The 63,908-nt window shown below is 38.9% G+C and overlaps 5 protein-coding genes across 8 annotated transcripts; 3 read left to right on the forward strand and 2 right to left on the reverse strand.

Moving 5' to 3' along the window:
• Positions 1-15,600: 15,600 nt before the first annotated feature.
• gpr101 (G protein-coupled receptor 101) lies at positions 15,601-16,893 on the forward strand (the record flags this gene model as incomplete). The annotated part of the gene is made up of 1 exon (XM_079479454.1): positions 15,601-16,893. One exon carries the CDS (start codon positions 15,601-15,603, stop codon positions 16,891-16,893), a length of 1,293 nt encoding a protein of 430 aa, XP_079335580.1.
• A 1,373-nt stretch (positions 16,894-18,266) lies between these two features.
• tm9sf5 (transmembrane 9 superfamily protein member 5) lies at positions 18,267-28,026 on the reverse strand. 2 transcript variants are annotated; one of them, XM_079479493.1, is made up of 18 exons: positions 27,318-27,620; positions 26,992-27,059; positions 26,804-26,897; positions 26,468-26,595; positions 26,128-26,257; positions 25,832-25,959; positions 25,041-25,152; positions 24,695-24,774; positions 24,494-24,599; positions 24,184-24,225; positions 23,413-23,545; positions 22,967-23,086; positions 22,722-22,779; positions 22,471-22,630; positions 22,036-22,187; positions 21,801-21,912; positions 21,261-21,432; positions 18,284-19,411 (listed from the first exon to the last, which is right to left on the reverse strand). In XM_079479493.1, the coding sequence occupies exons 1-18, from the start codon at positions 27,459-27,461 to the stop codon at positions 19,344-19,346; spliced, it is 2,007 nt and encodes a 668-aa protein (XP_079335619.1). In that variant the 5' UTR covers positions 27,462-27,620; the 3' UTR covers positions 18,284-19,343. The 2 variants fall into 2 exon arrangements, with proteins under 2 accessions (XP_079335620.1, XP_079335619.1); XM_079479494.1 differs by lacking the exon at positions 24,184-24,225 and having other exon boundaries at positions 18,267-19,411; positions 27,318-28,026.
• Positions 28,027-29,476: 1,450 nt separating this feature from the next.
• rbmx (RNA binding motif protein X-linked) lies at positions 29,477-34,363 on the forward strand. 2 transcript variants are annotated; one of them, XM_079479495.1, is made up of 10 exons: positions 29,477-29,650; positions 30,327-30,452; positions 30,637-30,743; positions 30,932-31,097; positions 31,268-31,384; positions 31,470-31,584; positions 31,663-31,794; positions 31,879-31,970; positions 32,486-34,135; positions 34,224-34,363. In XM_079479495.1, the coding sequence occupies exons 2-9, from the start codon at positions 30,344-30,346 to the stop codon at positions 32,797-32,799; spliced, it is 1,152 nt and encodes a 383-aa protein (XP_079335621.1). In that variant the 5' UTR covers positions 29,477-29,650; positions 30,327-30,343; the 3' UTR covers positions 32,800-34,135; positions 34,224-34,363. The 2 variants fall into 2 exon arrangements, with proteins under 2 accessions (XP_079335621.1, XP_079335622.1); XM_079479496.1 differs by having other exon boundaries at positions 29,535-29,650; positions 31,283-31,384.
• A 209-nt stretch (positions 34,364-34,572) lies between these two features.
• arhgef6 (Rac/Cdc42 guanine nucleotide exchange factor (GEF) 6) lies at positions 34,573-56,580 on the forward strand. Of its 2 annotated transcripts, XM_079479497.1 has the most exons (22): positions 34,585-34,872; positions 35,928-36,011; positions 38,342-38,426; positions 42,172-42,293; positions 42,753-42,957; positions 43,705-43,775; positions 43,872-43,966; positions 44,097-44,192; positions 45,462-45,584; positions 46,651-46,789; positions 46,900-46,959; positions 48,496-48,642; positions 49,606-49,692; positions 50,082-50,163; positions 50,249-50,364; positions 50,651-50,827; positions 51,249-51,269; positions 52,899-52,992; positions 53,198-53,284; positions 53,794-53,893; positions 54,024-54,078; positions 54,164-56,580. In XM_079479497.1, the coding sequence occupies exons 1-22, from the start codon at positions 34,708-34,710 to the stop codon at positions 54,284-54,286; spliced, it is 2,334 nt and encodes a 777-aa protein (XP_079335623.1). In that variant the 5' UTR covers positions 34,585-34,707; the 3' UTR covers positions 54,287-56,580. The 2 variants fall into 2 exon arrangements, with proteins under 2 accessions (XP_079335624.1, XP_079335623.1); XM_079479498.1 differs by lacking the exon at positions 51,249-51,269 and having other exon boundaries at positions 34,573-34,872.
• Positions 56,581-57,753: 1,173 nt separating this feature from the next.
• On the reverse strand, positions 57,754-60,590 carry cd40lg (CD40 ligand). Its single transcript, XM_079480641.1, has 4 exons — positions 60,307-60,590; positions 58,847-58,868; positions 58,665-58,754; positions 57,754-58,552 (listed from the first exon to the last, which is right to left on the reverse strand). The coding sequence occupies exons 1-4, from the start codon at positions 60,487-60,489 to the stop codon at positions 58,188-58,190; spliced, it is 660 nt and encodes a 219-aa protein (XP_079336767.1). The 5' UTR covers positions 60,490-60,590; the 3' UTR covers positions 57,754-58,187.
• Between the last annotated feature and the right edge of the window lie 3,318 nt (positions 60,591-63,908).

Here is a 63,908-nt window from a genome sequence, read left to right on the forward strand (position 1 = left end):
TAACCTAAATAAAGTTGTTTTTTAATTCGCTGAATTAGACAGGGTACTCTGATGATCGACACACATTGTCTGAAATTGGTTTTGATGTGTCCTAGCTTTTAGGTATTGCATAGGTATTAGAGACAACTGATTTTTTGTTGCACTTGATTTAAGTCGACACTAACTAAACGTTTATCATTACAATTATCAATGTTTATCATATTTAGCATCATCTGTGCTTCCTTATCGGTCATGTGACAGTGACATGGGTAAGTGGTGTTTGTAATTGACCTTTGCCCTGACTAACATTTCGATACCTCTCTTCAGTTAGTCCATACAATGAAAAACGACTTCAAGAGACAGAATTGCCACTCGTGACCCCTCCACTGCCGTGAAAGAGAGGCCCTTTTAAAAAAAGGATTGGAGGAATTGGTTTAGAACTGGACCCCTGCAAGGCACCGTATCCACCTTCATAGTCTGTCCCTCTTCTCTTTCCCTCTTAACCTGTAGACAGCGGTCCGGGTCTGATCTATGGAGCTGCTCTCCTTGAGCCAACATGCCATGATAGATGGTCATTGGTCTGCACATGCAGCTCAATATTTCAATTTCCTGGCTTGGCAGAGGCATTTTAAAGTTTGAATAGAGTTCATAGGCACAGTGTGGTGCCTGCCGCTGCCCCCAACACCCGCAGTGAAGACCCCAGACCCAAACACTGCATTGAGCACATTCCAAAGGCTCTGTCAGCAAAGCTACTTGGAACTCAACAGCAATGAAGAGGGCTACTACTATACCTAATACAACTGTTTAAAGAAATCTACACTAACAATTAAATGTGTAAACACACTTAGCCTATTCGTTTTCATGTTACATGTTTACAAGGATATATGGGGGTTATGTAGTAGACAAAACATTGTAAATTAATTTTTTTGAATTAAACTGTTATTTATTTAGAGTAAGATTACAGAAAGATTTCCAGACAATCTGGGCATTCTTTCAGCTCTCTGAGATATTCACCTGGAATGATTTTCTAAAAGTCTTGAAGGAGTTCCCATACATGCTTGGCACTTCTGGCTGCTATTCCTTCCTTAATTAAAATGGTAGTTTTGTAAGAGAATCCATATGTAGACATAAGTTTTATTTGTCCATGAAACTAATTTCAAGCATTTAACCACAAGGGTTTAATTTTTAGATTATGGGGAAACACATTCAATCAAGTTAGACCAAACTTTAAACTGGTTTATCTTTTGAGCAAAGGAAACATAGACAAATCCTATTTTACTAGCCCATAGGATTATGTTATTGTAATATTTTGAACAAAAAACAAGATTTAACATCAGAACATGCCACCTAAAATTATCTAAATTCATTCATTTGTTTTTCACTCACATCCCTTTGTCTATGTAAATAAGGCACAGAATAAAAATGTTAAAATATGTCTTTAAATTAAAGCCAAAATGCATCTAAATCCAATTTTTGTGAATGTATTTTCTTGAAAATGTAGCATAACATGTACATTTTTAGTCATATGTGAATGCATCTTTTTTTGTCATTAATCTATAGGATTAAAGAGCATTTTGTTACACAATTTAGATGTAGCATGATAACACAGCTATCTGGCAGCACCACAACCGCGCTAGCCTTGAAGAAAACAGCACAAGATCAAAGGCCACTCTCACATGTGAGTGAGAGGGTGACACATTAGGCAACCAAGTTGAAAGAGAGCCTCCTTCACAAAAGATGCACAGCTTGGATTTTCAATAAAACAAAGCTTTACTTTGGAGTCTTTTCCCTTTGGTATGGTTCTCTCTCTACCAAAGCACATATGCCAAACATTCAGAGGGAGAGAAAGAGGGGTTAAAAAAGACAAAAATACATACAAGAACGAATGCGGGGCTCACATTGTTATCTGGGTCAGATATATTTGTGAACATCACGGTTTATCAAGGAAACATGATTAGATATTTTCATTTTAAGTGACAAAAGGAAGCCAATATCCAGTTTCTGTGCGACGGGGGAAGTGTGTGTGCCTGAGTGAATAGCGTGATACAAAATGAGCAAATTTATATCGGTGTGTGTCATTCTATTTCTCAAACTATAGATTTGTGATAAATCGGAGTGCTGTGATTGGATACAGTTCACCAGGAGCCTCATAGCAAGCAGTGCACCCTAGTGGTGTCAGGGAAGGACAGAAACAAACAAATGTGATCACAAAGCATATTTGGCACAAATTACTTGTGGTAATAGATCGGTATGCAATGAATAGAAGCGGTGTTTTAATCTCATCCTATAGACTGTTGTGATTTCAATCACATAGACAAACTATCATGTCATAGACTTGCTTGCGGGCTGGTGCACATCTTATTGCAGCATCAAAACACCATGTTGTGTGCTGTATATGTGCATGTAATTGTGCTGTAAGCTCATGTCTAAAAATAGCATCCTGCACACCCGCCTATATGGGGCATCGTGCCCCTGTGATCAAAACATGGTTTATGAGCCCTCTAACCTTCAGATAACCCCGCCCCCATCCCCTCTTCTGAACCAAATGGCACTTACAGCGACTTTAAAGTCAATATGCTTCCGGCTATTAATTCAGCCTCAACAAAACAACAACAACAGCAGACTGCAAGACAATAGATAAAGCTGAGATTCATAGAAATGCATATAGCTATGTGCATTTATGAAACCCAATGGTTTTGTTTTACTTGCCTGCTGTCTCTCAACCACATCCCAAAGAATCTCTTGTGCCCATACTTATACATTTCTTTCAAATTTAAGATTATCAAGAAGACAGGTGGAATCGATTGGGTGGGATGAGGAGGGTTTTAGCTGGACATTGATAGTGAAAAGAAGGGGGGGGCAGTTTGGCCGCACCGAGACAGACCCCTAAAGCGGGGTTTAGCCAAGGCCTACAAGCCTGGGCAGCAGGCAGACTCTTTTTAGCTTGCGAAGTAGATTAATAATGAATTAAGGGTATAAACCTCCCCCACCCCAACATACACATGCCCAAAAAGACATTCACGCATGCTAATGCATTCATTATTTATAATGTGTGTGCACGACTGGGACAGGGATGGTCACATTTGAGCATGTGAGTGACAGAGAGAGAGAGATAAAGGCCGGCGTGATCAACCCGGATGAAATTCAGAGGCTGACGAGGAAATATCCGCCCGTTGTGCAGCATCTCCGGGCTTTCCTGGTCTGGGGAAAGGGGTGCATCGGGCAGCCAAGTTATCGGGGGAGGGGTGGATTAAACAAATAAATACATGATAAGAAATGATCATGCTGGGGTAGAAAGGCTAAATGGAGACAAAGAGGCTAAAGGAGCAAGCAGGGGGTCAGGGGAGAGCTAGGTTAACCCAGATTTACTGTCTGGACGATAGACCTGATCTGGGATAACAGAGTAGTTAAGACAGCACGTCTTTGTATATACAGTATTCATATATATTATACATCTTTATATTGGTTAAAATAATCTCTTTATTTTATATTTGTGTAAATAAACGATACTTTAAAAAGTGTCTTAAAAATGTGATACATGGTGTATCTTGATGGAGAAGAGTAAGAGAGACTGTCGGGACCTATAGCAGCTCACCAGATATGCACCCATGCGGTGCATGATAAGATAAAAGCAGCAGCACCACAGACAAGAGCCTTTTGCCATCCATATTCGCATAGATATGGAGATTTCAGGGGAACTCTGATAGACTTGAAGATCTTCATCATCTCCATAGATATCAGTGGGTATTTGGGTAAACGGAGGCAGCCGATTTAATCTGACATAATTCATCTGCAAAATCAGGAGAATCTGACAAAGATATCCATAGGACATTTTTTGCAAGGACATTTAAACATTATTTGTAGTTAATACAGGTATCTTTACATTTGTACACACTTTGGTTTTTGCATAAAACATGAAAAAAGTATAGGGCTGTGTATCATTTGAATTTCATCAATTTCAATACCAATTATGTTGATATCAACAGAATATGAACCTTTATTGGTTTTGAAAAAGGTATGTTTTATGTGATAAATTCAAAATGACATATTTGCCAATGTACTGCATGGTTACCTATACTTGGATTATGATCTCAGCATTTGCTTTACTACAAATACCATAGTTAAACTATTGAAATAGTCAACATTTTCAAAAAGCTTTTTACGAGATATCAGCAGATTACAAGACATGCACATTTTTATCTGAAAATGTGCACATAGGGATTTATAAGAGTAATTTGAACTGTATATCATGTATCCGATTCCTAACCTTAAAGATCTGATTCCAGAATAGGAATACATTTTCGATTCCCACCTAAATAACTGATGATGTTTGTGAATCTGTTTCATCATGCTATAATGCTACAACAACTTTTTATAAGTAACGGGAACATTTGGGTGGTTTGTCCTGTCTAGTGCAGAAAAACCACAGTCAGGTTTTCATTTACAGTATCTTAACAACGCAGTTCTCTAAAGTTACCACCTGAGGCCAGACCTCACAAGTGGAAAGAAGCATTGTGCAAACATCGCAACATTTGTTTCACACAAGGTGTGCTACTAAAATCTTTTATACCCAATTTAACAACACAGGAAAATCCATAAACTTTGGAAGTGTTTCAAAATAAGTATTTTGACAGACTGGATTTTCCACAGTTCAAACACAAAATTGCCCTGCACCATCAAAACTATCACAGTTTTATAAGTACAGCATTCTACTACGGTGAGCTCCATCTTGTCAGCTTGTAAATGCGAAGCCTGTCAAAAAACATGAGAGCCGTGTTTTGTAATTTCTTTCTGCTTAGACTGCTGGACTTCTAATGAAGACCAGAACTCATCTTTACTGTAAAACGTTTACAAAATTAAAACTCTGTGAAAAATGATATTTGAGAAACTTTCTTTCTTTCAAAATAACTATTTTATGGATCTAAACAACATGACAAAGATCATGATGAATACAGACATGATTCAATTGTTGTAATTAATTACACATCGATTCCTCCAGCGTCTATGTTAAGTGGCGGTCCCGTGGGCCACTCTGCAGTCTATCATAAGAAGGCCAGTACAGGCCCTGCAGCTGCACAGGGTCCGAGCGTCCATGTCCGTGACCTACCACAGGGAGTCTGAACAAAACTCTCTGAGCGTCCTAGTGACGCAGGACCGCCAACCTCCATCTCCAGAGGCTTTCATTAGGTTTCAAAGGCTTCCTGGTTTTAGATTACTGCGAAAACACGCGACTGCAGTGACCACACTCTACAGGGCACCGCCGAGCAGAACCGGCTGAAGACACAACCGCGCAACCCCACTGTGAGTCAGGAGGATCCCATTTACGCCGCTATTTGAACAGAAACACCACACAAAGACAGGTGTGATTTTCATTACGTAACCTTTGGTTTGACCAAAAACTTAATGTTCTCCTCACTTCAAAGGGCCAAAGGGGAGCTATCAAATGGTACGGTGCCACACAAAATCAGTCACCGACCCGTCCAACCTCGGTCACCTCTCCAAAGGCACCATGTCATTCTCTGTGAGGTAGTACGGGTCCATCAGGTCTTTAGTGGAGATGCGGGATGGTAGGAGATGAGAGGACCCAAAAGACCCATATATCCAATTATGCTCCACACCATTGTTTCATAGAAGATGCCTTTAAAGTTTGTTCTTTAAAGCCATGTTAAGAGAAAAAGGACTCTCTGAAATGAGACGTCTATTCTCAACGTCCCTTAGCATAAGAAAGGCGCCTCACTGCATGCATAATTCTGCTGAGTCATTGTGATGGCCCTTCTACTGGCCTCTGACAAAAACCGCCAGCACGGGGGCTATTGTCATGGACGCATCCATCTGCATCGAGACCATTAGAGGATATTTGCACTTCCTCAGTGCTGTAGGCCCAGTAGGGTTTTGACATGCAACAGAAGGCACAGGGCTTTGCCCAACAGCTCTTCAGGTGCAGATTGGGGAAGAGTGAGAGGCAGCGCTCCTGTCAACCTCTGTGACGAACGGACAGAAGCACAGGGTTGATTGATGGTCGAGTGAACTGGACCGCTCTGTGTGGGATCCGATCTCCTGCATGTCGGAGGGAGTTTCTGCTTGTTGAGGGCTGTGTATGTGGGGGAATGGATTGTTGGGTTGAAAGAGCGCAAGAAAGCGAATCATCCCACACAGACAGACACGCGGCCAGACTGACAGATGGGAAAAGTGTGTCTGCATAAAAGACTGGCCACATGAATCTCCAATTCATCTGTGGCATATACAGTGCTCTCGCATGTGAATATAAAGGGTGCTGGCATTATTGACAAGCGTTTGAGTTGACAAAAACATGTTGGGATTGTGAAAATAAGTGTAAGTGTAAGATGCGAATAGATGTGAAATGTGAAAAGAAATGAGAAAAAAAATATGTCTTAAAGATATTTCATACAGTACATTTGAAATTATGTTGAGATTTTCTAAAATTTTATTCTTTATATGACACTTATTGTTTGTGACCCAGTCTGCGAAACTCAGCTAGTCAACAGGCTAACATTTTACTGTTTTCTATGAAAAGAACATTTAGTAAAAATAAAACCCGGATATTTTGAATCCTGACTGAATGAGTGAGGCCATGTCAGAAAATCATTCAATCATCAATCATCCACGTTTGGAAAAACACTTTCAATGTTTTTTTATGCAAAATAATAAGACGAATAATATCATAAATTCAACACAAAGCATAATTTCAGTATTTATCATTTAATAAATTACCTTATTGCAGGAATACACACACATTTCTTATTTTTGTCATTTTTATGTCTCTGACTACTTTGATGCTCATTATAATATAACTATTTGACTTCATTGGTCACATTTTCTTTATAAGAATGGCTTTATCTTTAAAAGGGATCATAACTGAAGTCCAAAGGTAAAATATATGAAAAGCATTAATTTGATTTAGGATTTGAAATTTCTTATGGTTGTGTTCAAAGTGAGTTGCGAACTACAGGTCTTGACCCACGAAAGGGCAAAGACTAGTAAAGGACAATTTCAAAAAAATTAGAGTCACAGCTTTGGCTCTCTATTGGCATGTGTTTTATAAGTGTAAAATGCCGCGTCAAGACTCAAAACATATGTGTAAATCTAATATTCCCTCTCCCCCTCACATACACATCCACCATCACCCCATGAAAACCTGCACACTCCCTATCACATACACAAATACAGTCTGTCAATCCACCACAGCATGTAACTTATATCCTTATTGTTGTTTTTTCCACTTTTGGAATGCTGGCAGCTGGAGATAAGAATCTTGATTGAATTAAGTGCTGTTTGAAAAGCTCTGTCCTGTGCTGTGCCAGTTCATGTGTGCGCACATGTGTGTGTGTGTGTGTGTGTGTGTGTGTGTGTGTGTGTGTGTGTGTGTGTGCGTGCTTGTGTGCGTGCGTGTGTGTTTGTGTGTGTGATGCCAGCGGGCAGGGGGTACCTGTGGGCCGGCTCCTACTGGGACTCATTTGGAGCAGATATATCTCAATGTGTTCATTAGGACTGTGATTGGGCTTCACTCCTGTGGGGAAGATCAGCCTCCCCAATGCTGAATAGTCCTGATTGTACTCAGCATAAATGCCATCTGTTTCAGTAGAGGAGAGGCAGAGAAGGAGAGAGAAAGAAAAAAGAAAGTTGATGGAGGAAGTTTAGATAAGCAGTGGCTTTTTATATGCTAAATAAACAGATTTTTCAACATGTTTAAATAAGCATAGGTTTATAGTTTTGGCGGTTGCCGTGTTTTTCCTACTTCCCATTCTTTTATTCAAACTGGAACACAAAATCATTTTTACATTTATTTTCCTGAAGATAAGAATATTTCTTATCCCAAATTTATTGTAATATTGATATGTTGTGTTCATTTTCTTGTTTTTAAGTTATATCATGTCTGTGGGAACATTTAGTCATGAAAATACACAATTAATAATATCTATTTGCATTCTCAATATATGAAGGAACAAATGTAATCCTATTTCTTTCTTTCTTTCTTTCTTTCTTTCTTCATTCCTCACTGTAACTGCAGGGTCTTGGGAAGAAAGAAAAAGGCAGAGGAGAAGAGGGCCCTTGCTCCTCACAGCTCGACTTTTTGAAGCGTCTTTATCGGGCCTGGCAGCGGCGTCCTGCGTGTCCAAGCCTCGCCTCGCTTTTTATCCTTTGTGCCGTCCAAGGTGTGTCAAATGCACTGAGCTTTTGTGAAGCGGGGAAATACGACACATCGCATTCTGTCTTCTGTCTCCAATAGGTTGGGAAGGAGGGGTTGAGAGGGGGATATGAGGTAGACAAAAAGCCAACTTACAGAGGGCCCGGGCGCTTCAAAGCGTGGTTGCACAAAGCCTTATGAAGCGTTACTTCATGCAGCGTTGTGCCAGATGTAATTGTGGGGTTCTCGAAGATAGAGAATCATGCCCAATGCAGCGCCCCACCCCTTGATATCTTGAAAGAGCTGCTGTTAAAAGGCGGCAATGCCAAAGAGAGAGAAAGTTTGCTGCACTTTGATTCACCATAAACAAGTGAGTAAATAAGCTATCCTTCGGGGCTCTGTTACAAATTTCCCCACTTGCTAACTCCAAAAGGTGATTTCACGCATTGAGCCTGATAGGCAATGAATGAATGGAGGCCTCCACCAGAATTCATAAAGAGCGAAGCGCCGCAAAGTGTCAAACTATTTCATAACTGCTTCACACGTTACTAGTATCAGCAGGATCGGAGTCTCTGGCAGCCTCTTTCAAGTTTAAATTGAACTTTTGACAGGCAATGATGTTGATTCATCGTTGATAAGCGGCATCTTTGCTCGGTGACTGCGCGTGTCGTGCGGGGACATGTAGACTACACTCTTAGAGATAAGCCTTACTCGTCTCGATGTGGCCTCCCGCTGAGACATAGGCGCGTGTGGCATGTCTAAATATGTTTCTGGGCACAAACAACTGTGAGAGGGCAGGTAACTTGGAAGTACCACACCTTGTTGCGCCAAATAATCCATAATTGGAGATGACCTGATGATTGGCTACGGAGACAGCAGGTGCTGAAAGCCTCCAGATGAAGCTCTCCAGAGAACGAGGTGTTCCAGCGCTATTGGCGGCAAAAGTTTTATGTCCTCAAATATGGTGATTTCTTTGAATGCCTCCATCCTGCTCACCACGGGTGGGCTTACAGATACTCGGGGCATGCCAAGTGGTTGGCACCAGGTGTGCTTTGGCTTCATTATGCCAAAAGAATAGATATGAATGAGGTGTGAAGAAATGTCAAATGACGAATAGCAGCTGAGTTTTGAAGTGCTGACTTTTTGACTTCTGAACTGTCAGGGTCTAACAGTTCTGAATTGCATTATCAAAATCCAATTAACGACAGAGATTGCAGTTTGCATTGCATTAGCGGTCTGAGATGTGGTGATGTGTGTTCCAACATCCGTTTTTCTAATGAATTAGGTGAGACTTGTTGTTTAAGCAAGACTGGTTTACCAGATTAGATTCATTAATGTTCAATGTAATTCCCCCTCGGTTGCTAAAGCTATTTGGCAAAATGTGTCCTAAAAGTGTTGTTAGTGAGCAACTTAATGACTTTTTCTATGTGCTGGAGTAAAATCTTCTCCTGATTTAAGTGGATGTGAAGAACTCCTTGTACATCCAAGCGATGTTAAATGGCACCTGGCAGAGCGGGGAAGGCATAGCTGTTCTTTGCATATTAATGTCAAAGCGGCTATGAAAGAGAATAATTCATTCTCGATGCAAGCACACACATGTAACAGAACTTGCGATGGAAACAATAAAGCGCAAATGCTGATTTTAAGGCTTTACGTTATTGACAAAAAGTTCCCTCTTTAATGGTCAAAGCTTGAACTTCTATTTAGAGGATTCCATAAATAAATGTCTGAAAATTCAAATTGTCTTGTGTTGAAATGAAACAAAACAAAAATTGTTTAAATCTGCATTCAACTCTTAAAAATGAAGATGTTAAAAGAACCATTTTATAGTTCCATAAAAACCTCTTACATCTTATGAACATTTCGGTTGCACAAAAAATGTTCTTTGGTGGAAAGGTTCTGGATTATCTAAAGTAAGAAAGTAATGGTTCTCTTATAAACATTTGATTTAAAAGGTTCTTTGGAGAACCAAACATGGCTCTTCTATGAAATTACCGTAGATAACTTGCTAGAAATGTCCTTTCCACCATTTATTTGACTTGAAAACCAGCATATCTACTAAGATCATTTAGCAAGGATGCGAAAATGGATGATATGGTAAATACGAGGGCAACATTTTTTATGAAGGTTCCTCGAGGTCAAAGTGCAACTCTGCAACGTGCTGAAGTCATAACACAAGAGACAGTGTTCATGAAAAGTATGGAGTAGACAAAGTGCACTTGACTGATTAATTGTTTTGTTGCCATTCTTGCAGCCAGTAACAGCTGGACACAGTGTGTGATGATCAGTGGGGCGTTGGGTGCTTACAAAGCTAAAGTGAATTTATTGACGAGCCTTTTTTGAAGTTTCGCAAAGTAGGCATATTGAAAACACATTTGAGTCTGTAGGGGCAGAGAGAAAGATTGAATGTCAAAGTTTTCAAAGTAATTATCTCCCAAAGCAAAAAAAATAAATAAATAAGTTCATGCCCCACTGCAGCCCACAGGAGACATGTGCACAGAGAACTACACGGAGCACAATGGTGACCGAGTGATCAATTTGTGTTTCAGGTCGTGAAAGCAGCAAAGTGGGGTCTAGTAATGCTTTAAACCTACAACACCCCATGACGTAAGAACCTTCTAGAACATTTCTTGAAGACAACCTGTTTTAAAGATATTGGGAAGACAGCAAGAAACTCTGACTCCACTGTAAAAACCCCAAAGTAATAAAACCATGTTTAGGCCTGGAAAAACAACATATTCACACATAAACTTGCTCTACAACTGTCTTTTTTATATTTTGGGGAAAAACAATACATGCTCCTGCACAGCTTTGGAGCAATAAAATGCTCTTGTGTGTAAGAAATTTTCATTTAGGCTATCTGTTTGTGGAGGTCTTCAGCTTCAATAGCAGCTGTTTAATCTATGGCATTTAATGTTCACATTTTATGACATGGTTATAATTTCACGTCTTCCAATGGCTCTCCCTTAAAGGTTCAGAAAACAGACACGTCATAATATATGGTTTCTTGAGAGTGGACTCGAGAACAGCAACACGAGTCCGATCTACACACATAAGCAGGAGAAAATTAAAATGTCTTTAGTGTTGAACGAGGCAGTTAAACATATGCATGCATAACATGCTGGGTCTGCAGCCTCCTGCTGGGCGCATGCACGACAAAGCCTCTCTAAGAGGAATACCTCTGGGATCGCTAATGATTCATTAGCTTGTGTCATTAAGTGAAGCAAATGTCACCCAAACTTCCTAGGGAAGCTGTCACACCACGTGCGCTCGCTAAAGCTCCCCATGGGGGCCGCGCGCGGTCGGGCTCTGCGTAAGCGAATCCTGACATCTTCTGGTCAAATACAGAACTGCTACCGACGGGGAATCGTTGGCGTAGATGTAGGCTACCTTTAAATTTTATTGACAATGACACTGAAAAGTGTTGCTTTAATTTAGATTAAAAAAAGAAAGAAATAGCTACAGATGTTAAATTATGATCAATAAATTGCTTTAAGCCGTATAACGTTGATTCAACGTGCACAGGTGTGAAACCCCTTATTTGAGTATTGAATAAGATTTAGTTAGGGATACTCTAAATCTGTGTAGGCTAAATATGACTACTTTAAAACAATAGAGCAAACAGACACTTACCCTGTCCTACCCAAGCACCACAGCATCCCAAACAATCCAGTATGGTCAAGGCCTGGGGCCTAAACGGACACGATCTCCATTCGTACTTACTGTAGTGTGGTCACTATACGCTTCTGCTTTCCGTTCAGTTTGAGTCTCTCAGTTTCTCTTAAATATTTCCTCTCTCTCTCTCTACTCATTCTCTGACATGTCTATGGGGCTGAATTGTGACTAGTGCTGCCTGTCTGACTCATTAGAGGACGTCCAGCCAACTGTGCAAGAGAGGCTTTCTCTTTTCAACAAAATCCTGAGGGGACGACGGAAGTGCACAGGAGGAGGAGAAGCATTTAAAAAAAATCATTGATAAACACATTACCAGCACACACGGGACTCCCCGGCACAGTTTTAACACTCACACGTCCTTGCTCTTACAATGGCACACCTGTCAGAGAATTTCCACTCAGTAAGCACGGCCAAAGCGTCCGAGCCCTCCCTCCGGTGCGCTCTACGTGGTGCTGCAGCGTAGCATGTCTAAAAAGAAGCCTCTATTCAGCTTTGCTTTCTCAGCTATGACCGTGAGATAATGGCGTAATTTCACATCAATGTGCACACACATACGTTCTTATTCCTTATTCCTTCCCGCTTTTCTTTTCTTTTCTCTCTCTCTCAAACACACACACACACACACACACACACACACACACAAACACTGTGACTATTGTCCAAAATGGTGGTTTGTGCATTTATTGTGTGTGTATATGTGTGTTTTCTTTGAGGCTGGGGTGGCCGCACACGCCCTCCGGGAGGTAAAGATGGACACAGCGAATGGTGCTTTGATGGAGTTATGTGTGCCCGCACAAAGCTCTCAATAGTCTTCATGTGTAAAGGGTGAAGGGTGACCTGCACTAATCCTTCTGATCGACTCTTTGGTGTTGTGCCGTCTTATGTGCTTTCAACTACAACATCATTATCAAGAGTCTTTAAAATACATTTTTAAATAGATAGTTAAATAAATATGTGACCAATCGGGGGTCTTTGCATTTGCAACTTTATGTTACTGCATATTAATTGAAAATTTTAGGAAACTATTCTGATTCCCATCAAACATTTGACCTTTTTATCAGAGTACATTTTTAGCGCCAACCGATAACACAGATCCGCCTGACTGAATCCACCGCCTGGGGCCCAGACAGCAAGCGAGACATCTCCAGCTAAACCGGCCACGCAATGTGTTTCAGGGACGCTTGTCAGATAGGGAGATTTAATCAAAGTCTACTTAAGCCGTCTTTCCTTCAACGACCATACAACACCACTCCTCTGAAATTAATTAGATCGACGGTATTTGGTAGCCACACGGCAGATTTTCAATGGGCGATGGCAGAATCACCTTCCTCTGAAAGGAGGCTTACATTTAAGACACTTTATTTCAACAGGTTTGTTGTTTTTTGTGGTCATTACCCTATTCATTATTGGCTTTCATGCAGTTGTGGCCCTGGCTAAAAAAATAAAGGCCTTTGTACCGGCTTCATGAATACAAGCAATGGCTCCATGGCAGGTAGCCCTTATAGTAAGTTAATCTCCTGAAAGAGCCCCATACAAGTAGTTTTAATGTCTTCCTTTGGCCCAGTGAGGACTGTCATCAATCGAGCACTTCGCTCCTTTGTGGCCGTGGTCCGGTCGCATGAATGGGAAGCCTCGGCCTGTGACAATGGCTGCCAAGAGTGGCAAAGTAATCACCTTCTAGGGGAAACATAAGTAATCACGTCTAAACTGTCTGAGCATCCATACAAACAGCATTGTGTGATCTGGGAATGTGAATGGGAGCTTTTCTAAAGTGCTTTTGGTGCTTCTGTTTGTTTATCTGTCTCCAGTTGTTCTGTGGCTGCTTGCTGGGCCCTGCAAAAGAAACAGGGCTGTGAGTATGCACGTGTGTTAAGGTCTGATCCACCTACATTGATGGAAGATGAATATTATAACATACAAAATGACACTTGTGATATGGTTTAGGAGTACGGTGAGGGTAAGAGGATAGAATTTACAGTCTGTACACTATTAAAGTAGTTAATTCTATAGAAAGTTACAATGTATAAAAACGAAAATTCTGTTGTCAACTAAAAGGTCTTTTCTAATTAAGTACGTTAACATAACCCCTAGGTGGCACTTTCGAGCAATATAATTTTTTTTCCATCATTGGTCTCATTAATGTGACTTCCGTCAAACCACATTTTTTGTAATATCCAATGAAAAAATTTTTGTATTTATTTGACCGAATAATAGCTTATATATCTCCTATAATAACCGAATGCTGTTGTTGAAAAACAATGGGGAGAATGAATTTCTTGTTTCATTGTAATTTTACTGATTTAATTTCCATGTTTTAAAAAAACCTAAATTGTAGAGTCCTTAGAGTCATTAAAAGCAGAGGTGGTTCATGTTAGATTGTAAAAATAAAAGTGAATGTATTTGAGTTAGGGAACATTCAGAAACACTTTTGCTGCAATGTCTCTATTACAACACTAGGTGGTGCTAAACACCAAAAACTAATAACTCCAATTTGTTTGTCTGATTGGCTGGATTTAATTGATAATAATCATCGTTTTAAGGAAAATATTATCTGAGGGATAAAAGGCACCTAATAATCTAGATCGCGGATCCCTTACGGAGTAGCCTGGATATTTTTCTTCAGATAATATATATTGATAATTATTATTATTTATTAACTGATGTTACATTAGAATTGCAAACGTGCTTTTATATGCACTAGTTTCATTAATATAAAATATATGCAGAACAATTACCTCTTTAAAAAATAACCCAACATATTATGCTTTACAAATTATACAGTGTAGTTCTATAATATTATACCCATATACATATAGTGCACATACAGGGACCGGATGTACTGCTGTCCTGTGAGCACTGCTCCTAAAAGGTTCACCGTGTGAACATAATCAAATGCTTGCTTCATTTTTAATTTGAACCAAAACAAACCCTTTTTAACCGTGTGATAAGTAGGTTGCAGGCTGATGTGTGTAAGAGCTCTCGACAGCTGTAGGTCAGCTCTGATGACGGCTCGGATGCAGGATGCTTTGGTGCTGATGCTGCTGGCCAGCGTACTCAGAGCTCTGATGTTCATGTAACTGCTGTGACATTGCTGTATTTGCGCCGCCTCTTGTTCACAAGCAGCCTACATTCATCCACAGCGGTTACTTAAAAGAATATCAATAAGAAGCGAACGCACAGCTGTTTGATGCCTCTCCATCACTGAACGGGGTCCTCACAATGAGAGACGAGCAGAGGCTGCCATTGATCGCACAGAAGAGACTGATACAGGGGAACATCACCGGAGACCTCATAATAATGCGAGACACCACAAAGACGGAGCACAAAACCGACAGCCATTGGAGAAAAAACGAACGGATGCTTCGTTTGCGATGATCGCCACACGGTAAATGTGCCACGTTTATTTGCATGAGATTTGCACAACAGAGAAAGCAGCTCCGTTGCACTTAAGCAATAAATATGACAGCGGTGATTTCCAGCTGTTTCTCGTTGTTTTCATGACAGATAGATACGTATGATTCGTGTTAAAAGGTAAGAAAACAACACAAACTGTGCGTAAATGGATTAAACGTGCGTTGGTTCTGTATTTAGGTACACTGGTTCTTATCATTGTGCATTTATGCATTGTGGCTAAATTACAGAATTGGCATATTTAAGAGAGAGCATTTTTAAATGTCTGTGTTTTGTCGCCTCACTCTTAGGATGTGAACGGTGACAAAACATTCAACAGATCTTCAGGCTGTCATCGGTGACATCCGAAAAGCCCCTAATGCGTTATCTCCCACCTGGTTGCTGTCACTATGCCCATCTCTCTACCTCCCGGACAGGGCAATAACTCCAGCACGGTGCCCTGGGACCCTGGCGCACCACTGTCACCCTCTCTAATAAACAGCACAGTGAAAATGGTGTTCATTTCTTTAATCGTGTGCACCTCGCTTTTTGGAAACGTAGTGGTGCTGTTGGTGTTTCAGCGCAAGCCGCAGTTACTCCACGTTGCTAATCGCTTTGTGCTCAACCTGCTTTTGGCCGACCTGCTACAGACAGTACTGGTCATGCCCTTTGCCATCGCCGCCACTGTGCCCGACGTCTGGCCCCTGGATGCCCGTCTGTGCCAGGCTCTTGTGGTTCTCATGCACCTGTTTGCATTCGCCGGTGTCAACACCATCATCGTGGTGTCGGTGGACCGTTACCTCGCCATCATCCACCCGCTGTCATACCCAACCCGTATGACGCCCCATCTGGGCACCAACCTGATCGCTCTGACGTGGCTCTTCAGCCTGCTTCAGAGCACGCCGCCTCTGTACGGATGGGGGGCCATCGAGTTTGACCAACGCCATAATGCCTGCACCGTGGTGTGGTCCTCGAGCTACTCGTATTCAGCCCTGGTGTCAGCGCTCTCATTTTGGCTGCCCGTGGCAATCATGCTTTGCTGCTACTGGATGGTGTTCAGAGCCGCCAGGAGACAGAATGCCCTCGTTCACCCCATCCAGTCCAATCCCCCTCCAGATTCCCAGGCGCCCTGTTCCAGCCCTCAAAGACATTCGGCACAACCAGAGGGACCCTTTTCGGCTTCCTACCCCATCAGGACTCGGCACAGACGCTTTCACTATCACTGCAAGGCGGCACGGGTGGTGTTTGTCATCATGGCATCTTACGTGTTCAGCATGGGCCCTTACAGTGTTTTGAGCACAATATCAATTTACTCTAGCGCGTCCGTGCCACCCTGGTTGGCCTCCACGGCTCTCATTCTCTTTTTCCTCCAGTGCTGCTTACACCCCTACATCTACGGCTACATGCACCGCAGCGTACGCAAGGAGTTCCTGGCCCTGCTCTGCGGCCCGCTGTGCGGACAGGCACGTATCAGTCAAGGCTCTGCTGTGGATAGCTGCTTCACGGTGACGGATGGGCGACTGCCGCACGCCCACCTGTCGAGCCAGGCTGCCCGCGTGTGCCCTCTCCGCACCTGGGAGGAAGGGACCACCAGCTCTTCTCCAACAGAGAGGAGGTCTAAAGACAGCCGTAAGGAGACCACCTCCATCAGTTTGAGCTCAGAGAAGGAACTTACTGTTCACAGCAACAAACAATCTGAGTAAATCTGCTGTTCAGTATGCCACGTGTTGTGTAGATGTAAGCGATATACAGTATTGGGGTATATGTGTACATTTATTGTGGTTTTAGACAGTTTTAGGACGGGCATGATTTGATTGGAATCAAATGACATATTCTGTGCCTTTCGATACTAATACAACTCAATACAGAGCATCTCTAAAAGTATAAAAAATGCTATATGCGTAGAGTACTGTACGTAATATTGCACAAAAACTAAGCATACCAAGGATGGGAGGAGATGCATGCCTGTGGTTAAAAAAAATATTATTTGAATGGAAAGTGTTTTAGAGTTGCTACTGTGAAGTCGTAATGAATATTTACCTTGAAAACAAGTTTTAAAAGCGTCTGTGAAAAATGACTGAATTCTAAACATTCCAATCATCTCCTAAGAGAAATATGTGTTAAAAATGAATGTTGCTGTTATTTTCCGAATTGCAGGAATAAAAGGAAGTGAACTGTTACAACAATATAAAAAAATTATAATATACAGTATCAAATGAAAAGAATTTTCTCGTAAACTTTACATCCAATGTCGAGAGGAACAGTATTACCATAAAACGTAAAATTTTAAGACAGAAAAGTTTCGATATGTCGTATAGAAATCAATTTGTTTTCACAGTCTACAGTAAATGTGAAAAAAATTAGTTTTATTAACTAAATTGTTGCCATGGGATATAAAGTTCTCTTATAGAAGAGGTTTGTTCATTACAACCAGACTATACTGTTGTAGAGATACAATTTGATTACTGTTTTAGGAAATGAAAGAAACTGTTATATTGTTCATGTACCTGTATGATACTTAAGCGATGAATCTCATCAATTTACTATGATGTCGGTCAGTTATTCAGAAGTGCTGCTGTTCTAACCCTTATTCTCAGTAGAATTATGATGTAATGGAGTAGGAGAGAGTCGTGAATATTTATGTGATGTATTTCAGTTGTATGCTTTGTAATTTGTGTATAGCAATTAGGAAATAGCAGATTGGATGTAGTTAACCCCTTTTTATCTGACGTCTGAGCTGTAGAGCATTTAACACGCACTTGCTTGGCAGTCTCTTAATGTGTCACTTTATCGTTCTTGAAAATGAAACCTTCACCAGTATTTAACAGACAGATCTTATTATCTGTGTGTTGTGTGGAGTTTGACCAAGAGGCCGAATCTCATTAAGCATTTCAGTGCCCACGACATACATCATTCCACAAATTCTAACAAAGGTAATATTTTGCTTTAAGAAAGTTAAGGGTGTTTTTTAACCATTAAGGTTTCTTGTTTCTCAGGGTTATATGATGTGATCCACTCTCGTACCTCATAACCATAGTTGATGTCTCCCAGCATAAATTACACACAGTGTATGATTAAATATGATGGCTTAACAACTGATAAAGCACTTTATTTGATAGGCTAAGAACATTTATACAGCGTGGGACAGCTAATGATCTTTCTGGGATGTTTAGAGGTTGACTGATACTGTTCAACTTTAATAGATGAAACCTGCCATGATTCTGCTACAGCCAGTTATTACTTTAATACCAGTAAGTGCTGCAATATATAATGGCCATTTTATCTTTTGGTTTCCATTGATGTCTGCAGCACTTACAGAACTGTAAACAATCAGACTCACAACTCATTTAAAGAGTCAGCTGACACAACTTAACCGTAACACCCGACTTTTATAAACGTTTAGACATTTTGTAATGATGCAACATAGATTTTATTTTCCTTTTGTTATGACATGTTGAAGAATGATCTTGTATACCTCAAAAACCTGATGAAACATTCTGTGGGGTTTTAAATTAAAAAAATGTGTGCAACCATGTATAGTTTTTATGTAATGGCTGTTTTCGAACTACACGTTTAAATTATTAAATAAAAAGTAGAAAACCACTACATATCTCCTGTTATTAAGATTACTTGTATGAAAGTGCCCTAAAGAAAAATTTTGCTTCTTAACAGTTCTACTTCATTGTGAGGACCCCGTTCTAACAGAAAAGATCTGTCCGATAAAACCATGAAAACAAAACAATGACACACAGCAACAGTAATTATTGATGCGCCCCAATAAGAGGAGATGGGGGTGTGGTTTTAACATGCATCCTTTCCCAACAGAGTATATACAACAAGAGATCTTTGTAAAATGTCACAACTTGTCATTACAGATAAAGAAATCATGACAGTAGTAAAATGTGGGTTTTAGTATAAAATCATATTAAGACAACTTCCAACAGGTAAAGCACTGTAAAAGGTCTTTGGAGTTCACACGCTGACTTGCTGTCAGTCAATGTGCAAATAAACAGTTAATTACAGACAGTCACACACCAACAGGATGAGACGAGCGTGTTTTCTGATTCCTTCAAGATGTTTTCCTTCATTTGAATGTCTCTTTAGGCTCATTGACGGCTGGTTAGCAAAAGATGATGCTGTGTTCTTCCTCCTCTTAGTCCACTTTAAGCACACTGTAGATCTTATTTACAAACCAGAAGCAGGCGAAGAACCCTATAGTACCTGTACGGAAAAAAGATGTAAAATAATACCATGAGTCTTGAATCCCCCCTGCTCTATATTACAATAACATTGATACAATTTACATATCAAACAGCACCATATCAAACAGCTCCATTAAAATCACATTTGGGTGGCATTTCATGAGATAACCATCTGTGAACGGAGCAATTTCAATGCAGCAAATTATCTGAATGAGCTAAACTGAGCCGAACGTAATGAAATGCTGGATTAAATCTGATCATCGCTGGGGCGTCGCTGACAGATAAAGACTGGCTCTCTGAGAGATGAGCCACTTAACAATAAGTCTGACATAAATCTTGAGCTCCGAATGTATTTTCAGGTACATTTATATACAGAAGATTCACACAACTCCCCCTCACTTTCCGCAAATGCTCCTGCTTTATTTTTGGTTCGTTCTCTGAATGTAAAGACAAGCTGGGATCGGATGAAACGAATGGCATGGTATAATCATAGCTTTAATAAGTGGTCGGAGACTAATAGCGCTCTGGGCTTTTAATGGCAATCCAGTAAGCCTCTTGTTTCTTTTTTGCCTCATATTTTTACCCCTCAAGCACCCGCGCGCAGAAGTTGCCATAACAGCCGTAGCCAGGGATCCTAAAGCATCTAGTAGAAACCATGGAAACAATGGCTGATATCCACTGATGGCGGCAATTTCCCATCATTCAAAGCAAAGCCGTGAGACTGGCTGCAATTACATAGGATGACCTGGAGTGTTTTTGCAAGCCTTCAGTATAAATCACTGTTTGTGCTAGTCTATAGCCCTGTTCTAGTGGGTTAGAAAAACGTAAATTGATGAAAACAGAAATAAATCATATGCTGGGTACGTGTGGATGTTATCTAAGGACATCTGTCTACAGCTCTGGGTGCTGGGGCCATGGCTGGCAGACAGCTGGCACCTCAGTCTCAGCATATCAATGAGGAGAAGCGGGAGAGATGTGATTAAGACCCGAGGAAATGCTGCTATCTTTCAACAACACTGAAGGATGAGCAGGAATATTTATAAGTGTGCGAATTACCCACGGACTGAACACAGTTGTCGGGCAGAACAAAGTGACCAAATTTGGTCACCTGCCAAACCAAAGCTTTAGAAATGAAACACTGTGCTGTATCTAAAACACTAACATCACAGGCATCTTGAAAGAAAGGATACAAAATCTGCATGTCACACTAAACAAACAAAGTATTGATGAACAGGATATGAATCCTGAAGATGCCGAATTGGACACCAGTTCAACAGATGATAACAGATAAGGATAAGAGTATTTGAGTAAATTATACACGCATATGTTTGAACAAAGTTTGTTCTTTGTTCCTGCACAAGAGTGTGACAACATCTACTTGAAAGTGGTTAACAGCCGCGCTATAATGTCACATTGAAGACATCTGAAGTTATAACTATTTATCAGTTAGTTTCAAACAGAATTATATCAACTTTTCTGCTGTGAAAAGTCATCATACTTGTTCAAAAATGAATGTACTCACCCTCGAGTTGTTCCAAATCAGTTTACATTTCTTTGTTTGGTTGAACACAGAGAAAGATATTCGGAAGAATGTTTGTAACCAAAATATGTTTGGCCACCATTGACTACCATAGTCGTTTTTCCTCAATGGTAGTCAATGGTGGCCCAGAACTGTTCGTTAGAAGCATTCTTCCAAATGTATTTTTTTTCATCAGAATATTTTTTTTATAAAGATTTGGAACCACCCGAGGGCGAGTAAATGATGACAGAATTTTCTTTTTTGGTTAAACTGACCCTTTAAATAACATTTAATATCAATATGAAAAAAATTTCAAGGATAAATGTAAACAGTGTCTCATAAATCTTACCTGTGAAAATAAAGAAGATGAGCACCATGATCATAGTGTAACCAAAGTAGAGGATGGTGCTTGCGAGCCCTATGATTTGAAGTTTTGAGAAAAAGTAATGCACTGCATAGATGAACAGATAGATGGCTGTGAAACCACTGGTGAGGAATGATCGCCACCACCAGTGATAATCCTGTAAAACAAGACAAAAGTGTTTTCACCTAAACCTAGAGAAATTTATACTTTTCATTAATATGTTTCATTAATAATTAATATGTCCACATAGAAGATCAGTTATATCAGAAGCCGATTCTACATAACGGTGGCTGCCACGTTTAGATCACATGATCAGCCAAATACAGTTCAAATTATATTAATACCTCTGTTTCTGTAAAACATTATTACGAGGGACAAATACACTTCTATAGACATTGTAAAACTTTGCTTTTTGCAAAACGCTACTGGCATATTAGATGTTTTCAAATGCAAATATGCATGTGTACATTTGCATACACAAATCAATCAATCTATTACATACTCCTGCATCATCAGTTTTCTTACCTCTGAACATAAATGGAAATAGCAGAGCAGGATAGTGGCCTCAGAGCATGTGATGAGCAAAATGATAAACACCAGGAAGAGGAAGCCAAACATGTAATACATCTGATGGGACCTATATAGAGAAGCATTGTAATGTACTATTAGGAGCAAAACCTCTCCAAACTTCTCCAAATAACCTCATAGCAACTCATTTTCAAATGTATACATCAAGAGTATTAAAGCTGTCTGACTTTACCATATGCTGTTGAGGATGAAGAAGAGCTGGATGAAGATACAGCCAAAGGGCAGAATGCCGCCCATGACGATGCCCGGCACGGGTTTGGTGAAGAAGGACTGCTGTGGAATTTGTCGTGGGATCTGGTTTGTTCTCACTGGTGGCTCGATGCCCTATGAAAGCAGGAAAATGAAAACACACCCACGTGCATCACAGTGTGCCAAGGAAAAAGCATACACAGATGGAAAAAGCGAAAGCAGCTGATGGTGACAAAAAGAAACATTCTGTAATACGCTGTCTAAATAAGCAAACAAGAGAAATTGTGGAGCTCCGTTTTTCTTATTCATAAAAGTGACTGCAAGAATCTGGAGTTCTTCAAGTAATCATTTCTTTGAACCTTTCTGAATAACAGCAATTACAATTTGAATAGCAACTGAAAAACATCTATTTACTCACTTGTTTTTTGAAGCCAAAGTAGGCGCCCGCAAAAGTGAGAGGAACAGAAATGCCAAACCACAGTGCCAATATGGCCACTAGTGTACCAAAAGGAATGGCCGCAGAGGAGCCCTCGACCCACAGGATCAGATTCATCAAGAAGAAATCCACAAACACAATCCTTCAAAGACAACCAGGTAAGTGTGTAAACCTGTGTACTTTCATTTGCATAACACTTTTCATGTTTTCTTCATGAAGAGTTGTCAACATACCCAGGGCACAAGAAGGCTGTGAGGAGAACATTGGTCTTCCAGTTTTCACCACCGAAAGCTGTTGACACAGTCGAAATGTGTAAGTAATTGCTTTATTAAACTTTATTAAAGTGCAAGGTTTACCAGATAATAAATGTATTATGATCTATTCATGTAATATGAATCTATATTTATGCTTTTCAGAAGAAAATGTGATGGTATACACAAAACAATAGAATATAATTTTGTGTTGAATATATTCTTACTCTTATAAAGTCTTGCAGACACGTAACCAGCAGGTGTGCCCAGCAGGACCCACAGCACCACTGCACAGGTCATGAGAGCTCCTCTGTTGGCAGGAGACAGGAAGCCCAGACAGGCCAAGACTAAGGGGAACAGCAAGGCCGTTATTCACAGCAACATGACTGGACTTAAATGTTTGTTGTGCAGAAATAGACTATTGAATGCCTATGATCTGTATAATTTTAAATAAAGTTTCTAGATCAAAGTCTTTTGTTGTATGTGAAACAAGATTCCTTTAAAAAGCCCAATAGATTCCTATAGTTCTAACCCTAATGTTATGCCCTAAATACGTTAAATCCTTAATCCACCATTAAGGGTGTTGTTTCAGGAACATGTGCTACTTGGCAAGAGCACTGTCTTTAGTCTAATACAGACTTCATATTTAATTCCATTCTGTCCAAGCACTTACAGAGGGTGATGAAGGTCATGATTAAGATCTGAGTGCCCTGTCCGAGGAAGACAGACAGAAGCATGCCCAACCTGGGTGGCCTGAACACATCACCATGTACCTGCTTCCACCCAGACTCCTCATTGAGATCTTCCTGAAAGTGACATAACAACAGAGTTCCATTATCATTCTAGTGATCATTATTACTGACCATATGAGGTCACATCACATAACTACAGGTGAACCACCAAGGGCCAGATTTACCAACAGCACGCGGCAGCGCAAACCCCTCTTTTGGCGTAAATAAACCTCTTGTCTGTAATAACTAAAGACATAAAGTGAAAATTAGCACTGAAAAGGTGTGGAGAAATCCTCCTTTTGCGACTGACCTTATTCAATAAGCATTTGTAGGAGTTTCATCTTCAGATGCAAACTTTATGGGAGGAGGCTTTAAAAAAATCACGCTTAACACAATTTACTTTGCGCTGCAATTGGTAGATTGCGTTGGTCATTATGGGAATGAGATATTGCGCCGGCGTTTTTTTTTACCTGCGCCTCTCCCATCTGGGCTTTTTATTAAAGTGTGGTCTCATGCTATTTAGTAAATTTGGCCCTAAAGGTCAAGACACACAGAGTACACTCTTAAAGAATCTGTACTACCAAAGCGTCCATCATTTTCACCTTGATTGGTGAGCATAATTACAGTATGTTTACTATATAAAGGCATTTTCCCAGAAGCCAATCAATCAGCAAATCAAAATCACCCACGATAAGATAAGCTTGTAAGCTTACGTAGGTACTGTTTGCAGCTGGAGGGATCTTAACCCAGTCTGCCTGTGAATATCACAACAGAGAATTCAGTGATAGCAAGTATTCTCACCATCAATACAATGAGAAAACTCATTGCTGGTTAAAACTAACAGTTAAAACTACCCCACCTTTAAATATAGCAATTGGCAAACTTCCTACACATTGCAGTCACTCTATCTCAACATAAGCATCCTTCAGAAACAGAACAGCGCGACTTGCATTAGTTCTACACATATGTGACCCTGGACAACAAAACCAGTCTTAAGGGTCAATTCAAGTAAATCCAATGTACCTGGTCTATCTGGTTGTACTTGGCAATGTCCTTGTGAAGTGTTCGAAGCATGATCATGGCCACCATTCCAGACAGGAAGAGCACGATGACCAGTGAGTTCATGATGCTGGAAGTCCAATAAAGATTCATTATTAACATATTGTAACAGTTTCTTATCACTATTGGAAGATATTTTAAGCCAGAAAGGCTCTTTGTGTTTACCTGAACCACTGGATGTTGGTGTGAGGCATGGAAACCAAAATGTAATCCCATCGAGAAGCCCATCTTATCTCATCATTACGCTAAAATTAAAAAGACAAACATTTACATGCAGTTCTTTACAACCACATGAAGAGTTTGGTTCCTAAATAAGATAATTCTGTGAAGAATTATGTTTTAATCATGTTTTTATTGAGTTATTATGGCTTAAATTAAAAAAAAACTACTGCAGCATGATTAATATTAACTAGAATGCACAATTACAATTTATTTTTTATTTAAACTGAAATTTTTCATTTTGGAACAAAACTCTTCATATGAATATGAAGACTCATTAAAGATGACTTGCCTTAAATTTAACAGAGTAGGAGTATGTCACTTCAAGGTCACTGCTGAATTCTGCTGGTATGTCCATTGGAGCTCCTTCACATGTTGGAACACCCTTACCACTATGTTTGACACTGCAAATCCAACAGAAACACATGTTATGTGTTGGACCACATGCAATTTCCATGAACAGAACAACACCGAAAGCTCATTTAGTTCTACATGTCGTGATGGATTTTGTATGCAAATCCAAGAAGCGAGTGAGCATTTTAGGTCAAGCGAGCATAGTGTAGTCTGTTTATAGACTAATGTTAGCTATTTATTTCTGGTGATTGTATTTAGGATTCACAAGGAAAACATTTTGTGTTCATTTGTAAAGATTACATTGATAATCTTTATGATATGTGTAGGGATCATAAATGTTGGTAAATCACAGCACTTATTTTTAAGTTCCCTTGGGTTTATGGGAAAAATCCATAGGCTTTTTGTCAAGGAACCAGTGCGGCGTTAACTTCTAGGTTGGCTTACAATAATATGTCATCCCTGCTGCACTATTGGACATTTACTACAATCTTAATTTTATTATGCTTTCTGCAGCCAACAACAGTACAAGTTAACACATTTTACAGTGTTATAATGTTATAGTCAGCTGTGCAGATTTAATGCAATAAAGCATTTTATAAAAAACTTATTTAGTACTATCTTTACTCGTTGATGTGCAATTGAAAAGCCTAGCTTCGCAGAGCTAAATGGTATAGGATACTGAAAGTTACAAAAAAACAAAGGAATTTATAGAAAAGTATTTTTTCAAACCTTCTAGGTTCCAAAGTAGCTCCCACAAGCCGAGCACCAATCCCAGCGCTTTCTTCTACCCTGTGGTAAGATATGGTGATGTCCACGTGGTTGAAAATGTAGTAAGTGTTCTTTTTGTTGAATTCAGCCTGAAAGAGCAGACAACAAATTTATGTCATTAGAGAAGCTGGTCAGTATCCGTGGACTACATTTCAGAGGGTATGGGACACAATTTTTAACGGTCACCAAGCCCACCACGTCGTTCCACAAAAAGTGTTATACAGCTAATTGTAACACTTATTAACAGGCCCTCTCACATTGATAACACAGGCATCTTTCGGCTTTCCTTCTTGGTTTACTAGGCATCCAATGGGAAATCCAGGACTGCAGACTTTCTGATTGTCCTCTATATTATAACACCATGTTACAGGCATGTTGTCTACAATCCTGCAAAACAAGAAAATATAAACAAATGTGTTATTTACAATCTGGAAGAGAAGAAACAAATGGGTTACAAGCCAAGCCCTAAACGACCGATCAGTTTTTGTCCTTGTTAAAGGTTTTGAGCAATCCATCTGGTTATTGGGAAAACCTGGAAGTAAAGACATGTTGACAGACACAACTGACACGTCGCTAACCACACCTTTGTAGACTTACCAGTGGTGCTGGTAATTCAGCTCCATTCCTCTTTTTAGAAAAGCCAACTTTAGCTTATCTTCTTTTCCAGATGTCTTATACGTTTGAGTGCAGACCTGTGTGCATGTCTTGTCGACATTAAAATCAAACTGAAAGAGGAGAAATTTGAATTCAGTACCTGAAGGATGATGGCAACACATTATACATGTCTAACAAAGCGTGGAACAGTGTTCTCTTTTCCATCTACATGTAGGAAAACTTGCCAAACCAGATATGGAGGCTGATCTACATAACAGTGATTTTTTAAAATTAAACACAATGGGTGAAAGGTTGTCAGCAACAACAAAACCGTCTTACCTTGTATGGGGACGTTTCTATTCTCTCTCCAAATAACACCTGACCAAGGTTCTCTGAAGGTCTTTTTTCATTTGAATCTTTGCAGAAATCAAACCTGAATCAAAGGAAATGTGCTTATAGATTAACTGGTGTTATAATATTAATATAACGCATAATGATAATATTACACTGTGACCAAAGATACTTACGCATCATACTCATAAGGCAGGACCGATTCCACAGAGTCCAGTCTATTTACAAACAGCTGGATCTCCTTCTGTGGGAATAACAGACAGCTGATAATTAATCATCACTATTTCATACAATCCTGTGGTTGCCAAATTAACACTTTGATCTAAACACACTTTGATCTAAACACACATTGATCTTGTGAGGATCATATATAAACCAGTTTATAAACCAGCAGATTGCAGATTACACCACAAATCGCTTACTTGTTTACTGTTTAACCATTGGCTTAACGTTTTGATCAGACTGCCTGATCATAATGAACAGAACAACAATAAAAACTCACCTCACATTCCCCCACATCTCCTTCCGAAGATTTCTCACAAAAATTGACTGGCGCTAAACCCGGAAGGTAGAATCCAGAACACGAGTTTATGGCTAATAAACTCAACATAAATATAAATATAAAACGCTTATTCGGTGACTGCATTTTTCAGTTCAATTCCGGTTTACTCAGTCGTGAAAAAAACATAGGAGACAGTGAACAGACAAAAACGACCAAGACAGCGAGCTTGCAGCTGTCTGTTCCTCGAGATTTTTAGCATCAGTATCATCACTTCCGTACTGCGCGTGTAGCTCCGCCTCCCTCCCGCCCCCTTTCCTTGACGTCGTTGACGTGCAATCTCGTGTTTGAAGGGATAGTTCACCCTGTACATGGATTCTATTTCACTTTAATTGATGTACTGTAACTGCTGTATAATTTAATTTTCTTTAGTACTATTTAATATACTATCCTCTATGCCAGGGCTAGTCAGCCCGCCTGCACATTTCAATTAAGTGGAGGCTCTTTTAAGAGCGGTGTGCTTTAAGAAATGCACGTCCTGAGACGCCACATCTTTGAACTCCAAAACGCTGCTACATTCAATACAAAAGTTATATTCATGACAATACTGTACGTCGTCTTATAAAGCGATTTGATCGGTCTGTCCAGAATACGTATCTTATTTGCAATCGGGCAATACACACAGCCACGGCTGTCGGTTGCGCACGCGATCGGTGGCGTTACAAAACGCGTCTAGTGCCCTTGAATGTAGGGTACACCACGTGAACGGTTGTCTCAGATAAATGAAAATGTGTTGTTTTTATTACAGCATTCATTACCTATGTACGATTTAAACGGTTAAATTTGCGAAAACTGCTGTTCATCTCCCTCCATAACTCGCCAGTTTAACGTCACAAGGGACAGTGCATCTCGTCTGCAGACAGATGCTATTGGGGGAAGATATTAGCGTTTTTCACTTTCATTGATTTGAGTTTTATTAATTCAACCAAAATATTCATAAATATCTTCTTGAAAAAGCAATGCCACCCATCTCTTGGATGGAGCAATTTTATCTTTGGGTAAACTTATGCAATATAAAATACAATTAAAAAGGAAATATCCCTATTAGCTAAATATCATAAAAAGGCACATGCAGTATCTCACTGCATGTTTTAATATATGATCTAAAAGTAACAGCAACATAAACGGTATCAAAGGAACAAAATGCAATAAATAACAGAAATACACATTTTCAGAAGAAATTAGGATATGGTAAAAAACCTTTAAATCTGGCCCTCAAGGAAAAGTAGTTGAAGACCCCTGCTATGTTGATGATATTGAAAATACTATTTACACTCTGTATGTATTGTATGCACATGAAAATGTTAAGTTATAAGTTACATAAGTTATACGTTGTATGTGAACATGTCATCTTGTATTTCTTCGGTGAAGTTCAATAATAATACAAAAAAATGGAAGTTCACCCCAAAATCTAAATTCTGTTGTTACAACCTGTATACATTTATTTGTTCTGTTGAACACAGAGAAAGATATTTGGAAGAATGTTAGCAATTTTCAGTTCTGACATCATTTACTACCATAGTAAGAATGGTACAAGCGTAGTCCCAGATCAGAAAATGTCTTACATTCTTCCAAATATCTTTCTTTATGTGTTCAACAGAACAAAGAAAAGTATTCTTGGAACAACTCGAGGGTGAGTAAGTATGACAGAGGATTTAGAGTTTTGGCTGAAATATCCCTTTAAGTATTTAAAGAAAGGATATATTATCCAGCCATGTAACTACATTTACATAGTCATTTAGCAGACGCTTTTATCCCTAGTGACTACAAAGAAGTCATGGCAATATTGTTATTATAAAACTTAGCTTATTTTAGTACTTTATTATCTTTAAATAATAAATTGTATAATCTATAAATGATTATACTTTATTTATTATTTATTGTCATATTCTTGACTACAATACTTGTATTGCTCATAATATTGTAATTCAAAAAAGGATTTGAAGAAAGAAAATGTTGGAAACGACAAATGCCTGATTTTCAGATCATTTATTATTAATTCGTATACATACATATACATTTGTGAAGTTAACTTTTTAGTATTAATATTTTCTGTCTTACTGACTGCTGTATATGGATGTCTGTGTATTGTGGAAGCTTCTGATTAATTAGGTGTCATTTTCAACAATCACTATAGGTGGCGTGAGAGTCTTCTTAACTGATAAAGTCCGCCCTCCTACCACAGAGTAAGTGGCTGTGCAGCTCTGGGCGGGCCGAAAGACGTGAGACACATATAAACCAGCAGACCCCTTTTGTTTCTGTCTATTGACCCTGTGGTGAGTCTTGGTTATAGTTAGCTTGTTATTCATTTTCATGAAACCATGCATTTGTGTTTAGTTTATCGATAAGTGGCGATCGTATAATGCATGTCCATTATAACCGCCTCAGTTGCGAATGATAAATATTTCAGCACTTTTATTGACTAACCGCGTGTTAGCGGCAGCATGTTTTCTTAAACGCACGTTTTAATCGCCATTTTGATGGATTGTTAATTGATTATACGATAACATGTAGCTGGTTGTCTTAAACGACTGTATTTGTTGATGTTTATGAATTTCGATTCTACCTGCTGACCATATGCCAGCAGCGTGTGGCCGCAAGCGACCGCCATTTTGTGAAGCATGCTTAAAAAAGACGAAACCGTATACGCAGAATAAACGAATCTTTCGCAATTTTAGTATCTTTTAACACATTCCCGACTCGACTCATTTTAGCTCGTAATGCACGTGCGTGTCGCACGTCTGTAGGGTGGCTAACGTTAGCATGCATGACCAACATTTTCGAATAAAGGTGACATTGCATGCATTTTTTTGTATATTCAGTCACCATTTCAAACTCGCGTTGGCGATGCAACAGAATACACTGACAGTTTTGCGTTGGCGTCTGCAATCAATCATTTTAAGTGTACCGGACTGGTCTTTAGCATTGAGAAAATGTGCCTCTCCCCTCTAGTTGCAACAGCGAGAAACATGGCGGAGGCAGACCGACCAGGCAAACTCTTCATCGGTGGCCTCAACACTGAAACGAGCGAGAAGGTCCTTGAAGCATATTTCAGCAAATTCGGCAGGATATCGGAAGGTAAGTGCGTTTTAAAATGGTTGCTGGAGGACTCATATTGCAGGAATGAAGAACAACTCGTGTGTGTGGGTGTATGGGTGCAAACGATCAGTAACCTTAACAATAGAAATGATTGATTTTTGTAATGCATGGCATGCTTGATATGAATAAACGCAAATGTGTGACCTTGAGTTCCTTTTTTTAGTTTTGTTGATGAAGGATCGCGAGACAAATAAATCCAGAGGTTTTGCATTCGTGACTTACGAGAATCCTGGGGATGCAAAAGACGCTGCAAGAGAAATGAATGGCAAGGTAAGTAATGCAAATTGACATTTGTAAGCAATGATGATGCTTTGACGATGATCACTTTGAACTGATGTTGTCTACAATTGTCCTCTAAGAAGTTCTGAGCTTACAATTTATAGTGCTCTATTATTAATCTTATTTTCTATATAAGAGCAATGGGTTATCTAAATCTAAATTCCCTTTTATTTTTCAAGCCTCTCGATGGGAAGCCCATTAAAGTAGAGCAGGCCACAAAGCCTCAATTTGAATCTTCAGGTCGTCGTGGTCCGCCTCCAGTTCACACACGAAGTCGAGGTTCCCCCAGAGGCCCTCGAGGATCCAGAGGGGCACCAAGTGGAATGCGGGGACCACCAAGCAGAGGTACTATTCAATCACATCTATACAAACTACTTAAAAAATTTGACAATGCTATGATGAGACCTATCTCATGATCAACATATGATTGTTCTCTAAGAAGTTCTGAGCTTGTCACAAGTATGCATGCACATTTTATCGGATGCAACTTTTCCAATATAATGTAGGAATTGTAGAACCTTTTTTTAAAGGTATATCATCAAGAGGCCCACCTCCAACAAAGAGAGGCCCGCCAGTGAGGAACGGAGGACCCCCACCCAAAAGATCAGCACCCTCTGGGCCAATGAACAGATGTAAGTGCTTCTTTTGATGCAACTGTTGTATTCTGCTTTATAAAAATATATTTGAGCCATGTACTGACATCTGTGAATTTTAAAGCACCTATGTCAAGGGATAGAGACCCATACGGTCCACCTCCCCGCAGGGATTCGCTGATGTCTAGAAGGGATGACGGTCCTTCACCTCGTGATGATCACTACAGTAATAAAGACAGGTAATAACTATGAATGTTTCAGTGTTTGCTATGTGTATTTAAATAACAAAAGGTCACAAACTGTCCCATGTTCTGCAGTTATTCCAGCCGCGACTACATGAGCTCACGTGACACTCGAGACTATGCTCCTCCACGAGACTACCCGTATCGGGAGTATCCAGCCCATTCCAGTTCCAGGGATGAATATGGGTCCGGATCCAGAGGATACAGGTGTGATAAGTATAAAAATTCAGCAAAGACCTAAGCCAAGGTCCTGTACAATTTGAAAAGGCCTTATATTATATTGTTTCTTAGTGATCGAGATGGCTATGGTGGTGGCCGAGAACCCAGGGGTTATATGGAACGACCCAGTACAGCCTCATATAGAGACCCTTACGATGGTTACGGTAAGACTAAACTTTCAGTGTGGTGAAAATGTGGTAGGGTCTCCACTTGAACTGTCTGTTATGCACTTGGAAAGGGCTGCCTCGTGTGATTTGTCAAAAAGTGGAAACGTCAAACGTGGCATCTTTTCGTCCTGAGTGTTCCAACCAAAAACCACACCAACACGGAATCTCTCACAAGCTGCGTTTGATGCCAAAGCCTTGAATCGTTCTGGTAGCTCTGTCCGAACAAGCAAGAGAAACAAAGTACCCAAACTCCTGGAATTCATTACAAAAGGAAAATGCATTTACCCCACAATGGCCTGCCAAAGGGTTTTGATTGCGCAATTGTAGTTGTCTCTTGGTTAAACACCCACCCAGAACCAGAAAGGTCCAAATTAATTTTTCCACATTTGGATTGTTAGCAACCTTGAGCTAAACTTCACACGAATTTGGGGAAATGGGCACTTGACAAAGCAGTAACATGCAAAGAATGTTTAAGTAAATTTTGCCAATTACATGACCCATTGACCCTGCAGGTAACTCACGCAGCGCCCCACCCTCAAGGGGTCCCCCTCCATCCTACAGTGGGAGTGGCGGAAGCAGTCGTTATGACGACTATGGCAGCAGTTCCCGGGATGGATATGGCAGTCGTGAAAGTTATCCAAGCAGTCGGAGTGACCCATACTCCAATAGTCGTGGTGACCGTCTGGGTAGGCAAGAAAGGGGACCACCCCCTCTTGAGAGAGGCTATCCTCCTCGAGAATACAGCAGCTCAAGCCGTGGGGCACCTCGGGGTGGCGGGCGTGGAGGTGGCCGGGCAGATAGAGGAATGGCCCGGAACCGATACTGAGATGGACTTAAATGGACAAATGGCGTTCTCGTAGAGATGTGCTAAAGACTTGAGTTTTCAAAAAACGTCCTTTTAAAATCTGGATTTCGAGCTTCGGTTTCAAGCTGTGTCCAACATGTGAAGGTTTTTCCCCATCCTTTTAAATGCAGAGTTTTTCTTTCATTGCCCATCTTTCATTTAGTGATGCCGTTGCAATCTAAGTGAGTGTTCTTTTTTTTGTACAATGTTGATTGTCAAAACTGCATTGCTCTGAAACATGGCTTTCATTTACCAATAAAGTGTTTTTAATTAAAAATGAGCAACGCTGCTGATCAAGAAATTAAATGAAATTAGTTTACCTTAAGTTTTCCATGGTGAGCATGCCCAAATGGCACTTCATGATCAAATTTAGATGCTAAATATTCATGTAGGCATGATTGTTCAAATTGTTGAAGGCAGGACAAATGTCACCTTTTTTCCCAAACTCTCTATGGGTGTAGTTTTCCCTCAGTGCAAACGGATCCTTCATCGCAAAGCCTAAACAATGACTGCTTGCATCGACCAATCCAAAGACAACCAAAATGCAAGAAACAATTCAGCACCACAGATAAAACCTGTCGACACCTGGTAAGCAAAGCAAACCCTTTTGTTCTGGTCTAAGTGAGGTCTCGGTGGTGTCATTTGAAACCTAAAGGTTAGTGTAATTTTAGTCCAACATCGTCTTTGTTGCCCTTGCTTAACAAATGCAATCCAGCTATCTGAAACGTTTTAGTATTTCCAACATAACTAAACGTCGCCTCTGCCTACAAAGGAGTCTATGAATTTCAACCACTGGATCACTGAGGTAAAGAGCCCCTAGTCTCAAAAATCAGCCAGTTTCTACAAAAGGAGAAAATGTCTGGATTTTCCCCCATCATCACGTTTCCTATTTCAAATGCGAAAATTGCCATTTTCTTTTAAAGGATTTGAATGTCTTCAAAGGATCAAAATACCCACAGCAAAATGTAAACCAAATAGCTGCAACTTCTCAAAACAGCACAATGGGACCCTAATGAATTTTTGTAAAATCACTTAAGTGTTAAAAGCCAGATCTGCTCGCAAAACATGCCTCTAACAAAAAAGGAGACCTCATGGAGAAAAACAGCACCCCATCAACAAGCCTGGGAAACCGTTCAGATTGGATTGAGTTATATTTATTTAATTGCATGTCCCCTGTCTTGGCTTTATCTGTTAGCTGACTGTAACTTTCTTGTTGCAGGATAAATGATGGATCATCAGACTCTTGATTCCTTTTTTGCTGATCAGCACCTGTTTGTTGCAGTGAATATGATGCCTGTAGTCTTGTATTACAACGCAGGTATGCTGAAATCCTAGAACTTTAATACCTACACATTTGTATTGTGTTTGCATTTCTATACAACTAACGGTTTGTCCTGTTTGTCCAGATCGTCCAGTTTTGTTGGTCAAGCTGGTGTCTCGTCAATGGAGCCGTGGGGATGCTACAACGAATGTCGTGGGGACGCTACAATGAATGAATGAATTCATTTTGACAATGCTTTTTTTTAAATAAATAACTTTAAATGGAAAAATTTGTCCTTTTATTATCATGGTATTTTAACAGAAATGTAATCTCCACTAAGTGTGGATATCAGGTTTTTTTTAACAACCTCTGCATATGCTTAGTCATTTTAATAAGTGCACAAAATGAAGCCATAAAGACTTTACAGCTATGACATTCACCATCATCTTAAAATGAAAGAGGCTTTATATTGGTTGTAAGTCAGACGTCCGCGTAAGGACTTCCTTGTGCGGCTGAACGGTCGTTACAACGCCGCAGCAAAAGAAGAAGCGCGACGGATGTGGGGAGCATCTAAAGATAAGTACAGAGAGTTGGCGCAGTGCAATCTAAAGGCCCATTGAGCCTAAACTATGAACCCAGAGGAGCAGACGGTTACGTGGCTAATAACATTAGGCGTGCTTAATTCCCCTAAAAAGAATATCGCTGATCCGGAGGACTTTTTGAAAACATCTCTGAAGGATGGCGTCGTTCTGTGTAAACTTATGGAGCGTCTGCTACCTGGACCCATCTTGAAGGTAATCGCTAACGCGCGCACACGTTTATGAATCAAAAGCATCAGTCTACAAAGTGGTATTTGTCTTTAAATGCGTAACGTTAGCCATCAACTAAACAAGCACGCGACACCGTCGCCTCACGATACGTATCGTCGGGGGGCTTGTCAAGTTTTACGCGTCTGTAAATGTAGGTTAAAACGTTGGGAAACAACGCGACGAATGTGTTTAGTTTATTGTTTAAGTATTCAAGGGGCACGAATAAATCATGATAAATAATTTAACTTCCTGTTACATGGGGGTATACACTGTTCCGCATTCTTAAGCAAAGACATTTCTCTCGACTTAATGTGCTGCATTTAAGTGCATTAATTATACCAGGAAATGTATTTCTCCTTATTCAGGCTTGCCAAAGCCATTTGACTTGTCAGATAGATGAGTACGTTACATCACGCGTGCATATCGCGACCGCTATCTCTTACAGCAAAGATACACGGGACCATTTACCTAACACAAAAGTCGTAATGATTTTTATGTACGTTTTCTACTAAACACGTGTTTAGGAAATTCGTTTCGAGCCCGTGGTTTAGTTCAAGGGAGAGCAAACGTGGTTTGATCAATGCAACAACTTGTCAAAGTTTCTCTGTTCTGCAATGGCCCGCTATGAGCTTTCTTGTCTTGTCCTCTCCTCCGTTTCAATTCAAGACATTTATAAAGACCTTTTTTACTTGCAGGTATCCATATGTAGCCCAAGCGGTCCGATTTAGAGGCTCGCTGAGCGCACAAATCGTCACTTCCTCCAAATATCTTTTCCTGGTGCTACAGGGCCCGATGAGATCTGTGTGTGAACCAGAACGAAACGCACGCGAAGAAATAGTTTCTTGTTGAGTGAGCGGATGCCGTTTTTATCATGTGATATTGTACAGCAGTGGCTTGGTACGCAGTGGCTAATAGGCTGGGTTGACATATCTGTCCCAAAACAAGATCTTTTGTGATTGTTTTGCGTTGGTGTGGGGTCGCAGCCGAGGCTTTCGGCAAAGTTGAGGTTATTTACATCCTCGCTGTTTCATTGCTTGCAGTATTCATCTGATCCCCGATGCGAAGCGGACTGCATTGCAAATATTCGGGAGTTTCTGAAAGGATGCCAGTCTCTAAAGGTTGAGGTAAGGTTATTTTACGTTTTTGTTATACATCGTTTATGCTTGCAGAATTGTTGAGGATAACCGACTTACATCTTTAGATTTAATGTAAACTAATCGGTTTAGTCATTGGTATAAGTCAGTGTTCATATGCAGATTATCTTCTTTTTATAACTAGTAGAAATGAACAGGGTTTGGTAAATGCATGCTTAACTTTAATCATCTTTCTTATCTTATCTACTTACAATAACTAGTAGGCCTAATCTACACTAGTGTTTTGTTGAGTCCTTCCTCACCATATATGTGCAGCTGTCCATAAACAGGCTGATTTTTTTTGGTTTTTCAAATCTGGTTTGATCTTGCGTGTCAGAAAACAACATTGCTCTAATACTGTCCTTGGTCTTTCACATGTGCATGTCAGTGTAATACATTTCATTGATTAGGATTAAGAATAGCTGTGTTTTGTCCTGACGCAACACTGGCTAGACTGCGGGGCATTACAACATTGTCGGAATATGGAATATGGACCCTTGGTGCAGACACATTTAAACTACAAAATATGGAGCAATAGCACTGACATTTAGTGTTTCCTTTTACTAAAGTTGTGGCCAAAAGCTATGCGCATGAAATTGGCAAACGTCACTGAATAAGTGCCATGTTTTGACGCTTGGGTTCGGCTTTGTAAGGGTTTAGTAGTAAGTATGCTAAGGAGATTTCTGTTTTGGAATTCATCATCAAAATTTGTTTTGATGAAAGTCAATTATGTTAAAGTTAAAATATGACTACTTTTGAACCGCATGCATCCGCTGTTTTTTAATGCAACATACAATTCTCTGATCGATCTGGCCGATAATCACATTTTATGACTAGATCGGTACTCACTAAACTTGGCCAATCTCTCAAACCGATCGCAATTTGATGACATTAACGCATGAGGATGTACATGATTCGTGGCGAAAATCATTTACGTTGCCACATTCATGTCATCGTTGGTGTGGAATTACTACGATGTTTTTTAAGAAACAATGAAAAAACGATTTACCCTGTATGTTCTGGAGAAATCTCACATGGAGAAGCAGTGTCCAAAGCATTTGATACGACAGACCTGATTTAACGCTTAAGTTTAATTACCTTAAATATATAACAATACAACAAAGGCAACATCTGGGGATAACTTTATCTGAAAAGAGTGATGGTGATCAGAGAGCTTAGATATCAGTTAGGAAAAGCTTGAAGCATGGGAATCTGGATCTGTATAGGCCGATCTCGATGACAAGAAATCGGTACTCCATAGTTGCTGCAAAAATCCTAATTGGAGCATCCCTACCCTATGCGATTAAAGAGAGCAGGGCAGCTGATGGTAAATATAATGCAACATATCTGATATCGCCTGGTACAAGTATGTAAATATCCAATCCAATGACCAATCTGTCACCGATATTGTAGATTTTATAAGTACATTGGTCAAAGTCCGAATAAAGCCAAACACTAGCCGAATAATCAATTTGGTTGACCTTTAATTGTAAAAAGACAGATGAATTTGTCTTTTGTAGTGACAGCTTTTAAAGTATTTAGCTAAGATCTGCATTTAAGCACTGGAAATGGTCTTCTAAATGTGTATATAATGTAGTATGACATTTGACAGGGAGAGCTTGAGCTGTGAGTAGCTGGGACCAGCCCTCCGTGTGGTCATTTTTTTTTGAAGAAAACACTTTGCTCTTTTAAGACCCAGTAGGCAAGTGGTTGATGCAAATCATGTGATTGGACAAAGAATCCAGTCACATAACTTTCACTTCTCCTTTTAAAGCAGCTGGAAACAAGAAGTATTGTACCACAAGCTAAAAAGCTGATACGAGCTGGTACGGGTATATTTATTTTAAATGCAAATATTTTGAGATGTTAACCTTACAAATGTGACATAATTGTGACACCACACAGGTGACATAATATTGAATGCTTATGTGCTTACACGTTCCATGATGGTCTGTCATTTTACAACAGGTTTCTTAAAAGCACGGAACGATGGTGTTCCGACAGCCACTAAAGCTAAACACTTTTTGGCCAACATGTGGACAGATGCTACTTCTTGCATTGCTGTGTAAACTCTCTTATGTTTTATTTAAATGCGAAACCTTACCCTTCGCAAGAAACAGGATAGCTGTCTGCACCCAGAGTGACCACATGACAAACAAGCAGACTCTCATGAATGGCCTGCAGTTACATCTCAAATTATGCAAGACCATTTTGTGGGGTTCTTTCTACAGTGTGTGATAAATGAAAACCTGGTTCTCCTCTGATGTCTGAGCTACTTTTGCAGAATGTTTCATGTTTGATTTGGTGTCGTCTCTTCTCAGGGCTTTGAACCCGAGTGCTTATATACTGGGGAGAACTTTGGAAAAGTCCTGTCAACGCTCATAGCAATAAACGTTGCCACTCAAGGTAAATTATAATGTTGTTTATGTGTATTTTCAGACCAGCTTTCTTTTAGGCATGATTCTCTGTATAATGTCATGTTAATTATCAATAGGTTTGTGCATTGTTAAGATGAATCTTGGTACTGTACGACCCATCATCTAAAACACTATACATTACATATAATGTATGCAAATATGTCCAGAGACAAAAATGCTAAATATAAACCTCTACTGTCAGACTGGTTGCATTATTGATGAGATGTTAAAAACTGATGCTGATTTCAGTGTTTCTGTGTCTGAATCTGGCCAATCAGGCTGGGTTACCTTAGGAGCAAGAAAAAGGAAATATTTGCATGTGTATATTCATTTTTATATATCATTTAAATAGTATATTAATTGTGATTAACCGTTGTCCAGCTCTATTTTGTGATATGGTAAATTTTTCTGTCTCTAATTTATCTGTTTCTCTATTTCTCTAATACATGAAGTTGAAAAAAAGGTCTTTAGTTTCAGAATTGTCCATCAAAACCTATGCAACTTACAAAGGATGTCTATGTTTACAAGCTTTTTGCATTTCAGGCAATTTATAATCACTCAGCATTATGTTACTCGGGAAATGAGCCATATCTTTCCTGCTGCATGGTCCCTGAAGACATTTAGAAGCTACTGTCCTCCTTCCACCCCACAGCATCAGCAGCTTTTTCTCAGTAGATATAATGATTAGATTCCAAAGTGGTCCAGTAAACAGCTTTTAATTCCACTATCAGTTCAAGTTCATTTTTAGAAATCTGTACATTTTGATGGCTAGATATCACATGTCCGTGCAGGTTTATCTGTGGTGAAATGCACTGCAGCCCTTTCAATTAACTGGGAGAGTACTGTAAGCCTGAGATACAAATCACATTTTTGTGAGGATAAGGGTGACTGGCCTCTCGTATTCATTGAGCGTCGAGAGGTCATTTGTTTCAGGCTGTGCCTGCATCTTTGTCCTTCAACAGCAGCTGCTCAGAACTACTGGAGGCAGCAGACAGTTGCTGTTTTGCGGGGCCTGTCTGGGCAGCTGACTGCAGCTGCAGAAGTATGCGGAATCCATGAGGCATGTGGATACTCAGTTTTTTCTTTCTTGTGGTTTTTCCCACAGTCCTATGAGGCTTTAAGGAGTCCTTTTGCCTTTAGAAGAGAGTGTCTTGTAATCGCTTAAGTTGTCCATCAATTCCCTGAGGACTGCTCATCAAGAGTATTGGCCACCTCTGGATTTTCCACCTTTTGCTGATTCTATCTTCAAAGGAATAGTTTACTCAGAATGACAGAATGATTGTTTACTCACTCTAGTTGTTTCACATGAGTTTCTCTCTGCCATGGGACAAAATAATATATTTGTATATATTGTATATAACACGTGGTTATAAAGGTTGAAAAATCTAACTGGATACGTTCAAGTAAGTTTAATGAGATGTGTGAACTTAAAAGTAAACCATCATTTATTTACCCTCATGTCATTCAAAACCTGTATATGAGTCTTCTGTGGAACGCTAAAGTAGAATATTTAGAATATTTAGAAATATTAGAATATTTTAAGATATTTAAAAAAATTGTTTCCATACAATGGAAGTTAAACAATGTTGAACATTCTTTAAAATATACAGAAAAAAGAAAGTCACAGGTTTGTAATAAGATATGGGTGAGAAAATTGGTTGAACTTCGTTTTGAGGGCAGACTGTTTGATACCTATGATGAATCGGCAACAAAAAATGTCTCTGAAGTGTGTTGAAGTAGCAAAGACATTCCCTCGCATGGCCTTATCTGTATTCTCTGTTGTTTTGGCTGTGGAACGCTTGGAGCGCTTTCACTGACACTGTGTGTTCAGTGTGGGTGTTCGGAAAAAGGCAGGAATGAAATCCAGCAGACATGCTGAGCTTGTTGTGTAGACGGAGCAGGCGAGATGAACGCTGTTTAGTTAGTGACGGGCCCAAGCTGAAGATCTCTCAAGCCCCGAGTACAGAAAACCAGGCACCATGATTACTTTCTGCAGCTCTCCTTGTACCTTATCATCCACTGTTTATAAAAGCATACTACTCCTTTACCAAGTAAATACATGTTTTGTCATGCGATTGTGTTCATGACAGAGAAAGAGAAAGAAAGAAAAAAAGATTATCAGTTAATAATGAGCAGTTTACGAGTGTTTCTCACAAAAGCTATTATATGTCTGCCATATGATAACTTTGCACACACGGCTTGGGCTTGGACATGAGAGTGAAGAAATTTGACAGAACTTTGATTTATGGAAACTATTTATTTGGAGCATGGCTCTGTTTAGACTGGATCCCAGAGCACTTTTCCACCATTACGCCGAATCGTTCTCGTTGCTTAAGGCTAAAACACACTACAAGACTTGCTCAGATTTTGCCCAGATTTTCAGTCTGGACTTGTTGAAGTAAGTCTGTGGCAGTCTGCAGATTTGATCAGTTAGTGTGTTTCTATCTGAAACTTTCAAAAAGTCGGCAAGTGTATGATGTCAAGTTTAAAAAAGATCTGTTCAGATTCTAAAAGTCTTGTAGTGTATTCCAGCCATTAATCGTTCCACTCAGTGCCAATCCATGCCAGCCGGTTCGTAAATGGTTTAATTTTCCACTGCAGGGCTGATAACAAAGATTTTTAGATTGTAAACACAAACACGTCACGCGCTGCCTTGGTAACAAGAGACTGAGCTATAATGCCTCTGCGCGCATTCATTAGCAGGATTCAGGATTTAGACAACCATGCCGAAAATTCGGAGCCGAGAACAGTTTGTAATCGTGCCATGTTGAACCAGGCTCACATGGACCGTCACCATTTCCGACTGTGCTTAGAACGGTTTGGCGCGATGGTGGAAATCGCTCCTAGATAATGTCTGTGTTCAATGATTTTCTTTCGTTTTCTGACACGCATTGTGCGACATGAGTTCGATCATGCCATCTCCCAGGACCTTTCACTGGTATTTCATCAAAGTATTTCAATTTTTCTTAGCACGCTGTTTTCCAGCTAGCTTTGAATGGCCATTTGGCTGATTTATTACGCGAATCTGGCAACCCTGGAATCTTCGCCGCTTAACTAATGTAAATGTAGGGGCTACTTCACCGCCCAAAAGCGCTCTAAACGGGCAAATAGAACAAAAATAGATGAAAAGGGCACATGTTAAACTGTGGTGTTGAAATCATCTGTCAATTCAATATGTGTAATGGATGGCTTAGAACGAGCACTACGATCAGTCAGAGATAATAGAGGACATTGTCATGAAAATTATCGGCAAAACACTTAATGAACACCATATACACCTTGAGCTACATGATAGAGAAGATGTAAAGTTTTCATTCGAAATTTCATAAGGTCGCATAGCTCGAGTTAAGGAAATGTGCGTGTGTGTTAACTTCTGATATAGATGTTTGCTTTAGATGTAATCCAATGCGTATACACGATTTAAGGTTCAAAAACATTGTATTTTCCACATACTGTTTATGTTTGTATCTCCTCTCTGAAACGTGCAGACATTTAGCCGACGCTTTTATTCAAAGCATCCTACAAGAGTGAGAAAAAAATTAATGCTAGATAATAACTGTTAACATGTTTGTGTCTAGTATTCACTAAAATGTTTTGAATATTGTGAGAGATATGATTGACCTGTCTGAATTAGGCAGATCTTTCCACCAGAAAGAATAGAAGGTTATTGAAAAAAGCTTTCAGGCAAAGTCTGGTCTACTTTTTTTTAACTTTTATTTTCTTCTCATGTCCAGATTGTACCCCTAATAGATCATGTCCCCAGTTCAGCGCTTCTGCTCCTAGCTTGTCCACCCACTCACAAGCTGTTCCTACCTCACAGTCCAGCAGGCACCTGCGGAGGCAATCAAAAGCAGTGGTAAGACATCTGATCAGTGCCACGGATGAATATTGTCAGGATGACAGGGGTCTACACCGCATGCACAAAGTTTTGTGTGCCAGATCTTTAAGTAGCTTACATATCAAAGAAACCAACCTGACAAGTTAACACAGAAAGAAACCCTAGTGATAACAAAACATGATAACCTGTTGCAACATGTTCACATATCGTTGTTTTAGATTGTTATTTAAATTCACTATTCCTTGTGAATAAACTTTTACCCTAGGTCACTCAGATTATGACGATATTGGGCCTTGTCCAGTCTCTTATTATCATGCCAAGATGTTTATAATTTGGTGTTAGCGCTGTAGGTTTATGTAGATTGATTTCTGTCTCTCTGAAATGGACATTTAACGTTTGTCTGGCAAACGTTTCAGAGCTTTTTTCCGTCAAAGATCTGTGCTCCTGGTTGACTACATCGATTTTCACCTGTTGCAGGAAATGTCGGAGAATGGAGGTGGTGGGCAGCTGATGGTAAAGGCACGCTTCAATTTTAAACAGAACAATGACGACGAGCTCTCTTTCAGCAAGGGTGAGCTCCTCCACGTCACACGCCAGGAGGATGGTGGATGGTGGGAGGGAACCCTTAATGGCAAGACCGGCTGGTTCCCTAGCAACTATGTGCGAGAGGTCAAGCCATGTGGTGAGTGGGCAAGCCGAGAGATTGACTTAAATGTGAGCATAGTTAAAAATGTTTCAACCTGATAAGCATTATGAAGAAAGATGTCACACCACAAATGTATCACTTGTTAACAAATACGTCACTTTTAGTCTAGCCTTACTGTGTAAAGAGACAATGGCCCTTTTTTACAGAAGTGTGTTTTTCCACAGTATTTTAAATGGCTAATATTTAAATAGATGTGTTGCCAGATCTAAAAAAAAAAAGAATACAGAAACAAGCCCAAAATGAATAGAGATAAGGTGTGTTTTAAAAAGTAAATGGTACAAATATTTTTATTTAAGTATTTAATAAGAATTACATGCAACTACCTGCTATATGTCATAATTGACAACAATTTTAACACCAGAGTTGGCGATTCTCTCCCAAGTCTCTTAAACCACTTAGTGATTGCTATCAGGTTGTGAAATGTATTTATGTAAATATTTATATATATTTAAAATGTTTGCCTGCATTCGGTCTTACAGAAGCACACTTGTCAAAACACTGATCCTTAGATTGTATAGCTGATTTTACATATCTATTGGACCATAATCTTATTAAAATGGATGACATTATTTGTTTTCTTTAAATATTAGAAGTAAAGACCTTTGTCAGATAAATTGGAACTTTAGTTGCATGGACGCTGGCCGGAGGGACTTTGCCAGTTAAGTCCAGAGCAGTGCACATACATTGATGTTTTCTCAAAAAATGTCCCTTTCTTTTATCCAGACAAACCAATATCTCCTAATGCGTTAAAAGGATTTGATGTCCCTCAGCTAACAAAAAATTATTATAACGTGGTGAGTTATTTTACATATGCCACACGTCATCTTAAGGAATAATTGTTAGGGAAAACGTTCTGATATCTTTGTTCTGTCTGCGTCTTTGTTTCTCAGGTTGTTCAAGACATTTTGGAGCATGAGAGAGAGTTTGTCAAAGAACTTCAAACGTTACTTGGCTGTTACCTGCGCCCTCTACAGGCTACCGACAAGTAAAGAAAAAGCATATGTTACCATGGTTACCGGGTCCTTTTGATGGCAAAGCTAAATGAAATTTTAGGAAAGTGGGTCGGTCAATGAACACCCTTGCACACAATGATTCTTCTGTGGCTTTTTCTGCAGGCTGTCCAACACAGACTGTTCCAGCCTGAATGGGAATTTAGAGGACATCCTTTCTTTCCAGCAGGGCTTGTGTCTTGCCTTGGAAGAGTGCTCCAAGTAAGAGCTGTATTTTAGCCTGTAAAGAGATTTTTACACTTAAGTCTGTATTAATAGCTTCTAAAAGGCAGTTTTAACCCCCGGTTTAAGACATTTTTAGACTTGTACTTTTACTTGGTTATGACAGATTATCTATCATTGCTGTTGGAGTGCACAAGATGCACTAAAGGTAACTGTGAGGATGTGGAATGTTATGGCAGTTTGCATAGCAAATTTAAACCCGCCTCAGTGCTTGATTTATTAAAGGGGTCATATGGCATACCAAACAAGGGGTCACAGATATGTGTTTCTGTGTCTTTGGTGTGTTATAAGTTGCCCGTGCATGTATTAGACATGTAAAATGATGAACAAAAGATGCATTCTGTCTAAAAGCGGATGCCTGAAACACATTGTGTAACCACATCTCCACAAATCAACGTCAGTTCATGGTATGACTTGACTTAGACCGTCAAAATGTAAACGCACGTAAGGTGGGCGTACCTGTCAGTCAGTGCCTCCTCTTCAGGGGAAGCAAGAATTCAAAATACGTGTTAAGCGCTTGACGTGAACCCATGTGCTTCATGCATCATGTCAAAATATGTGCCTGCTGCAGAGGCGTCGAAAGGGTTTATGTTAAAAGAGGCGCTCGCATTCAGAAGACATTGCTTTTACACTTAACTCTGATTACACATGAGACTAAGCGAGGATCTAGCAAATGCGAGCGTCTCTTTTATTAAAAACCCTTTCAACGTGTCTGCTGAAGGCACGTATTTTGACATGACGTGCCACAAACATGACGGGCTAAATACATGTTTTGCTAGCATCGCATTACTGCTTCCCCTGAAGAGGTGTCACAGATCGCCACTGCTGTCGGTGCAATTGCATCGGAACCTGATGTTCCAAATATGATAAGAGGCTTTACATTTCCGTCCCTCTTGTTGTATTCGTCCAATCACTACGCACTGGTTAACTGGCCAATCATAGCTAACCTCGCTTTTCAGAGCGATGAGCAAAAAATCTGCACGTTTCAGAGAGGAGATACAAACATGCACGGTATGTGGAAATACAACGATTTTGGGGTGAACAATGCCTTAATAATGCTGAACTCATTGTTTGGGTTCCACAGCACCATCTGGTAGTGTCTTCATTCATTTGTTATGTGTCTGAAAATGTTTTCACAGTTTCAGTAATCTGCCTTGTTTTACATTGTAAAACAAACATTTATGAAGCTTGATGACAGGAGCAGGAGTAATCTCTGCACCTCTATTATGTTTGTGTTGTTCTCTGTAGGATGCCTGAGGGCCAGCAGCGGATTGCAGGTTGTTACTTGAACCTGATGTGTCAGATCCGTACTCTCTACTTGTCTTACTGCTCCAGTCATCCATCTGCAGTTTGTGTGCTTACTGATCACAGGTCAGTGTCCGTACAGCCAATGGCAGGAGTTTGGGGCAGGGCCAATCCATTCATGAGCAATGGCATACCGTAGGTGGGGTGGAAGGAATGGAGGGAGTGTTTTGAGTGCAGAGTTTTCTGTAATATAAAATGTAACCACTAGGTGTCTCTGTTAAGCTTTGATTCGCTTATGGTTTGTTGTGGTGACTAAACCAAAAGTTCCCTTTACAGGCAAGTTTCCATTTTAGGTTCTTTTTTTAAGCATTTCCTTGTTATGTAAAAATTCACTGGTATTCAGAAACAGCGATGCCACATTTTACACACTTCCTGTATGAGCTTCATCAAGGTTTCTGTTAGTTTTCTCCTTCCATCTCAAAATGCTCCACGTAAGGAGGGAGTGAAAAGGCAAGACTCTCGCAGGAAGTAGCGCTAACCCAACAGGATATCTATAGCTGTGGTTATGCTGATGGTGGCAGAACACAAACTTTTTATTTCATTGCTTGCTTACTTGCATATCATCCTGCAACCTTTTGCAGCACTTTCCATCATGTAGTCGAGGCATGTGTTCAGATGATTCATCTTAAGTTTAACGCTCTTATTTTATCGCAATATGGCATCTAGTTATGCACACTTTACGCTCAGTCTGTCACTTGCCCCAGCTATTGTTATGGTTTCTAAGAAGTTTTTGTTGACATGCTGGAAATTGACTAAATGCCAGTTTTCGAAATTGACTGTGTTTATATGCGTATTGTTTTCTGATTTATATACTTGATAACACTTTTAAATCTTAAGATGAGCACATTATTTCCCTGGAAACAGAAGAAACTCTTATTCTTAATATTTAATACACTGCATTTGTAGAAATTCTGTGAATTAATTTAATTGATCTTACTGGAGTTTAATACATTTTAACTTAATAAACGTAATAAATTCTAATAAACAGTTTAATTTAATAATAAATAAAATATCCCTTTAATGGCTAAATGTAGGCCAACAAGGCAAAATATTTAGACTTCCCCGGGTGTTTTTGTGAAAATGCTAAAAATCTATTCCATTGAAAAATCTTTTTCATTATCATCATGTGCAGTGAGGAGCTTGACAAGTTCATGGAAAGCCAGGGCGCCACAGCTCCTGGTATCTTGACACTGACCACCAGCCTGAGTAAACCCTTCATGAGGCTGGACAAATACCCCACCCTGCTTCAGGAGATTGAGAGACATGTGGAGGTAACCACAAGACACCAAACTCACAAACCGTTATATGGTTATATAGAGTGTTTAAATAACTTAAATAACTTGTAATGTTTACAATGACCTCTTTTCTTTTGTATTTTTAGGAAGCCCACCCGGATTACAGCGACATTCTGAAAGCAACAGGTGTTTTTAAAAGTCTTGTGGTATGTTACAGCTCTGATTATATATTATATTTCTCTGCTGTCCTTCTGAAACCTTGTGTCGTCATCGTGATTTACATTTTTAATATTAGTCACCTTTTATTTTTGTCACTTGTCACAAGTAACGTAACAATAAAATATCTTCTTCTCAACTTTGACAACACTGTATTTAATCATTTAAAAAGTACAATGTTCTTTCCATTTGCTGAGAAACATTTGGACATAAAGGTTTTCAGAATGACCGCAACGATTTGCTATTTTAGAGTTCAGCCTGGAGCGTCTATGACATTTTAAGAAACATTTGTCATTTTGTTGTCATTTCTGTCGTTTCTTAGTTTTGACCAAAACGGAAAAGTTTTCTGCCACGGGGCAAAAAACCTTTGGTGTGTTTTATCTCTTGAATTCCCTTTTACTCTCATTACCTAACCACACAGCAGGTTCACTGCACTTTACAGCTCGGAGAAGATCTGTTACCTGAAATGTAAAGGTTAAGGAGTGTTTCTATAAGATGTGCTCTAAATAAAGACAGGAGTGGATGAGTCATTCTACAGACAGAGACCTCTCGGGTCAAAGGTTTCTTCAGCTCAGTCAGTTATGGTATTATAGTAAAGAAACATCTCGCTAGTGTTCTGTGGAACGTTTTGATGTGCTTTTTTCTGTCAGGTAAGGGAGAGTCCCAGTGTCTTGGTTTACAAGTGCATGCATCATTTAGATACGGTGTTCCCCGTGTCTATTTATTCTCAGTGGCAATTGCCGAAAAAAGGTGACTTGCATGCTATTTTAAGTCTTTTTGGTAAGACGGTGTCAGCCTGGAACATAAATGTTACATGTCTTGATAAAACTGCAGTTTGTTTATTTATGTTTCTGTGTACTAGAAAGCATGCTTTTTATGCTTATTTTGATAGTAAAACTTAAATCCCATACACACCCCAATTGTTTAACAATTCATTTTTATTGAAAGCAGTGGCCAAACAAACAAACAAGAATTAAAAAAAAATTTTTTATCTCTGAACTTATTATATAATATTACAATATTAAAATCACAACTAAATTGCATACTTCCGATCAGCAATGAAACATGACATGAACTGTATCGTAACTTTGGTTTGCTAAGTTTAAATTGTGCTAAAAATCACCTTTTCTCCACCTTCTTGACTCATTGACGATTGGCTCATTTTACTGGAAGGCGGGCTTTTCTTCGCTAGAGCGGCCATATTGAGCAATGCATTCCTTCCCATTCACTGTAACGGCAGAGGCACATCTTATTAATATTGATATCTTTGCTGTAAGGACCTGTCCATTAAACGGTCTGAATATTGTATTGTATTGTTCTGTATATTGATGTATGTATGTTTTCAGTTCTTTAGATTAAATGTCTTCTTTTTTTTTGGATCCTATCTGATGTTGCCCTTTGTATCTGAGAATGATTGTCCCCTTAATTTAGTTACATTTTCAGAATGTTTAACTTTTGGCTTTTCCTTGACTCCAACATGCACGTTACCACATGTTTTGTCATTTATCAAACCATGTTTATTTCAGACTCAGTGCCAAGATCTGCGCAAAAGAAAGAACCTGGAGTTGCAGATCTTGTCGGAGCCGGTGCGAGGCTGGGATGGCGAGAGCATGAAGTCACTGGGTCAGGTGGTCTACATGTCACAGGTCCACATGCAGAGCAGCTCAAGCGAGGTGAGGAAGAGGGTGCAAACCCAGAATTGGCACTGTAGCGACCCGACTCAGTCTCACATGTTACTTTCTCAGCTGCGTGGTTATGACACTGTTTACTTACACAAAACTTTGGTTGCATTTATAAATGCAAACTGTCAAGTCAGCTTTATTTATATAGCGCTTTTTACAATTTTCATTGTTACAAAGCAGGAAAACATTGACTATAAGCGAAACATATAAGGTTATGCAAGTCAAAACAGAGGTCAAATATCAGACGGACTATAAATTCCTATATGCAGTGTTAGTTAAATAAAACTATAAAATTCTAACACTGTGTGAAGATTATTGCGCAGAACCAAGTTTTCCATGCATGCGTGCTGGTCAGGCCCTTTTTACTGCAACGGACAGACACACATACTCATTCCTGAGATTTTGTTGTGTGTTTGAGCCTACGAATGGAAAATGCAAAGCCCCTGCAAAGTTGTGCCTCTGTGGTTGCTGAATGCATTATGGCCTTATAAATATACCCCCTCCAAATCTAATGATCTGGTTAATGGAAAGTCCACAGTGCCCTGATAACTTCATGAGGGGGTTAGTTGAAGGAAAACAAGTAGGTTGAGTAAAATAAAATTTTATTTCGTAACATGTTTTACTTCCATTGCTGCTGAATATATCCCCTTTCTCTTTCTCTCCTTTGCTTGGCTGAAATAAATCTTGGTTTGCTTAAGACGAGGTATGATATGTGTGGATCATAGGTAACTGCTATAGCAATTACACCGATCGCCATATTAGAGCAGTACACAAATCAAAACCTTGTTTGACGTAGAGACATTTGGTGTGTGTGTGTTTGATGTGTAAGGGTTCTGTAATGTCATACAGTTACATTTTTTGTCATGTGCATTGTTATAGATGTGATCATTCAAATGTAGGACTAAAATACACGTTTCCTTTGCATTTTTTGTAATGTTCTTTCTTTTATTTTAGGAAAAAGAAGAAAGGTACTTCATGCTGTTTCCTAATGTGATAGTCACGTTGTCTGCCAGCCCGAGAATGAGCGGCTTTATCTACCAGGTGAACACATTCGCTTTAACACAGAAGAATGACGCCGTCGCTGTCGGGCGGAAACTTCATATCTCCTTATTTAGAGATTAGAGATTTTATTTGTATAAATCTTACTTGTCGACCCCTTTTGTTTGTTTGTGGGTTTCGCAAATGCTTAACCAATAAAAAACGGTTAAAAACAGCTTCTCAACTTTGACAAAATCCTGTGGATTTGTTTTTCATTTCCTGAAAAGTGGGGGTTTCGGAGATACAATGTGTCTGCCCAACAGAAACTATATGTTTTTCATTATCAAAGACGTTTCTTTGTGTTTATAAAGTTACATGACAAACAGCATCTTTATTTATAAAACGGAAGCAAGAACCGGACCTTCATTTGTAGTCTGAATCTCTTTTGATAGGGACGGCTTCCATTGACAGGAACCACAGTAACCAAACAGCCGGAGGATACAGAAGCAGGCTACTATGCCTTTGAGATCACAGGTTTGTGTCCACAAACTGAGGAGTCCTTTGCACATGCTCAAACTTTTCACTCATGTGGATGATGTTGTTTTGGTTGTGTTTTCAGGAGGGACGTTAGATCGCATCACAGTGTTCTGCTGTAGTTCGCAGGAACTGCAGGAGTGGTTAGAACATCTTCATGCTTACACCAAGGAAGGAAGCCCAGTGGGCACAATACTGAAGGTAACAGGCCACATACAACACAAAATGTATGCATTGCATTTATAGGTATATTTATACAATTTATTGGAGGTTCTTGCAATGCCTTATGGGATTGTTCTATCAATGTTGCAATTAAGATACAGCTTTGTAAATGGTACCCTAAAATGTAACCTACAAAGGCAGCTCACTACGATTCGAGACGGCGATAACAAGTTACATAGTGCACTTCTGCATTTAGTACATTACATTACATTTATGCATTTGGCTAGGAAAGCAACTTGTTTTTTCTTTGTTTTGTTCTTGGCAGAATGAGGGCAAGTCTACCACGACGTCTGGTGCGGCATCCCACCACTTGGCTGGTTTCGGTGGTCCTGTGGCAAACAGAGGCCCTCTTGAACCCCCCAAGATCACCAAGCCGTGGTCCTTAAGCTGTCTGAGGCCTGCGCCGCCCCTCAAACCTTCTGCTGCTTTGGGCTATAAGGAGGTAATAGTCATCTCATGCAGTATGGAAAACAGTCATAAGAATTGTGAGTGGGAGGGTAATTCACCTCTGACTGCTGTTGGTGGTCTTGACAGGAAACCTTTGCACACACACCAAGGTTCTCTGACTGTAATATAAAACAAGTCGAGTTTTTCAGGATGCAGTTTGCTTTGCACAATGTTGTGGTGGCGTCAAGATTTTTGTAATCCCAGAATGCTTTTTTGAGGTGCAATCTAGTTAGAACTACCCAAAGGCCATTTTTGTTATAACGTGACATATTTTATGAGTTTGTGCGAGATATTCTGGCTATATGCTCTCTCATAAAAGGCATGTATATACACTTCTGTTTCTCTCACGCCATCATATTCCTGTTTCTATATTCTCACACACATCTTCATTCTCTCTCCATTTTCTGCTTCTTTAGAGGATGTCTTATATCCTGAAGGTAAGAGGAGTCGTGCGTGTTTTGTGTGTGTGCGTGACAGTGTCTGTGCGCTTGGCTAGCCCTGGTGTCGCTCGCTGTATCCATGCTTGTCTTTACTCCAACACCCTCCCCTGTTTTTCTCGCTCTTTTGGTCTGTGGCACGTGGGCGCCTCATTACCGGTGTATTTTTGTTCTTTAAACTTATTGTTCTTCTAAAATTAAGAGACCCACTACCCCGATCAGCCCATTTCCTGCTTGAAAACCCGCTTGAGTTGCAACACTTCTCCTTAGTCCATATGTACATATACATTAATAACTATAAAAAGGAGAATAGCAATGGTAATAAATATAATCGAAGAATAAACTCTTTACCAAAATAAACCATTTGTACAGCAATATAAACAGACGAGTATGAGTAAACACGGAGTAAACATTTATCCCCAAAAATAAAGTGTGTTAACCATTTTGGGACTATTAACTCCATTATAAACGGATAAAGATGTTTGATGAATTTATTAGAAATAAGAGAATCTTTACAAAGCAGGAATGTACTAAATAGGAAATGTTTTTCCCTTTGTGTCTTTAAAGTATTGCATAAAGATGTCGGTTGTCAAAGCGATCATCTTCAAAAATGTTATATTACTCTTGCCAGGCCAGTAGACTGAACCCGTAATAAGCATTCACATTTTTATAGTTTACAGAGATTATGTTGTTATGTAAATAAACGGCCAAACTGGACAAAAGTTTCCTTTTTTAGTTGAAAGCGCCGAAAAACCCCCTTAATTATTCAAATGAAAAAGTCAATTTCAGACTCCATAAGCAAAGACTGTATAAGAAGAAGGTTTGGTTGCTTGCTTTCACATTATTTTGTCTTTGTCAGCTTGTGTTTTTTATTTACTTTTGCTTTAGTTAATCGTTTAGTTAAAAAAAGTGCTCTAGTAGAGAGTTAATCTAAAACCTATAATGACTTTGCACAAAGCATGAAAGAATTGTTTGTAGTAGCACAGCAGTAATATTGGTCAATGAGCTACATGTTTTTTAGTGATATTGTTCATGCAGAATCTTACTTTTAAACCTTGACTTGCTTTGCTGTTATTCTGTCATTAAAGGGATACTTCACCCAAAAATGAAAAATCTGTCATCCTTTCTCAGCTGTTCCAAATCTGTAAAAAAAAATATTTTTTGATGAACACAGAGAAGGATATTTGGAAGAATGCTTGTAACCAGACAGATTTAGCCCCCCATTGACACTCATAGTAGGAAAAATTACTTTACAGTTTTTTATCCTTTTTTTTGTTCTGAATAAAGCTTTCAAGCTAGAGATTTCCTTTAGATGACTCACTGTGTTTGTATTAGTAGATCATGAAGGTTATGAGAATCCTGTAAAGCTACTATAATAAAGTCAAGCAATGACTCAGACTGAAATATATTTGATTTCACCAGCAAACATCACTCAGCTGCAAATTGTCCATAATAGTCGACAGTTAAATTATCCCGAATGGCGTCACAATTTATGTAAGTTATTGTTCATTGCTCTCATTTCTTTGCATCCTCACTTGGGATTCAGACTCAAATGAAGGTTTGCAGGCTGGTGGTTTTATTCTGAGCTCAGCGAACACTTACTTCATTAACATCACACTGTTTCCTCAGGACTCCAGCAAAAGCCCCAGACCCATCAAAAAGTTTCTCCCCAGGAAAAAAACGGAGAGAAAAACGTCAGATGATGAATTTCTGCTTAGAAAAAGTAGGTATATTCTTCAGGGTCGTGCTCTTCCTGTAGATCAACTGTAGCTATAGTTATGGTGCTACCAACACTGAGGTCATGGGTTCATTCCTCAGAGAATACAGAATAAATGTGTACTTTAAAGATCTTTTCAGCTTGTAGCATTATGAAATATTTATACACGCATTCTGATCTTCTCTGAATACTTTGTTTCTATGATGGATAGGCACAGCTGCTCTGGAGGAGGATGCCCAGATACTAAAAGTGATTGAGGCTTACTGCACTGGAGTTAGTGTTCACCAGACCACCACAGGTGAGGTCTGCCCACCATCCGTACTCTAGTAAAACCCCTCTAGTAATAAGTACTGACTGGTAGAAATATTAAACCATTCAGCTTCACAGATAATAGATTGCATGCAAGGTCACGATACAGTAAGTACACGATAGTTCACCCAAAAATGAAATTTCTGTCATCATTTACTCTCCCTCTTGTCATTTCAAACCTGTATGACTTTTTCTTCTTCAGAACACAAAAGAAGATATTTTGAAGAATGTTGGCAGCCAAACAACAACGGTATCCATTGACTTGCATTGGTTGTCCAATAGAAGTGAATAAGGTACCGCTGTTGTTCGGTTACCAACATTCTTCAGAAAATCTTTTGCAAAAGTAAGAAACGTTTATACATGTTTGAAATGACAAGAGAGTTTTACATTTTAGGGAACTATCCTTCTAAGACAGTGTTTTGGGGCTCTCAAGGTTGCTACGGTGGATGAAGATTTTTGGTTCGGAGTCACAATCTAACCTTTAATTTGTATACGCAGCTGTTCGTAAGGAATGTGTCCCTCAAGTCCTGCTGCCAGAAGAAGAGAAGGTCATTATTGAAGAGATGAAGAGCAATGGACAGACAGTCATTGAAGAGAAGTATGTTTAGTGGACAGAAGTACTTCAAGACATACTTGACATGAGAAGAATTAGCATTTGTTAAGTTGAATATTTGTGAAAATGTATTTGTGCTCATATTTTTTTCATAATTTCATGATTTGTTTTGCAGAAGTCTTGTTGATGCAGTTTACGCTTTAAAAGATGAGGTCCATGAATTAAAAAAGGTAAAGTTTGTATATATATTTTTGGTTTGCGTTGTCTTAGTCTACAGCTGTCATTGTTATATGTTTCTTTCGTTTGTGAATCTAGGAGAATAAATGGATGAAACAGTGTCTGGAAGAGGAACAGAAGTCCCGGAAGGAGCTGGAGCGTGTGGTCAGGAAGTTGGCTAAGCAGAAGAATGACTGTTCGTGGGAAGAAGCAGGCCACTAAACAACACTGTGGACATTCACCACTTCCTTTGCCATGTATGTGTTTCTGTGTCTGTCTGTGTGTGTTTTTTATTGTGTGTTTTTCACCGACCTCCACACTGATCGACATTTTTTGGAAAGTCACCAAGTCTGGGATTTTCTGCAGTTATTAACATTTTTTAGGACGGAGAAGCGATGATCATTTAAACTCCGATTATTGTTGTGGAATAGGAACAACTCAGGAAACTGATGGATTTCTATCCTTCGGTTAGCCGGTCCTCGTATAACATCATCACTCCAAGATATGCAGTTGGGACAGAAGGATGGAGCCTCTTCTTTTCAAATGAACAGAAATCTGCCTCACTTCATGACTGTCACTGTTTTCGGTTTTGGACTTCGGTGTGTCATCTGCTAAACGATAAATCTGATCGTGTTCAGCCCATGAACCGCGTTCCAACGTGTGCCGCTCTTGCGAAATATTATATTGAAATATATTCTATGAAAAACATAGGAGTGATGGAGAAGGTATTTGGACTTTGTAGAACATCAAGTATTACAAAAAACTGTCCCATTTCTGCTTTTATAATGTGAAAAGGGTTCTCATGCTCGAGGATCTTTTAGGTGGACACTTTTAGATTTGTGCACATGAACGACATGAGATGCCCCATTTGCCATCTTGCAGTTTTTAGTAAAATTTTTATCATTTTCTTTATGAGCTTCATTGCACCATTGCAGGTTTGGCTTTAACGTATTTAAAACATTGTGCTGCCCAAACAATCGCTCACATCAACATTGGGTGTAGAGTATTTCTAAAACAGCCATTGTGTCCCATTGTCATGCTTTGATAATCATACTAGTCTAAAGCTAATTGTCAGAAATATTGTCACATTTCTAATACTATACTAACTCGAAACATTATGTATGTATATCATATATACTTGCATACGGTATAAATTATGCACATATCATAGGTACTATCACAAAAGAACCACGTTAAGCTTTTTAAAACAAAAATACAGTTCAACCTCCTTTTTCCGAGGCTTGAACCTATTTAATATATCTTGAACCCCCAAAAATCCAGATTGCAGAATATTGGTACTAGAGGCCCTTTAAGGACTCATGATTGGTGAAAAGTGTGTAAAGAAAAAGAACTATAGGCACTGATATTTATTCCTCACTTCATATTAGAATGAGAAATGGAGTCGGATCCCTGTTCTATAAAATTTTTTTAGCACATTTTTTCCTGTGCAGTTGCCACAGGAGGTGCAGTGCAATGTGTTTTGTATTTACTCATTCCCACTGTGGCACAGACATGTCTGTCTCTTCTTTTCTTGATTTCTTGCCAGAATTAGAAGTAGTTCATGTTCAATGGATGAGTATTAACAAGACAGGTTACACAGATTACATGTTTCAAGACCTAAACCCTTTTATCTATTCATTACCGGGCTAACATGAATGTGACTAATGCGTTTTTACGCTGTTAGTCAGAGGAACAAATTTATTTTCAAAAATAGAGGAGAAATGCATTCAAAGAGCCATAGTGAGAAGAACTGGGGGTTGAGTTTGTATTTTTTTCCTTTTGAAAGCCACCAGTGCTCACCTGGTGAAGAAGCAATGGTGATCAATGCAATAGAAGACGGTTGCTACAATTACTGTGCATTCATTACGGAGCCGGTTATTCCCTTGTAAGGAGTATACTGTATAAAAATACTTCAGATTAGGCAATAAGATGTGCGCTGCGGTGCATTATATAATGCTGTTACTGTGGTACTGTGTGTCGTTCTGTTTGTTTGTTTGTGTGTGTGTGTGTATTTGTTTGTTTCAGACTTGTTTTAAAACAAGTTACCTTGCATGCCATGTATTACACATAGCCTTAAAACATTTTTCAAAGTGTGAACCCCATTAGATTGTATTGCTGTTATTTTTAAATCTGTCTTAAAAGATGACAACAGCTTGTTTATCCTGATGGTCTATGTGTATTTGTAAGTATTACGAAGAATGTGATGGTTGAAGTGATCGGTTGCGTGTGTAATGCGGTCTCAATCGAACGGTGCTTCAAATCCACTATGTTCTTAAAATGAATGTTTCAGGAAAAGAACTTAATACCTGATATCCTTAGCACTTTCAGATCATAAGCGATGGCTGAAAAAGGTTCATGTCTGGTTGCTTTCGAGTCCACAAGTTTTATTTTTTGCAGAGCTGATCTATGCAATATGTGTGCTTTTTATATAATTTAGTTTTCTAGTGCTTGTGTTCTTATTTTGTCTGCATTTCAATAAGGAATTGTTTTAATAATAAAAATAACATTGTAATGTTGTTTGACTGAAGGTTTGTGGTCCCTGTTGTGGATCAGAGGTGAAAGTTAACGAAATTCCACCTAATCTGTTATTATGATCTAAAAATAATCTAGATGGAGGTCTGCATGCTTCTTTGTGGTTGTCTTGTGGGAGGGACAGATTTTCAACAAAGGGATGTCAGGTGTGGAGGTAGCGTAGCTGAATGAGAACTTCCTGTATGCCGAGACAGCAGCGTGGCTCTGAAATGAACACGCGCTTGTCACTTCAAACTCAGTCTTTCCATGGATGAGGACTGAGTTTAGTGAAAACACTGCTAGTGCTATATGGCTGGTTTTAAATAGAAGGGGGGAACTGAGGTTGTAGGCTTGGGCTACTTTCTCCTCAACCTCTTCCTACACTTCATTTGCAAACTCTATAAATAGGATTTTTCTTGACCTTTACAAAGCCCGATTGGAAACTGGGGGTGTAAGAAAACTTAAATAGAGCACTGTGGGAAAAGTGTGATCATAGAGTTGAAATAAGCAGTCAAATGTGACTTTAACTTGGCCATTATTTATTCTATTATTAATACTTTATCATTTTAAATTTGTTTCTATTTGATCTATTGTTTGAATTTAAATTGTTTTTATTTCTGATATGGTCGACATTTGGGCTATTAGCTCTAAAATAGCCTTCAATTTCTTTCTTCAGAGATCAGGGATTTATAATATATGTTTTTTTAACTGAAATTTCTCATTTTGAGTACAATTTCAGAAGTATTGAGAAGTCTTCTTGTTTTGTTGGATCAGATTTAAATTGGTGTCTGTTGCACTGTGAATCACACATAAAGGAACAGTTTACACAGAAATGAAAATTCTGTCATCATTGACTTGCTCTAAGATTGTTCCAAACCTGTATAACATTCTTTGTTCTGCTAAACAGAATAGAATACGGAATATTTGGAATAATGTCAGTAACCAAACAGATCGTATCCCCTGTTGACTCCCATAGTATTTATTTCCCCTACTATAGGAGTGAATGGGGTATAAGGTCTGTTTGGTGACTGACATTCTTCCAAATATCTTTCTTTGTGATCAGCAAAACAAAGAAATGTATTCAGGTTTGGAAAAACGTGGTGAGTAGGCTAACAGAACTTTCATTTTTGAGTGAACTATCCCTTAAAGATAAAAAAATCAAGTTAATTTTGTCAGTATCCATGAATAAATATGGTCAATACTTTATTATTATTATTTAAAAAAAGAATAGCAAACAATATAAAGGAATTCTGAAAAAGCAATAAATAATTTAAAACTAAACCAGCATTCATTGCTTGAAGACATTCATGGTATTCCTATCGGTTGTATTATATAATGAACAGCATAATTAAAATTTTAATTCAGGAAAAGTCATAATATCTTCAGTTTTCTCAAAGAATTTCAGATATCCATGCTTGAATTGGGTGACATCTAAATGAGAGCGTGATGTATGCAATGATTTGTTTGGGGTCAGGTCTTCATAGTTTAATGTCTGGTTCGTGTCTGCAATGATCCATGTTTAACTATAGTGTCTCTGTGATCCAGTCCATCCCCAGATGATCTCATTTTGTAAATTTCTCCCTTTGTCAGTTTTGTCCTTAGGAGTTTATTACTATAATTTGAATAATCCAAAGCTGCACGAGTCTTTGTTCAACAAAGATGTGTTTGTTACTTGAACGTGTAGCTCTTGTTTTTCTTTTAAATGAAACATTCCTGAAAGGGAGGCAGTACACATATCTGGTATCTTTGAATCCAAGCTGCAGAAAGATTTGAGGATCTCCTCTGGTTCCTTGTCGTTGGGTTTTTTTCTCCATATAGACTGCTTCAATGAGCTGCTTGAATGTTTGGAGAAAGTGATTTGGGAATAGATAAAGTAGATCCCAGGACTTTTAATAATCAATGTGTCCCTTGCTTTGCTAGTCTCTACCTCCCACATCAGTGAATGCTCTTTATTCCAGACAAGTTGTTTGTTTGAACCTGGATAGGTGATAAAACAAAGAATGTTGTTTAGCATAAATTGTAATATTAATTTTTTAATAAAATATCAAGTACTAGACTAAACAAACATAGATCTTGTTCTGACATTTACCTGGTTGTTCCGTCTGAAGAACCATGTGTGCTGCTGGTCGACTAAAGGATGGTGCTAGTCCTTTCATCGGCGCTGCTGCTGCTGCTGCTGCTGCAGAACAACACAACAGCATTCAATCGTATAATGCAGTATGCTTAAATATTAAGACTGTATAAAAGGTATAAAAAGTTAAAAATACCAACCTTGTTCTCTCACTGCCAAAGCCTTTGGGATAAAGAAAAAGGTAGAATATTAGAACACAATAATTCACTGTGTATCTTATTATGAGGATACATTATTTTCATAATGTAAGATTTTGGTTTTAGATTTTTAGAATGGTCCAAAAGATCTGCTTAATTTATCCTTGACCAGCATGTCACATCATGGTCTCTACTCATTAATCACATCTAAACCATTTCTTTTTAAACCTGCAATTAAGAGTGTTTTATAATTCAATAAATGTAATTTAATTTATTTTAACCAGCATTTGAAAATATTTACTAAAATTAATTTTTTGTTGCTTTGCAGAGTTATTATTGGGTTGCTCATTTAAACCCATAAACTGCAGAATGAAACTTCAAAATCTGTAGAGTAATTCGTTTTTTCACTTCCTCTTGTCAAAGTAATGCTGGTTTTTGTTGCCTTTGTTTCTTTGATACTCGCAACGTGCTATAACGTGATGCTTTGTGCGTCTAACCACAAAGCCCAGGAAACTGAGAACAGGCCTCTATAACCATTTATGTATAAGTTTTCTGTTACTTTAGAAAAATGGATATAATCTCAGTAGTTCTCTCTCTCTCAAAAAAAAAAACATCTTAACACTCAAGAAGTGTTGGTGAAATATACAATACACCCGAGGTTACATAACATGCTGTTATCCAGTGAAATATTAATTTGTTCATTTTTATGTATGCTGTCGTGAACTAGGTGAGTCAGCCCAGACAAACGCAACTCACAGAGAGGCATGAGGTACTTTGAAAAGTATTTTATTGTCGTTCAATCTGCATCACAAACAATGAAATGTTGCAGAGAGAAGGCCCTCTTTCCTCCTGCACACAGAGTTTATGTAGTATTCAAACGTGACACCCTCTCCCACCTTTCCCCTCGAGCAAGAACGCTTCTGTGGTCTACACAATACGTGAGGACCCCTTATCTTAAATGAATGTCTTTGCACTCTGCCGTTGTCCTCGAGCAATGCACATGACGCGTATGCACCAAAACATGATAAACACTCCAAAAACATAAATATAGACACATCATGAAGCAAAGATAGAAAGTTTCCATTACATCAGCAAGCAAGGATAGAAAATTTCCATTACAATGCGTTTTCTATGATCTATAATATCTGTGTGATACAAACAGCAAATCTTTTTTTAAACAGTTAAAAATATTTTACTAGATTCATTAATCTGAAGTGACACCTGACACAACCTGTCTCTTTCAGCACAAAACCTTAAATCAATCATTTTCTAATTACTTAAATACCTTAAAATGATATATAGCATATAAAAATTTCAATACAAGTATTGCAACGAAACATTTATGTATATTTAATGTTTTTAAGAAAAATTAAATGTATATGCAACATTTAAAAAAAATTCTTCGTAAGTTGCGATAAATAGACATTTGAATTAACATTCAATAATAATAGACCAGTTCCCACCTGACTGAATTTTTGGGACAGGTAAAAGAAACCTCCGAAGGTCAGCACCATTAGAAGCAGAAGCATCACAGATAAAAACTTGAGTAACGGTGTGGTGCCCGGCAGCGGTGGCAGGGGCCTGCTGTATCCTGACCGTGGAGGCACCGGTGGTGGATTGTAGCTAGTGTGAAAGGTGTTTATCATGATGGAGCCGGGAAGAGCTGACGAGAGAAGGGACGTGTACTCAAGAGAGACCCATGCAGTTCTGAAGAGCTGTTCTCACCAGCAATGTAGCTCATTTGAGCATAACTTCCTGTAAGATGTCACCTTTTCAGACGGGGCGAGACTCACGCCTTTTATGAAATTGTGCTTAAATAAACACGTGTGCTGTTCTGAGATCTGATCAAAGAGACCATTCATTTCCAACGGGTTTCTCTTGCACAATGTTTGTTCATTCAAAATCTGCAGTTTGGATATTCTGTCCTCTCCAGGCCTTTAACTGTTAAAATCAGCCGACTAGTCTCAAAGTGCATTTGGAGTTTGCAAAATAAGACATTTACAAACACATTAGGTTCAATCTTTAGTCATGTTGACTATATTTTTACAAACACTTCTTGACAACTGGTTTGTGACTGTTAGATTATGTACGCTGCACTGTAAAACATTTCTGTAGAAATTACAGTATTACTGGCCGCAGTTTGCCAATAACTAACTGTATATTTACATTTATGTATTTTACTGGCAACAGTTTGTTCAAAGATCAATGATCATTAAACATTAACATAGTCTAATTACAGAAAAAAAACTATAAAACAACATCCTCATGCAAAGCATTCTGGGAACCAAAATTAGAAAATAAAATGGTTTATGTGGATTTCTGGTTCCCAGGATGCTTGGAGCTGTTATTTTATTGATTTTTTCCTGTAAAGATGAAGACTTGTTTATGTTTAATATTCATTTATCTTTGAACAAACTGTTGACAATAAATTCGATAAATATAAATCTACAGTAAGTTACTGGCAACTAGCTGCAGAACTACAGCAAAAATGTTTACAGTGTGGTAGTGGTTCATCATATGAACCGTGGGCATTTATCTATGTCAATTGTTTATAATTTCTCTAAAAATGTATATTTTATAATCTAATACATCATGTGTCCAAATACTTTTAGGGTCGCTGCATGTGCTGTATCAATTATCTGTGACGGACAAGTGCACTGCAGGCTTCAAAATAAGTCTTTGCCACAGGAAACTGCGCAAACTGATTCTTTCACCTCTATTTTCTCTGACCACAGTAAATAAGATATGGCACATGACACATACACACATTAAACTTGTTGATTTCAGGCAGTCTCTGATTCTTTCATTTATAATCATGATGGATACGTATCCAGTTTACACATGAAAGACATGCCTCACATTTATACAGCTGATCTATTTACAGCTTTCAGTTTTAACCACTCAGAGGTGGTGGTCTCTGGCTGCTGCTTTTATAGAATCTAATGCATGAACTGCTGTTGCTATATTTAAATGAGCATCTAGATGCATGTGACAGACAGCCGGAGTGCAGTGACTTCTTCTCTGTGCTTTAATGTCACGGTGACCATAGTATTTCATATTATGTAGGGAATGTTCATCTTCCTCTGACCCCCTTCGAAAAATAAATAAGGTTTGTTGTGGTCTGAAATGTATACACTAGAAACTGCTGATAATCTTGTCTCGAGAATTCGGCAAAGGAAAAAACAACAGGTTTCACAACTAACCTCAGTTCCACCCCCACTGTAATTTATATTCAATGCTTCTGCCAGCATTCATATTTTCCAAAGTCATCACTTTAATTTTATTGCGCAGGAGTCACCGGAGACACAATAAGATCCTGATGACGTTGACCTTTATGTACAGAGTGAGTTGCAAAAAGTGTGTTTTGCTCAGTGTGCATGCATCAGTATGGGTGTGTTTGTGTGTGGGTGTGTGTATGCGGATTTATGTGAATGTCTGATTCAGTCATTTTACAGTGATCCAGAAATACATGAATCACAGTTGAGTAATCCTTTATATTTTATGTATTTGACTGATAGTGTGAGACTGATTGTTCACGGTGTCTTGATATGCAGAAATTCCATAAAACATGCACTTTAAAGGTATAAGCTCGTACAGACTGAAAGAATGGGAGACACTAGTCATAGCTTCTTTTCTTTGAGGGTGAGGAGTGGGAGATGAAAGTATGACTGACAGAACATTACTCACATAAATATGTGGTATATTTTGTGTCTGTGTGTGGAACCAACTATAAGGAAGTGGCACATATTACGCTTTGCACTTTTTGAAAATGATGCAGGATTTTGCTCTTTAAATGTTCTAGCTGGAATAATAATGTAAGATGTTATGTTTTAGCATTTGCAACATAACACAGCTATACAAATCTATGCATTTGAAAGCTTGCAAAACATATAAACTGCAGTTTGTTCTTATAATGAATATACGTTATTTAAAATATGCAGAGGCAGACGAAATACACAAAAAGTGTAGCCATGTGTTTGTTTGATTTACTACCATCTGTATTACCATAGATAGTATAATGAAACTATGGTACATTTGTATTTACTGCGGTTGTACTAAAAGAGCTTAACAGGAGTATGGTTACTATAGAGAAAATGTGGATACTGTGGTTTTACTCCAAATACTATCCCTGCTGAAAAAAACAATGAATTTGTGAATAAGAATAACAGTTTTCTATTAAATTCCAGTGGTGGACAGTAACGAAGTAAATGTAATTCGTTACTGTACTTAAGTACTTTTTTTGTGTATCTGTACTTTACTCAAGTATTTCAATTTTGGAAGACTTTTACTTTAACTCCACTACATTTAAAGTCAAATTTCTTACTTTTTACTCTACTACATTTTCAAAATCAGTCGTTCCTTTATATTTATGAGTCAATAAAAACTTAACTGGTAAAATGAGCACCAATCACAGTACATCGCGCGCTTTGTTTTGAACTTGTTTTGCCCCTGTTGTCGCCTTGGTAACGTTATCTACTTATCGCGAACATACGATGCAACATCACATCAGATTCAGTGTAACTGTCTGCAAAAGCATAACATTTTGACTGCCAATGTCTTTATAAATTAAATCATGGAAGAAACTACCGAATCTAACTTGCCACAACACCCAAGAAGAAAAGAAGAACGAGTCTTTCACTTGCCTTCTCTAAATGAAAAGAATGAGAGATTAGGAATACACCTGTCTCCTTTATCAGGAATGAAGATGGGCTAGATACTTACATAACCAACAGTCTGATTTCAAGAATTCAAGTTGGAGAAATGTCTGATTACTTAGCGAGAATGTGCTGTAATACGGTTCAGTGAATCCACTTAGATTAGTACATATTTGTTTTTACGATACTTTTGTTCCATGGCAAGTTTAAGTTTAAATAAAAACTTGGATTATTGTTACAAATAAATGTTAACCGAAACTGCTCTCAAGTCCTGTTATTTAATTTTGTTAAATTGTTTGTCTTAAGGTTTTGGGCTTATGAAAATGTAAATAGACATCAGTGTCTGTCTGACTAATGAATGTAATTTTATTAATAGATTGGTGTGCCAAGAGTGACATTAGAGTCTTCAC

Source organism: Barbatula barbatula, assembly GCF_947034865.1.
Source record: "Barbatula barbatula genome assembly, chromosome: 18".
Lineage (NCBI taxonomy): Eukaryota > Metazoa > Chordata > Actinopteri > Cypriniformes > Nemacheilidae > Barbatula > Barbatula barbatula.

Excerpts from the sequence above, each read along its gene's own strand:
- tm9sf5 (XM_079479493.1), bottom strand. The coding sequence starts at position 27,461 with ATGCAGTCACCGAATAAGCGTTTTATATTTATATTTATGTTGAGTTTA. Across the intron at positions 22,631-22,721 it reads ACAGCCTTCTTGTGCCCTGG|GATTGTGTTTGTGGATTTCT; the intron begins GTATGTTGACAA and ends TTGTCTTTGAAG. Across the intron at positions 21,433-21,800 it reads ATTTCCATTTATGTTCAGAG|GATTATCACTGGTGGTGGCG; the intron begins GTAAGAAAACTG and ends CTTGTTTTACAG.
- arhgef6 (XM_079479497.1), top strand. The coding sequence starts at position 34,708 with ATGAACCCAGAGGAGCAGACGGTTACGTGGCTAATAACATTAGGCGTG. Across the intron at positions 50,828-51,248 it reads CTGCTTTGGGCTATAAGGAG|AGGATGTCTTATATCCTGAA; the intron begins GTAATAGTCATC and ends CTGCTTCTTTAG. Across the intron at positions 52,993-53,197 it reads TGAATTTCTGCTTAGAAAAA|GCACAGCTGCTCTGGAGGAG; the intron begins GTAGGTATATTC and ends TATGATGGATAG.
- cd40lg (XM_079480641.1), bottom strand. The coding sequence starts at position 60,489 with ATGATAAACACCTTTCACACTAGCTACAATCCACCACCGGTGCCTCCA. Across the intron at positions 58,869-60,306 it reads TGTCCCAAAAATTCAGTCAG|GCTTTGGCAGTGAGAGAACA; the intron begins GTGGGAACTGGT and ends TTTATCCCAAAG. Across the intron at positions 58,553-58,664 it reads TCTTCAGACGGAACAACCAG|GTTCAAACAAACAACTTGTC; the intron begins GTAAATGTCAGA and ends TCACCTATCCAG.
- rbmx (XM_079479495.1), top strand. The coding sequence starts at position 30,344 with ATGGCGGAGGCAGACCGACCAGGCAAACTCTTCATCGGTGGCCTCAAC. Across the intron at positions 30,453-30,636 it reads ATTCGGCAGGATATCGGAAG|TTTTGTTGATGAAGGATCGC; the intron begins GTAAGTGCGTTT and ends TCCTTTTTTTAG. Across the intron at positions 31,585-31,662 it reads CACTACAGTAATAAAGACAG|TTATTCCAGCCGCGACTACA; the intron begins GTAATAACTATG and ends CATGTTCTGCAG.